Genomic DNA, 72089 nt, shown 5'->3' on the forward strand with positions numbered 1-72089 from the left:
TATAAGAACTTTTTATATTTTTCCCAATCCTTTTGTAGCCATTCGTGATTTTGGCTAAAAAAAAATTGCATCAAAACTTGAAACACAATAAGCTGTATTTCTGCAGCATGGGGCCTTTGCTGACTTAAAGAGGACACATAGGTCTGCGAAGCTAGCAAACAAAAAATGTATGTGTGAATTGCCTTGTAGATTTGAATGCATAGTTACATAGTAGATGAGGTTGGATGAAGACTAGAGATGAGCGAACACTAAAATGTTCGAGGTTTGAAATTCGATTCGAACAGCCGCTCACTGTTCGAGTGTTCGAATGGGTTTCGAACCCCATTATAGTCTATGGGGAACATATACTCGTTAAGGGGGAAACCCAAATCTGTGTCTGGAGGGTCACCAAGTCCACTATGACACCCCAGGAAATGATACCAACACCCTGGAATGACACTGGGACAGCAGGGGAAGCATGTCTGGGGGCATAAAAGTCACTTTATTTCATGGAAATCCCTGTCAGTTTGCGATTTTCGCAAGCTAACTTTTCCCCATAGAAATGCATTGGCCAGTGCTGATTGGCCAGAGTACGGAACTCGACCAATCAGCGCTGGCTCTGCTGGAGGAGGCGGAGTCTAAGATCGCTCCACACCAGTCTCCATTCAGGTCCGACCTTAGACTCCGCCTCCTCCGGCAGAGCCAGCGCTGATTGGCCGAAGGCTGGCCAATGCATTCCTATGCGAATGCAGAGACTTAGCAGTGCTGAGCCAGTTCTGCTCAACTACACATCTGATGCACACTCGGCACTGCTACATCAGATGTAGCAATCTGATGTAGCAGAGCCGAGGGTGCACTAGAACCCCTGTGCAAACTCAGTTCACGCTAATAGAATGCATTGGCCAGCGCTGATTGGCCAGAGTACGGAACTCGACCAATCAGCGCTGGCTCTGCTGGAGGAGGCGGAGTCTAAGATCGCTCCACACCAGTCTCCATTCTGGTCCGACCTTAGACTCCGCCTCCTCCAGCAGAGCCAGCGCTGATTGGCCGAATTCCGTACTCTGGCCAATCAGTGCTGGCCAATGCATTCTATTGGCGTGATGAAGCAGTGCTGAATGTGTGTGTTTAGCTCAACTACACCGGTGGAGTAGTTGAGCTAAGCACACAGATTCAGCTCTGCTTCAATCAGCGCTGGCCAATGCATTCTATTAGCTTGATGAAGCAGAGTGTGCACAAGGGTTCAAGCGCACCCTCGGCTCTGATGTAGCAGAGCCGAGGGTGCACAAGGGTTCAAGCATCAGAGCCGAGGGTGCGCTTGAACCCTTGTGCAGCCTCGGCTCTGCTACATCAGAGCCGAGGGTGCGCTTGAACCCTTGTGCACACTCTGCTTCATCAAGCTAATAGAATGCACTGGCCAGCGCTGATTGAAGCAGAGCTGAATCTGTGTGCTTAGCTCAACTACTCCACCGATGTAGTTGAGCTAAACACACACATTCAGCACTGCTTCATCACGCCAATAGAATGCATTGGCCAGCACTGATTGGCCAGAGTACAGAATTCGGCCAATCAGCACTGGCTCTGCTGGAGGAGGCGGAGTCTAAGGTCGGACCAGAATGGAGACTGGTGTGGAGCGATCTTAGACTCCGCCTCCTCCAGCAGAGCCAGCGCTGATTGGCCAAAGTACGGAATTCGGCCAATCAGCGCTGGCCAATGCATCCCTATGGGAAAAAGTTTATCTCACAAAAATCACAATTACACACCCGATAGAGCCCCAAAAAGTTATTTTTAATAACATTCCCCCCTAAATAAAGGTTATCCCTAGCTATCCCTGCCTGTACAGCTATCCCTGTCTCATAGTCACAAAGTTCACATTCTCATATGACCCGGATTTGAAATCCACTATTCGTCTAAAATGGAGGTCACCTGATTTCGGCAGCCAATGACTTTTTCCAATTTTTTTCAATGCCCCCGGTGTCGTAGTTCCTGTCTCACCTCCCCTGCGCTGTTATTGGTGCAAAAAAGGCGCCAGGGAAGGTGGGAGGGGAATCGAATTTTGGCGCACTTTACCACGCGGTGTTCGATTCGATTCGAACATGGCGAACACCCTGATATCCGATCGAACATGTGTTCGATAGAACACTGTTCGCTCATCTCTAATGAAGACATCAGTCAATCAAGTCCAACCTATAACCCTACAATCCAGGGCCGGCTCCAGGTTTTTATGGGCCCTTGGGCGACAGAGCCTCAGTGGGCTCCCTTGTAAAGGAGGCGGGGGAGTCGAGACACTGTGCGTCGCAGATGAAGCGAGTGACGTCACGCAGGAGTGTGGCGTCACCAATGCCATACCTCCCAATTTTTTAAGTAGAAAGAGGGTCAAAATGTCCGTCGGACGCCAAAGAGCTGAAATCGGGACAGGCAAGTGCTGGGGCGGGCAAGTGCTGGGGGGCCCCAGAGGCTCTGTGGGCCCCGGCACTTGCCCGACTATGCCGTGCGCTGATGCCGGCCCTGCTACAATCCCTACAGTGTTGATCCAGGGGAAGGCAAAAAAAATCCCATGAGGCTCATGCCAATTGCCCCATTTCAGGGAAAAAATTCCTTCCTGACTCCAATCTGGCAGTCAGTATAAAACCCTGGATCAACATGTCCTTATCTAGAATCTATAACCCGTAATATTGTTCTCTTCAAGAAAGGCATCCAGGCCCTCTTTGAACTTGTTCAGTGAATCCACCATCACCACTTTCTGGGTCAGAGAGATCCAGAGCCTCACTGATCAGTGAAAAAACACAGAAAACCAAAGATATAAAACAAATATAGGCATAAGCACTACTTCCTTTCTGTCTTTCACAGATGAGAAATTTTCCTCTATCATCCATATTAAGGCTGCGCATCCTAACCACAAGTCTTCGGACACAAACTTAGACTATCAGTCTAGGTTCACACCTGCTCCCTGTCTCAGTTTGGGGGTTCTGTTCTCCATTTCGCTTTAAAAATGCAGAGAGAAAAGTAGTGCAAGACCTCATGATAGGAAACCTGAATGCAGGTGTGAACCTAGAGTCATGCAGCTCTTTGATATTCTAAAGTTCATGTCAATAGACAATGTAATACTTGTAAGGCTTGTAGTGCTCCACTATGCAAAGAAATCATTTCCCCTGCACACTGGTGGTGCCATGTACTGTGATCATGTCAGAAGAGAAAACACCAGATATAGTAACAGAATTGTATTGTAGATATAAAGGGCAACAAAGTTATCAACCAGCATTAGACTAGATTAGATTTTCATAAATTAGTAAATATATAAATAAACACATTTGTAAAAAATAAGCCAGGTGAAAAAAGTGGTGATAAAAAAATCCCCTCATGAAAAATCAGGGAGAAGATTAATTGAAAGGGATTCCTTCATTTCCTAGAAACTTGAGATTTCTTTGCATATGTCTCACTATATATATCATACTAAGGCCAGTTGCAGATGACTGTGCTGCAACTGGCCTGCCGTGTATTAAAAGCACAGGCTGTACAAAGGGAAAACGGGGATGTCGTGCTTCCACAGCTCCTTTCATTAAATGAGTAGAAGCAGAGGCGTAACTAGGAAAGGCGGGGCCCAAGGTGAATATTTGACCTGGCCCCTCCCCCCAACAGACCCCCCTTCGTGCACGCACAAACCACATTCCTGCACACACTGTTATGCTCCATAGTGGCCCTTTCACCCAGTAATTCCCAAAAGTGGCTCCTACACAAAGTATTATGCCACATAGTGAACTCTACACACAGTATTATCCCCCATAGTGGCCCCTACACACAGTATTATTTCCCATAGTGGCCCCTACACACAGTAATATGCCCCATAGTGGCCCCTGCACACAGTATTATGTCACATAGTGAACCCTACACACAGTAATATGCCCCATAGAGGCCCCTGCACACAGCATTATGCCCCATAGTGGCCCCTACACACAGTATTATGCCCCATAGTGGCCCCTACACACAGTATTATACCCCATAGTGGCCCCTGCACACAGTAATATGCCCCATAGTGGCCCCTACACACAGTATTATGCCCCATAGTGGCCCCTACACACAGTGTTATACCCCATAGTGGCCACTGCACACAGTATTATGCCCCATAGTGGCCCCTACACACAGTATTATGCCCCATAGTGGCCCCTGCACAAACTATTATGCCTCATAGAAAATAATGGCTCCATGTGCTATCCGTGAAATACACAGATAGCACACTGACCCACACAATGGTCGTCTGCAAGAGGTCTAAATGTCATTCATTGCTATTCAGCCGTCATAAAGCTGCACAATCTAAACAGGAAAGTTGGAAAATTGTGAAACAAATTGCTACAACATTTAATAACCAGAACACTTTTCTGAAACTAAAAAGAAACACGCAACGCATTGTCTTTAATCGATCAATCCACAACAGTTTACTGATGCTACTGTGCATTGCATTACACGAAGTAAAACAGAGCAGATTGACATATTAAGATAATAATACATAGCCATTTGTTGAAGGTTTCCTTGAATAAAAAAAAATGTTTTTTTTTTTCTACATAGACTGTACTAGGCAAAGTAAAGCTGAGAAGATCGACTTGACAAATTGTCTTAACAATCCTTAGCAGCTTGCTGACAGTTTCTAGTCATCAGAAAGACTTTTATTGAAATACCAGCTATAGAAGATAATAAAGATAATGTTATGGAGATGAAAGATATTATATTTGCTGACTTTATAGCCACTCATGATAAAAGCTGCATTACATGTATTATTATATGAGATTATGCTAGTTCTATCTTAAGGTTAAGCATCAAGTAAAGTCACATGTGGTCTTCACATTTGTAAAACATGCAGAGAGGTACTTGCTGGAAAATCTAAAACCAGAGAAATGACAAGATGCAAAGACAAAGAAATACATTTTGACCAAAGATTCATTCCATTAGTGTGCCTAAAGACCACAGTGTAATAGAGGCTTCCCGATGGTTAGACATAGTACAAATGAAGATGTCATAAATAGTCCACTGGCCTTTCTTAGTGGGTGGTCATTCAGCTCCACAACACAAAGTTAAAGAGAATATTTTAAAATACAGCTTTTGTGCACCAAAATATACTCTTCAATTTGCATTTGAATCATGGAAATAAAACCGTATACAGTATTTTCCAATTAGTAATCCACAAAAAAACATAACCCACACAGCAGAAAACTACCTCCAACAAATAAGACATGAAGGAACACATTCATAACGTAGTCAGTGTTTCCTGTGTGTGATGTTCTTTGCTTCGCAATTTCCATTGCATTCCATTTAGTACCCTGATGTGGCTGCCAGACGCTGGTACCTATATTTCTGCTATCACTTGGAAAGCAGGAGTGGCATCCATTAACAATAACAATGACGTAAATATATTATGTGAAATGACCTTGTTTAATAAAAAAAAGTTGCAATAATATTCATTAATTATATCTATAAAGTTCTTTGAATTACAAAATTAATTTTAGTAAAAGGAAAATGTTTGTTTTGGTACCGTGTTAGCCAGTGGTTATAAAATATAAAAAACAAAAAAAACTTTGCAAGTCTTCAGTAGGTGATACCTTTTTTAATGGCTAACTCATAATGATGACAGAATATGACGTTTCGAAGCTTCCTCTGAGCTTCTTCTTCAGATATATCTGAAGAAAAAGCTCAGAGGAAGCTTCGAAACGTCATATTCTGTCATCATTATGAGTTAGCCATTAAAAAAGGTATCACCTACTGAAGACTTGCAAAGTTTTTTTTGTTTTTTATAAAATTAATTTTATAAATATAAACTCAACAATGCTGATTTTATTTATTTCAGATCAACTGTTTATAACAGGAAAACTGCAGTTGACTATAAAAAGTGTTAGATATTGACAGCTGGACATTACCAATCCCCTTGTCAATTTACACATTTACCTTAATCTTTCCTTTGAGGTCCTCCATGTCCCTTAGATTTGTGGCCCTCCCTTTTCCATCTCTAGTTGATACTTTCTATGAACTTGTGCCCAGAACTAAACTGCATTATTTATAAAGTGGTAATATTACATCCCTGCCCATACCCCTTTTAATACAAGGCAATATCTACCAATGCTGCCCTTAGTGGCAGCTGATTGACATTGCATGCTGTAATTCAATTTATGATTCTTAAATGATCCTCTACCAGTCACCAGTAAACTCAATACCAAACCAGCTACAGAACATAGCAGGGGACGATATGCTGCTTATCATTATACCTAAAAGCCATTTATATAAATATGCAAATAAAGCTCAAGTGCAATAAGTGTGTTAGAGCCTCTGGGTTTTCAGGATTGAATATCTGAACCTTTAACACACCCCTTTGTACTTTAGTTTCATTAGTAAATGAATAAAAACTTTTTTTTTCAAGGAAATAGTGCATCTATTAGACCTCCTTAGAAAATGATGGTGTACAGTAGAGATGAGCAAATTTTTCAAAAATTCTATTCGGCCGCTTTGCCGAATTTTCCTATATGATTCGATTCAATTTAATTTGTGGTAAATAGTGTTTAGAAAATAGCTATTTCCTGTCTGCAGAGAGTCTGTACAGTGGTGTAGAACACTGTGCCTTGCAGTAACACACATGGGGAGTCTGCTGTGGTTATAGTGATGTCCCACTAGGGGACCTGAACCAGTGATGCACTGATCGCACTATAGACTTTAAAGAGGACCTTTCACCACTTTTGGGCACATGCAGTGTTATATACTGCCGGGAAGCTGACAGTGCGCTGAGTTCAGCGCACTGTCGGCTTTCCCGATCCGTGCCCGGTGTAAAGAGCTTACGGTGCCGGTACCGTAGTGCTCTATGGTCAGAAGGGCGTTTCTGACCATTAGCCAGGAACGTCCTTCTGCCTCGCGGTGCCAATCGCGCTGTACTGTGGAGCGGGGAGGAACTCCCCCCTCCCGCTCCTGATAATACTCGTCCATAGATGAGCCAGCGCACTGTCAGCTTCCCGGCAGTATATAACACTGCATGTGCCCAGATATGGTGAAAGGTCCTCTTTAATACACGTGTATTGCTGTCTATAGAAGAAGTCATCCTATGTCTAATGTATATCATCTTTATATCATATTGTTGCGTATGTACAGGATATGGACTTCTGTATTAATAGGACTATAAGACTCATGTGAAAAAGCAAAATTCATTCTGGAGAACTTAGCATGACCATGTGTTATACATGACTGTGAGGGGGCTGGTCCAGGCTGGCAAGGGTTTGCCATTGTATGTCTGGAGTTTGGGAGGGGTTTTTCCCTGGGGTTCTGCCCCACCCTCTGGTGTGCTATTTAAGCTGGGGGCTTGCTCCAGTCCAGTGCAGGTTATACTCTTGTGATCAGCTATTCCTGCGACCTGTAGTTATACTGTCCATTTGGTTCTGTATCCTAGCTTTGTCTGTTTACTCTCTGGCCTACTGTGAGGGTATCTGTGTTTCGGTATTTGTCAGTGTGTGAGTACTGTTCCTGAGTTTCTGTTAGGGCGAGCTCCAAGGGTCTCTACTCAGGTTCCTGTGAGGCGTCCTCTTATCTATAGGAAAACTTTGACTCTCTTTACTCTTTTGTAGTTCCCCTAGCAGACTTGAACATACAATCATTTTATAGCTTGTACGATACATTGCAATACTGCAATACAGGGGTCAAAAGGATTGCCTGGTTTAGAAAACTAACCTATAAATACCTTATGGCTAAGGCCCATGTTGTGGAGCAACAACACAATGTAGCTTACAATAAAGCATAGTGAAAAAAATTTCATTAATCTCATTCAAATATTGCAGAAAAAAAGCTGCAGAAAAGCTGTTAATTGAAGATAATTTTAGCTGTGAATATTTTCCCTATAAATTTAATAGAGAAAGAAAAAACACTGAGAAAAATGCAACTAAAACTCATGAGAAAAATTTTGGATATTTTTTTTAGCTACATTTTGCTATTTGGGGCATTATCCTATTATTGATTTGTGACTTAAAAGTGAAGCGTTCAGAGCACTTATCTATCAATTATAATGGAAAGTGGCCAGAAAGCTTTGAGGACACTCACGTCTGTGTTTTACACTAACAGACCATTAATTTTGGTAGGTACCTTGCTATTCTCAATTTTCTCTGATTTAACATGAATAAATGCTACACCGTGGTATAGTGAAATGAAAATGGAAGAAAGGTGAAAAAAGCTCACTTAAGCTTGCTGTGCTCTAGTTGGCATAACACTACTGAGGGCTGAGAGTCGAGGTATATAATATAGATCTGCTGCAGCATCCTTGAGACCAGGAAACAGGAATAGAGAAACTGAAATGTAACAGAAGTATTATGCTCAGAGAAATTAGGATTGGGAAAACACCATTGCCTTCATCAGGTCATTTATGAGCCCTAAGCTGCTCTTCTAAGTGGATGTCGGCATCAGCTTTTGTTGTGAAGATGCAACTGAGCATGTTTATCGCATATTTTGCATTGCGGAAACACAGCTTTTTTGTTGTTGTAGATTTTGCTGTGTTTTTTTGAGCCAAAACCAAGAGTGGCTATAAATGGAATGAGAAATATATAGGAAGTACTTATACTTCTACCTTCTGCTCAATCCACTCCTGACTTTGACTAAAGAAAAGTGCAGGAAAATCTACAACAACAAAAAAGTTGCGTTTCCGCAGCATGGGGCCTTATTATTATTATTATTATTATTAATAATAATAATAATAATAATAATACATTTTATTTATAAAGCACCAACATATTCCGCAGCACTGTACAATACGTAGGGTTCAAGTACAGACAAAAAGATACATTACGTAGAAATAGTCATTTCACACAATGGGACTGAGGACCCTGCTCGCAAGAGCTTACAATCTATGAGGTATAGGGGGTGTCAGAAGAGGTAGCAGGGGCAATATCAGGGGTAGCATTGCTTATACAATGGTCAGACAACTTTGTAATAGAGGTTACTGTCATTGCACAGACATAAAACTGTATGAACTATCACCAGTCGTGTCCATTGACATGCAAACGGCATCATATTGTGAGGGGAGCGTGAATAGAGGAGAGTTTGTTTTAGGGATTCTTATTGCGGTACGGAAGAGTTTACATTAGGAATTGTGATAGGCCTGTCTGAAAAGATGCGTCTTTAGTTTGCACTTGAAGCTGTAGAAATTGGGAGTTAATCTGATTGTCCGGGATAGAGCATTCAAGAGAAGTGGTGCAACTCAGGAGAAGTCTTGTATACAAGCGTGGGAGGTTCTGATAATAGGGAATGTTAGTCTTAGGTCATTGAGTAAACGGAGAGTATGGGTTGGGCGATAGACAGAGATGGGGGAGGAAATGTAGGGAGGTGCGGCATTATGGAGAGCTTTGTGGATGAGGGTGATAAGTTTATATTGTATTCTGTAATGAATTGGCAGTCAATGTAGTGACTGGCAAAGACCCGAGGCATCGCTGTAATGTCTAGCCTGATAGATGAGCCTGGCCGCTGCATTCAGAATAGATTGTAGAGGGGAGAGTTTAGTAAGGGGAAGACTGATTAGTAAGGAGTTACAGCAGTCAAGGCAAGAATGAATCAGAGAGACAATAAGTGTCTTTGATGTAAGCCTTAGCCTAAGCTTCATTTTAATATCTTTTTAATAATACTTTATTATTAATCCACATTTTTTTTCTTAAAGTGTGTTGTTGTTTGTTATGTTTTTTTAACATATTGCCTGAGCTGTAAAAAGCATGATATAGAGCAGGAGATTAACCCCTTCCTACTGCAGACAATTTTGATTTAACCTTTGATTTACTCTCTACCTTCCAAAACTTTTTATTGTTGCATTCACATTGATGCACTGTTACTAGAGATGAGCGAACACCGTTCAATCGAATAGGTATTCGATCGAATATCAGGCCGTTCAAGGTATTCGTTCACAATCGAATACCACGCAGCATACGCAGTAAAAATTTGAAAACATGTGACCTCCCATTTATAAAAACAGCCACCGCCATATTTGACAGATTTGTGGTCAGAGATAGGGAGAGAAACTTATCTGCTGAGGGCTAGATAGGCATTAGCTTCAATATAGGCAGGGAAGAAGTAAAGAAGAAAACCAACAGCTCTTCTCAGAGCTATAAACTGCAGGGACAGGAGTCCAGCTTTCCACAGATGGTGGAAAACAGGGATACAGAACAGTTACTTGTTGCTATATACGTACAAACCAGCTTCTGTTAGGGGTGTCCCCCCAACAAAATAGCAGAAATCCACAGCAGTTACTTCTTGCTATATATGTGCAAACCAGCTTTTCTCAGGGGTGTCCCTCCAGAAAAATAGCAGGAATCCACAGCAGTTACTTCTTGCTATATACGTGTAACCCAGTTTTTCTCAGGGATGTCCCCCCCAAAAAAATAGTAGGAATCTACAGCAGTTACTTCTTGCTATATATGTGCAAACCAGCTTTTCTCAGGGGTGTCCCCCCAGAAAAATAGCAGGAATCCACAGCAGTTACTTCTTGCTATATACGTGTAACCCAGTTTTTCTCAGGGATGTCCCCCCCAAAAAAATAGTAGGAATCTACAGCAGTTACTTCTTGCTATATATGTGCAAACCAGCTTTTCTCAGGGGTGTCCCCCCAGAAAAATATCAGGAATCCACAGCAGTTACTTCTTGTTATATACGTGTAACCCAGTTTTTCTCAGGGATGTCCCCCCCAAAAAAAAAATAGTAGGAATCTACAGCAGTTACTTCTTGCTATATATGTGCAAACCAGCTTTTCTCAGGGGTGTCCTCCCAGAAAAATAGCAGGAATCCACTACAATTACTTCTTGCTATATATGTGCAAACCAGCTTTTATTAGAGGTGTATAGACCATAAAAAAGGCATTACTATACATAAAAAAATGCGTAAAGCTAGCGCAAGAGGACGAGAACGAAGATGGGGGTGTGGAAATGCAGATGTGGAGCAAGGTTGCGCTCAACCAAGAGCGTCTACTGTGCCTACTGCTCTGCGGCAGCAAGCATTGCGCTACCCAACATTCTCCGGCTTGATGGCCACATTAAGTAGGGTGCAGGGTACAACCAGCGCCGCACCTCCCATGAGGCGACCTGAAGCGACTGCTTCAGGCGGCGCTATGCCAGGGCTCCAGGGAGGGCGGCATTTTTGCTTACCTAAGCCAGTCCAGGACAAGCTGTCCTGGACTGGCTTAGCACTGAGCGGTGGTTTGGGGAGGCCACTGGAGCAGCGTTGCTCCAGCAGCCTCCCCTCACGCTCAGGCAGAGAGCAGGTCATCTCCGTGCCTGCTCTCTGCCTGCGAATGGAGCTAAGCCCCACCCCTTTGCTAAGCCCCGCCCCTCTGCTCTGCCACGCCCCCTCCTCCCGGGAAGGGGGGGGCGGCTTTCTGACGTTCGCCTCGGGCGGTGAAAGGGGCAGGTTCACCCCTGGGTACAACCCTAACCAGGCCCGAGCACCAAGAAGAGGTGTTACAATGGATGGTGGACAATGCTTCCAGCACATTCTCCACCAGCCAGTCAGCCTCTACCTAAACTCCTCCTCCTACCCAACAGTCTGATCCTCCTTCCTCACAATATGCCCAATCTTCCCAGCAAACTAATCACACCTCATTGTCACACAGGACAATGACAGATCTCTTTGTCACACAGGAGGCTAGTGGGGAAGTTCAGTGTGTCCCATTGCTGGGGCGAAATGGAGGAGGAAGAAGAGGAGGAAATGGAGAATGACCATTCCGTTGGGGCAGCCAAGTGTTAGGATTGGGTCTCGCAGGTTGCTCTCACAATGCACAGCGCCACCTGTACGTCAGTCCAAGCCCAGCTTTTGCCCTACTGAGCATGCTCAGACCTATTGGAGCCGCTCACAAGCTAAGTGCCATTTCTCCCCTATTGAGCATGAGCGGTGAGGTCATCACCACTGCCCCTATTGGGCGGGGACTCCCCTTTAAATAGTGTGAGCCGACACCCACCTGGCGCTTACACTTCACTTCACAGTCCACGGAGTTTTGCTAATGACAGTAGTTTCAGGGATAGGCTCCAGTATTCAGGCAGGTTGCCAGACTAGGCCTCTGTGTGGGATTTCTCTGCTTCTATCTGGGTGCTGTTAGTTAGGACCTGTAAACCCTGAACTGTCAGCTCTACACCAGGGCTAGGAGCAATAGACATTGTTCCAGCCTGTGGAGTTGCAGCAGGTATGGTCTCTGAGATAGCCTATGTGTACTGTCAAACTTCATTCATGGCTCCTAGCTGTGTGCAGGAGCATGGGTGTTTGATGACTCCAAGCTGTGTGCAGGAGCATGCAAACTCCCCTGGTAACTCCTAAGCTGTGTGCAGCAGAATGTTCTACCTTCTGTGGTGGCTTCTAGCTGTTGCAGAAGCGCTCCTAGCTGTGTGCAGGAGCACCCCTAGCTGTTGCAGGGGCATGTGTGTTTGCTGACCTGGGGTGAGTGTTAACCCTTGGCAGCCTTGTGTTTGTTTCACTTGTACTGGTGCACCTGGCCAGTGAGCTTAACTGGCAGGGTTTAGTTGCACCCTGTTCACATTGGGTATCGCACCACTCCACTGTCACTGCAGTTTTTCATTTGTGTACTGCGCCGCACCTCGGCCAGTGTGTGTTGCACTCTGTTCACATTAAGTACCTTGCTGCAGTGTCTTTGCAGTTTAACTATAGCACGCTGTTCAGACATACAGCCGCTCACCATTGGGACTGTGGACCTCGCTGCAGTGTCTTGCAGCGTAAGAGGTACTGTAGTTTGAAAAATATTATTTATATATATATATATCTATATATACACAGATCCATAACACCAAGTCATGCCAAGTAACACTCTGGCACACATGGCTGAATTCATGTTGGAGTGCTTTTCAACTGACAAATGCATTGTCAAAATCCTGGAGAGCAACGACTACTGGATTTTTGCAATCCTCGCCCTCTGGTATAAAAATAATGTTTCTAATTTTATTCCGGTAGAGAGGAGGGCCAGTCGCATGAGTCATTGCCACAAGGAACTGGTGCAGATGTTTCCATCTCCATCACTGTTGTTGGCGGCACACAGGAGAGTTCCTCCAACAGGCGAACAACTGCCATCCGGTCCACAACCGGCAGGGGCACACTCTCCAAGGTCTGGGACACGTTAATGGCACCCACTCGCCAAACTACCGCCACTAGTGTCACCAGGAGGGACAAGTATAGGCGCATGTTGCGGGAGTACCTGACCGACCCCAGCCCTGTCCTCTCCGATCCCTCTGCGCCCTATACTTATTGGGTCTCCAAGTTGGATTTGTGGCTGAAACTTGCGCTGTACGCATTGGAGGTCCTTTTCTGCCCTGCCACCAGTGTGATTTCGGAAAGGGTCTTTAGCGCAGTCGGTTATTACGGATAAGCGCAGCCGGCTGTCAGCTGACAGTACTGACCGGTTGACGCTGATCAAAATGAACAGCCACTGGATAGACCCATCATTTTCATGTCCACCTGTGTCAAGCACCCCGACATGAAGTTTCATGTGTGTGCTCACCCTCTACAATTCCTCCTCCTCTTCCTGCACCATCAGTGTTGCACAATTATGCTCCTACTAGGCTCAATCCACCCTGATTCCCCCAAACTCTGCTGGTTAGAGGCTCAACTCACTCCAAGGACCAAAAACACTGCCGGTGCATGGCTCTACTCACTTTAAGGACCTAAAACTCTGCTGGTAAGAGGCTGAAGTCACCTAAAGGGCCTCAATCTCTGCTGGTAGCTCAGCTTAAGGGCCTGTAACTTAATTTGGAAGGGCTCACGTTAAGGGCCATAAAAGTGAATTTTGGAAGGTCTTACCACATCACACACACACACACATCCACAATGGCAGTTCAGGGTGGGTACTGTTGGATTTCCCATTGCCTATTCCATCTGTGGTTGTCATGGGCAACATGATTTAAAGGGGTGCTTGTTAAGGTTTCATTAGAGTAAAATTTGGGTTTCTGTCCATACAATTGGGGAGTAAAGAAGGTTTCCAGGTATTTTCCCACTTTGATAGAGGTTTTTTTTGTGTGTGGAAAGTTTTTAGTTGATAGGCTGCGATAGTGGGGTAAAACTGTGACTTGGGCTTGTTAGATGCCCCCAGGCATGTTTCCCCTGATGTCCCAGTTGCATTGCAGAGATGATGTCATTATTTGCTGATGTGTTATAGTGGACTTGGTGACCCTCCTGAGTTGAATGGTGGGTTCCCCTGAAACAAAGCATTTTCCCCCATAGACTATAATGGGGTTCGATATTCGATCGAATAGTCGAATATTGAGCGACTATTCGAAACGAATATCGAATATTTTACTGTTCGCTCATCTCTAATTGTTACAGGACAAATCTTACTTTCTGATCGTACTATTTATTATTCTGTATGATGTACTGGGAAGCTGGAATATAACCGAATGGAAAAAGATTGCAAGTGTGCCATTTTCTTATGGGATTTGTATTTATATTATTCACTATGAGTTTACAATCCCAATAAATCAGAGACATCAGGTAAAATAAAATAAAAAGCATTACATCTTTATTAGAAATTCATAAAAACACCCATAAAATAAGACGAGATGATTTTGATATACCTTACATACTGTAATATATAGAACATGTAGTATTCCGTCTACTAAATCCACCATTATAAACCATATTTAACACAATAAAAGTACTAATTAGGGAATCCAAATAATTCAACATGAAAGTGAATACAGTATGGAACAAAGAAGCAGTGATAAAGAAAAGGTATACAGGTCACTATTGCAGAACACAAACCGACGCACATTTCGCTAAAGGACTTCATTAAGGGAATCCCTTGACAAAGCCATTGGCAAAATGCACGTGGCATAAATGTTATACATCTATCTAGAACTACTATAGAGCTGCATTCCTATAGCTGGCTTCGAAGCCTTCATGGCTCTTTTGAACTCGACAAACGGGAACAGTATCGGCTACAACGGATGATACAGGTTGGGGAAATTACCCAGCAATGGAAGGGTTAATGATCCTATGATCAAAGACGTCTCAACAGCGGAGACCTGGCAGTTATGGCACCTGCTCTGTTTCTGAACAGGCAACATGTTTAGAGACTTAACATCCTGTGTCCTATTAAGGCAGATGTTAGGAGGGGGTAAATGTACATTACTTACTGTGACTGTCAGTCTTAGACTGTTCAGAAGTCTGCCCAAAATCGCAAAGCAGATTTATAACATAGCTTTGGGCCTGTTACAATGTTACAATCCGATGAATTTACTTAGACGGTCACAGCCTTCACTTGTGATGTTTGAAAGTATTTCTATTAACACTGACATATAAAATGAATTCTTTATTTTTTCAGGTAAACCAAGTGTTTGTGTTCCTAGTACTACAAACCATCATAACATACTCTTCTTATGTGATTTCATAATCTTTCCTGTGGAGTGCTGCCATGTTTTGTTGACTCTGTGTGGTCTCTGTAATGTAGATTTTACTCTGCAGGGGTATGTTTTCATATCAGGCTTGTGGCTAAGATAGTTTATGGTACAGGCTTCTCACTTAAACCACTATGTTACTACAACAAACATGCTTGTTGACATAAAAATTTATTACAGATATGCAGCACACACATTAGGCTTAATTTGATGTTTGTTTATTAGTATTGGTCTTTGCTGTCATCCTCCGAGCTATGGCATTCTCAAATAGTGACATATTCATCAATTCCTCTACATAAAGCATTCTGTAACTTTTGACATTGTGATTAAAATACTTTGCGTCCTAAAATCTCATTGTGAATAATTTCTCCTCCTTTTAGGCCAATTTTTTTATGCTAATTATAGCAGAATACTTTAAGATTGGCTTTATAATTTGCCTGAAGCATCGGTGGGCATGTGTTAACTGTAAGCATATACAGGACATGATATAAGGAGCATTGGACCTCCAGCTAATATCATTATATGTGCATTACTGTGGCTACTATTATATGGTCAAATTAAGACTCCATTCACACTAGTATGATGGTTTCTTTTTGTAGCAGAAGCCATGACACTGTGACAGATAAGTTGTGGAAATGATGCAAACAATCTCCCCTGTAGTCGTAGAAGTACAAAAGTGTAGTCAAATGGTCGAATAATTATGAGAGTGAAGGTCTCATTCCCCAATTCAAAAGGAGTGCCAGGCTGACTATGCCCACTACCTCTCCATTCATTCTATATGGCACTGCCGGAGATAGCCAAGCACTGGACTTGGCTACCAACAATGAAGGCTTAGACAAGTGAGAAATAGTGCAGAGCGGAGGCATAGGAAGATTATTATGCATAGATTTATAGTAAGGTTATGCACTGAGGATGTGATAACAAACAGGAGCAGGAGGTAGCATACTGTCAGTAAAACTGGGGAAAGGATATGGGAATACGAGAGCCTGTAAATTGAATCTTAGTAACCAAAGCTAGACAGCTTGTGCCAAGTCAAATATAGTCATGGCATACATAAAAGGGGGCATAGATTCACATGAAGAAAACCTAGTTTTGCCTCTGGATATGTCACTAGTTCTTAGACCACATTTGGAATACTATGTATAGTTAAGGCAAAGCACAGCTACCGAAATTCAGTGGCAGGCAACGTTACAAAATAAGGGGATAAGTTGGTTCATCAAGAAATTACTACTTTTTTTTTTTAGACTATAGGATATCCTGGATTATAAAATGCTCCTATTAGGGACATAATATTCAGTTGATGGTACAGATTTAGTCCTACATGCCCCACTGTAATGCCAGCCAATGTGCCCCATCATGTTGCTAGACATAGAGCTCTCTCTCTCTATGCTCCATGTACAAATCACTGTTTTATTTATTCACTAAACTGTTTGATTTTACACAAGTCTGTGTTTAACGCTACAGTAGGTCCATATTGGTGTTTGGGTTTCCGTCCTTCAAATCCACATGGGGACCCAAAAAACAGCAACCCTATCCGCTTAAAAAACAGCTACACACAGAAGACTGGGCACTCCATAGACTATAATGAGGTCCGCCAAGTTTCTGCCCAGTTTCCAATGATTCTATAAGGAAACCAGTAAAAGAGAAAAGTCCTCCTGGCAGGACTTTTCTCTCCACCGATTCAGCAGCGGAGTGCTCAAATGCTAGTGTGAACCTAGCCTAAGATCTGACTGTTTAGTGAGCAGATAATAGTGTTTCTTTACAAAAGAAATAACACTGTACATGTAGTTATCTCCACACTACTGCCAGGACCTTAAAATCTTACACGGAGCCCAGAGTCTCTCTGGATTTGGGCTACTAGACGCACCAGAAGATGAGATCAGAAAATTTTCAAAAAAAAAAAACTAATAGGCCAAAAAATACAGTATTTTATTTGGGGAAAAAAAAACAAGTTACAATTGCAGTCTAATTGTTATCTATCTATCTCATCAAATGTAGCAACCATTAACTTGATTCTAATATCACAAAGGTCATTGAAAGCCTTGAAAATGTCAAGTAAAAGTTTCTTGCAACTGTCTATTTAGCTCATTAAGGCCGGGGCCCTATGTTGTAAAAAGTGCTGCAAAAAAAGCACAATGTGTTTCCGCCACAGTCTTTTCCACAGAGCTTTTTGGTTGCAGATCACTACGTAGGGCCTTAGCCTAAGTCTGGAGTCTCCATAAGAGACTCCACAAGAGACTCCGACAGATAATCCGCTTAAAATCGGGGAGGGGATGAAGTCCTGCAAGGGGGACTATTCTCAAGAAACACGGTGAACCCATTATAATCTATGGCTCCACAGATTCCCACATGACTCCATCTTTCCACTTGCCATGCAGACCCGAGCAATGGAGTCCCGAATGCTAGAGTGAACTTAGTGTAAGAGTCCACCTTAAGTTTGTAACATTGGTAAGCGAGTCCAATAAAATATATGAGTATCAACTGTTTGCTTATAGCAGTTATTCCTAACAGGGGTGCCTTGGAAACCTGCCACTCGTTCATTCAACTGTATCTGCTTCCTTGGGATTTTTTTTTTGTCTTTTGGTATAAATTATTTAGTAGGGGGTGTCCTGAGTGTATAAGGGTTGAGAAACGCTTTATAATTTAGATAGATTGTGTTTGCTTATAATAGTGACTTACTTATTGCTAATTATTGAAGAAAGCCAAAGAGATTTTCTTCAGAGTGTAAAACACTGTCTCCACTTGCAATTCCTGAGATATATGCTAACACACAGTATTTCGGTATAATGTATATTGCAAACTAGTGTTCTAAACTGGTAAGAAGCAATAACCTTAAAACATGTCTGCAGCTGGGACCCTCTTGCGTTTTTCACCCATGTCTAGACCTATTGCACAGCCCGCCAGTGTCCTGCCCTGCACTGATTATAGGCAATAACCATGAAGCAGCCATCTGCGGATGAGACCCTCTAGTTTTTGGAGGAGTTATTTTGGCTTGGCTATTATTTTCAGATTATGCAATTAGATTTTATGAAAACCCATGCAATAATCTATAGGAAGCTGCCTTCAAAAGGTGGTGCTAGAAACAAGTTCCTCTTTTCCACCAAGCATGTCCTATTTGCATACTCCTTACCCACCAATCTAGAACACATTTAGTTCTTATTGCTTGCTTTAACTAGAGATGAGCAATTCAGATTCATGTGAGTTTTAATGGACCTGACACCCGATATTTTAATTTGGTTTGGGATTTATTAAGGGGTCTGTTCTAGGGTATAAATTCATTTTTGGGTTTTGATCTGTGCATTTTACCTCTGGGGCACATACTGAACAATAACAGTATTTATCTAGGGGCACATATGTTGGCATAGAATATGTCTGGGGGCACTTATAGGTAAGCAGTAGGGTATTGATGGCATTATACATTACTGTGGCACAGTATATACCTCTGGGACATAGTGTATATTTCTGGGGCATAGTATTTATATCCTTTAACTTTCTGAGGCCACACTATATATCTCTGGGGCACAGTACTGCTTGCCCTATATCTCTCTTTGACACAGCATATACACCATCTATGGAGCTCTATACTGCAGGCATAGTATTGGCACTACTAAATAATTTGTGTAGCTATACAGAAATATACTAGCACTGTGAGGAGCCAAAGCTGTCTGGGTGGCAAAGTCTACAGTGATGAGTCATGGCTGGGAACATCCATCATTGTGGTCTAGGCTGAATGGAGAAAAAAAGGGAAATAGAACAACTCCAATTAAAGAAGATGTCACCTGTGATTCACTGGGCGATATTCAGTGTTTATTCTGCCATTCTGTATGTGATCAGTACTTGGTTCACTCTTATAGTCTGCAGAATGTATAGAAACATTGCAGCTTGCTAAACATCTCTAGCAGATCATTTCTTTTACATGAATTCTTTAAGATGAAAAGAGTAAAGGGGGATTAATATAAATTCTAAACAATAAACAATATCGGAACTTGACAGAAACCTACAATCCACAACACATACACACACATATATATATATATATATATATATATATATATATATATATATATAACATTTTTTTCCATTTTACAAGAGAAAGATACCAATTTAATTACAGTTTTATTATTAATTATGCAATAAATAGTTATAGTTAAAGGAGTTGTCGGGGATAAATTAAAACTTTACCCCTAAGCTAAACCCCCTCCTCCACCTAACTTCTAAATTACTCGTTTAAAAAAAAAAAAAGTATATTTACCCATATGAATGGGCAGTCATGTGACCACCCCAGACACATTTTCTGATTTCCTGGTGATGTTTCGTTTCGTCTTTTCCAGAGACGGGATGCCACCAGTATTCCTCTCTCTCTCAGGTGAGGAGCTGGGTCATCTGCCAGCTCCATTCTAAGGGATCTTTTTTATACTGCTTTGTCATCGAGATAACGCTCTACCACTGCACAGAATGAGGCAATAAATCAATGAGCTAGCCCCATTCTCCCCTCCCCTCTTTATAGACTTCCTTGTGGGAACAGGGTACGGAGATGGATTCCATACAAATAACAAGTATGAGTGAAAATAAGTAGTAGGAAAGCAGCCTAATAGGTGGAGAAGGAAACATATCTCTAAAATAATATACAATGAAGCATTATGAAGCATTGTTTTATAATTGGAGGTACACAAGGTGCCATTATCGCTAATCTCATAGTTAAACTACCAAAATCACTTCTAAACTACTTATACGCTGTTGTAGGAGCCATAAGTTGCATACTGAACATATTATTGTGTGTCAAACTGCAGTCTTTCTGCCAAGTGTACATTTTAATACATAGTCATGTAGATACAGGAACCATGCGAGTCTCTGAACCTGAATCATGAGTAAGAATAAAGCAGATTTCATAGCTATATCACTAAAGACCAGGTGAAATCATACAGTCATGGTTTTCTGACAATACTGGAATAGATATAGTTTCAGAAATCAGCGACCCAGATTTACTAATACGCAGACAGTATAAACTTAGGCCGTCACAAAATGTGGCAGATTTATCACAGTAGCTGATGCTAGATGTTAAATCTTTAGACTGTCTATTCCAAGTTTACACCACCTTCTAGTTGGCTTACTTTAAGACAGAATTTTACAAAATAATTTTGGTCCATTTTTGTCACATTTTGATGCCCACATGTCAAGCTAGTAAAAAACATTTTGACTTAAACTAGATGTGCCAAGGGGCTCCAAGTTGTACCAAGATGCACTGCAATAGGCCAAAGATGTTGAAGGGATGTGCCACATTTATGGCAATGTCTAATCATAAATACAATAGAGAATCTGGGCCTTAAAGAATGAAATCCCAGACATCCTTCAACAAATTAGCTAAAGTCTGATTCATAGTGTGGCACATTTTATATAAAACTAGAGGGAGGACCCGGCTTCGCACGGGTATATTACATTTTATGTTTGTGTAGTGGCCCCATAAGAATTGTCCAGTTTTGCACTGATGTATTCTATATGTGGTTTGTGTGTATGTCCATAAGCGTCATGTGATTGTGTGTATCTCATTTTGGATATCAGTGAAAAACCTGTGATCAGTTGTTATGGATACCTGGAGTAAAGCTGTATCTAATCCTTCCCCGTGTAGTACTGTGTTTAGATGCAAGTATCTAATCCTTGTTGGTGTGGTACTTTGTGCAGATGCACATATCTAATCCTCCCCGTGTGGTATTGTGTGAAGAGGCACGTATCTAATCCTCCCCCGTGTGATACTGTGTGCGGAGACGCGTATCTAATTCTCTGGCTTGTGGTACTGTGTGCAGAGGCATGTATCTAATCCTCCAAAGTGTGATACTGTGTGCACACACACACGTATCTAATCCTCCCCTGTGTGGTATTGTGTGAAGAGGCGCGTATATAATCCTTCGGAATGTGGAACTATGTGTAGACGCGGGTATCTAATCCTACTACATGTGGTACTGTGTGCAAACTCGTGTATCTAATCCTATGGCATATACAACTGTGCAGACGCATGTATCTAATCCTCTGGAGTGTGGAACTGTGTGTAGATGCCTGTATTTAATCCTACGGCATGTGGTACTCTGTGCAGACGTGTTTATCTAATCCTATGGTGTGTACAAATGTGTGCAGACGCGCATATCTAATCCTCTGGAGTGTGGAACTGTGTGTAGATGCACGTATCTAATCCTACGGCATGTGGTACTGTGTGCAGACACGCGTATCTAATCCTACGGCATGTGGTACTGTGTGTAGACGCACGTATCTAATCTTACGGAATGTGGTACTGTGTGCAGACTCGTGTATCTAATCCTATGGCGTGTACAACTTTGTGAAGACATGTGTATCTAATCCTCCCCTGTGTGGTATTGTGTGAAGAGGCGCGTATCTAATCCTACGGCGTGTGGAACTGTGTGTAGACGCACGTATCCAATCCCCCGGCATGTGGTACTGTGTGCAGACGCGCGTATCTAATCCTATGGCATGTGGTACTGTGTGTAGACGTGCGTATCTAATCCTCCCCCGTGTGGTACTGTGTGCAGACGCGCATATCTAATCCTCTGGAGTGTGGAACTGTGTGTAGATGCACGTATCTAATCCTACGGCATGTGGTACTGTGTGCAGACACGCGTATCTAATCCTACGGCATGTGGTACTGTGTGTAGACGCACGTATCTAATCTTACGGAATGTGGTACTGTGTGCAGACTCGTGTATCTAATCCTATGGCGTGTACAACTTTGTGAAGACATGTGTATCTAATCCTCCCCTGTGTGGTATTGTGTGAAGAGGCGCGTATCTAATCCTACGGCGTGTGGAACTGTGTGTAGACGCACGTATCCAATCCCCCGGCATGTGGTACTGTGTGTAGACGCACGTATCTAATCTTACGGAATGTGGTACTGTGTGCAGACTCGTGTATCTAATCCTATGGCGTGTACAACTTTGTGAAGACATGTGTATCTAATCCTCCCCTGTGTGGTATTGTGTGAAGAGGCGCGTATCTAATCCTATGGCATGTGGTACTGTGTGTAGACGTGCGTATCTAATCCTCCCCCGTGTGGTACTGTGTGCAGACGTGCGTATCTAATCCTCCCCTGTGTGATACTGTGTGCTGAGACGCGTATCTAATTCTCTGGCTTGTGGTACTGTGTGCAGAGGCATGTATCTAATCCTCCAAAGTGTGGTACTGTGTGCACACACTCGTATCTAATCCTCCCCTGTGTGGTATTGTATGAAGAGGCGCGTATCTAATCCTTCGGCGTGTGGAACTATGCGTAGACGCACGTATCTAATCCTACTGCATGTGGTACTGTGTGCAGATGCGGGTATCTAATCCTATTGCATGTGGTACTGTGTGCAGACTCGTGTATCTAATCCTCTGGAGTGTGGAACTGTGTGTAGATGCCTGTATCTAATCCTACGGCATGTAGTACTCTGTGCAGACGTGTGTATCTAATCCTATGGCATGTACAAATGTGTGCAGATGCGCGTATCTAATCCTCTGGAGTGTGGAACTGTATGTAGATGCGCGTATCTAATCCTACGGCATGTGGTACTGTGTGCAGACACGCGTATCTAATCCTACGGCATGCTGTACTGTGTGTAGACGCACGTATCTAATCCTACAGCATGTGGTACTGTGTGCAGACGTGTTTATCTAATCCTATGGCGTGTACAACTTTGTGAAGACACGTGTATCTAATCCTCCCCTGTGTGGTATTGTGTGAAGAGGCGCGTATCTAATCCTACGGCGTGTGGAACTGTGTGTAGACACGCGTATCCAATCCCCCGGCATGTGGTACTGTGCGCAGACGCGTGTATCTAATCCTATGGCATGTGGTACTGTGTGTAGACGTGCGTATCTAATCCTCCCCCGTGTGGTACTGTGTGCAGACGTGCATATCTAATCCTCCCCCGTGTGATACTGTGTGCGGAGACGCGTATCTAATTCTCTGGCTTGTGGTACTGTGTGCAGAGGCATGTATCTAATCCTCCCCTGTGTGGTATTGTGTGAAGAGGTGCGTATCTAATCCTTCGGCGTGTGGAACTATGTGTAGACGCGCGTATCTAATCCTACTGCATGTGGTACTGTGTGCAGATGCGTGTATCTAATCCTATGGCGTGTACAAATGTGTGCAGACGCGCGTATCTAATCTTCTGGTGTGTGGAACTGTGTGTAGACGCCTGTATCTAATCCTTCGGCATGTGGAACCATGTGCAGATGCACGTATCAAATACTTCAGTGTGTGGAGCTGTGTGCAGAAGTGCGTATTTAATCCTCTGGTGTGTGGGACTGTGTGCAGACCCGTGTATCTAATCCTCTGGTGTGTGATACTATGTGCTGATCTGTGTATCTAATCCTCTGATGCGTGTATCTCAGTTTGGATATCAGTGTTGTATTGTGCATGTGGAGTGACCGTGTGTATTGCAGTTGGAATATGAGTGAAAGTCTTGCAGGTTTGTATTGGCTAAGGGGGGGGGGCACTGTGTTTGGAATGCTGTATCTCAGCAACGGTACGTCCGAGCGAGTTGGAGTCTCATCTTAAACCTTCCCGGATATCTGAAGTATCTCTGTACCACATTTGGTGAAGATCGGTCCAGTCGTTTGGTTCGCATTAGAGTACAGACAGACAGACAGACGGACAGACAGACAGACAGACAAGAATTCATTTTTATAATATAGGGAGATATTCCTTTATTTACAGTTTAAAGTTGAATACAAATATAAGATTCTACATCCATATGTATACTTATGCAGTATATGGAACCTTACGTGCTGTACAAGTTGTAAAGAGATCAATAACTGTGCACATTGCACATACTATGGCCTGTGGTTCATCCAGGCAAAGGTTATGGCACATGTTTGCTAATACAGTCCACAAATATGAATTTATTTATATGTTTGCATTTAAATATGTTTTATTGGGCAAATCCTCAGAATAGTTACAGCTTAGTTTACTTTTAGTTTAGTTTAGTTTACTTTTATATTTCAGAATCATTTACAAGTAAACTTTCTACAACTCCAATTCCAAAAAAGTTGTTATGCTGTGTAATGTAAAGAAAGCAAGAAATTTGGACATTACATAATAATATTTTATTCACACTAAAACATTTAGCACATATCAGAGGTTGAAAGATATTTTCATTTTAAAATATTAACCTATTTAGAAATTGATGGCAGCAACATTGCTCAAAAAAGTTGTCTACCATTGTGTAGCATCGTCTCTTCCTTTTTACAACAGTCTAGAAATGTCTGGGAAGTGTGGAGACCAATTGCTGGAGTTATGGGAGAAGAATTCAATCCCATTTTTTCTGATATACGATTCCAGATAGTCCTGGATCTTCGGTGTCAGATTTTTCATTGTATAATATGCCAAATGTTATCTATTGGTAAATGGTCTGGACTGCAGACAGGCTAGTTCAGTACCCAGACTGTGGTTTGGCATTGCCTTGCTCAGATATACAAGACCTTCCCTGAAACAGACATTGTGTGGATGGGAGCATATGTTATTCTAAAAACTCTATACATTGCTGAGAATTGATAGTGTCTTTCAAGATCTGTAAACTGCCCATGCCATAGGCAGTCGTGTAGCCAGATAACATCAGAAATACAGACTTTTGACCGTTGCACTGATAGGTGGATATTCACTTTCCTCTTGCGTCCACAGGATATGGCATCCTTGGTTTCTATAAAAAGTTTAAAATTTTAATTCATCTGACCATAAAACAGTTTTCTGTTTTGCCTCAGTCCATTTCTAAATGAGCTTTGGCCCAGAGAAGATGGTGGCTTTTCTGGATTGTGTTGCTATGAATTGTAGCCTCTTCTTTGCTTTATACAGCTTTAAGTTGCATTTGTGGATTGCACAGCAAACTGTGTTCACCAGAAGCATCCAATATTGACCTTCAGCCTTGTCTAATTTATACATGGATTTATCCAGATTCTCTAAATCTTTTGATGATATTATTTAGCATAAGGGGTGCTATATTTAACATCTTTGCAATTTTCTGAAATTGCGCCACAATTTTTGACTGCTTTTCCCAGGTTGGTGAACCACTGACCATCTTTGCTTCTGAGATACTTTGCCTCTCTCTTTTTTTTTTTTTTATAAAACCATGTGAGTTAAAAAAAAATAACTGAATAGAATCACGCATCCCAAAATCATAGGTCTCAAAAATAATAAAACTTAACTTTTATTAAATTAGCTGATAAAATATAAATAGAAATAAGAGGGGCCACACGGTGGCTCAGTGGTTAGCACTGCAGCCTTGCAGCACTGGAGTCCTGGTGTTCAAATCCCGCCAAGGGCAAAAAACCATCTGCAAGGAGTTTGTATGTTCTCCCCGTGTTTGCATGGATTTCCATCCCATATTCCAAAAAAGACATACTGCTAGGGAAAAATGTACATTGTGAGCTCTATGTGGGGCTCACAATCTACATTAAAAAAAATATATATATAAATAGAAATAGTATAACATATAAAAGAAAATTTTCAGAATCAACCAAAAATGGTAAAAACTACTAGAAGAGACCAGCTGTATGATATGACCCATAAGCTGTTTTTAGTATCATTAGTATCATTTACTTATCCAGCCTCTTGTTAGTCCTTACCCTGTAATTTTGAGTTGTGCTGCCATACATTTTAAATTATTTATTTTGTTGTAAATACAATGGGAAAATGTCTTTCAACTCCTGATATGTGTTTTATGTTCTATTGTGAATAAAATATGATTATATGAGCTTTCCAAATACAGTAATTGCTTTCTTGTTAGCTTTAAATGTTACAAAGTGTCTCAACTTTTGGGAATTGGGGTTGTATAAATAGTAGATGGGGCCTAGAATGAAACACGGTGGGCCTGATTTACTAATTCTATATGATATTAAAGCATACATCCAGTTATAAAAAACACTTTGCATAAATGAATAATACAGATGAAAACAAGACACTTAGTATTATATATTATTAAAGAAATATGTTATTTTTTCCAAATTCAAGCTGTTACTTTTTCTATTCTAGCCTATTAAGAGTGCTGGGAGATAAGAAAAGATACTCAAATAATTGCTACAGATAAACTTTGTTGTTCCATTCTTTTTTAGTTCTGCTAAACTGTAGATAAGAAGCTGATAATACACAGAATGAAACAATGAAGCAATTAGCCAGCTTGATGGAGAATTCAGCTCAGCCCCTCCCTGATCCATCAAGATGTATGTGTGAGACTAAGGCCTGTGTTGGGTATTCTGTTCCGGGAGTCTGCATGGGAAAGCCCCGAATGGAATACCGATTGTATTGACAAGCTTATAAAAGCACACAGACCCCATAGACTGTAATGGGGTCTATGTGTTTTCGCAAGTGTCCACACGGAACATGCGGAAAGAAAAGTAATTCATGAAGTACTTTTCTCTCCGCATCACTCATGTGGACACCACGCGGAAAACACACGGTCCCCATTATAGTCTCATGGGTCCGTGTGGTTTCATTGCTCACCACTTTTTATTGCGTTTGGTATTCAGTTTGGGGGGTTCCCAAGCGTACTCCTTGAACGGAATACCAAACGCAGATGTGTATGGAGACAAAGTCCTGAAAGTTTGCCTTTTCTCTCCACACAAAAAAACTGAAACAAGTTGGAAATTACTCAAACTGATACATACGGATTACTTTTAAACCCATTGAAATCAATGGATTTTAATCCGGATAGTTTGAAATCAGTTTTTGAAGAGGTCATACTGATTTCAAATGGATTTGCCAAACGCAAATGTGAACTGGGCCTCAATATGGAGACAAATATAATGTAATTTAAGCAGTCAAACTGAAGATAAAGAGCAGGAGAACAGTTTAATAAGTGTAGAAGGAAAAATATTTCCTTGATAATATATTTTATAAATTTTATTGACTTTAAACACACTATTCTTTTAAGAAAAGTTATTTAAAATTGATTATAATGCTTTAAGAAATTGCAGACAATCTAAAAGTGTGCCAGATTTACCACAGGGGCTGATGCTGGATGATAGATTCAGTACATCTTTATACCAGATATTAACTGGCTGACCTTGTGCTACAATTTTCTGCCAATGTTGCAAACAATTTTGCCTATTGCCCCCTGGGCAATTGTCATATTGATGACCTTTCCTTAGGATAGGATATCAGTATTTGATTGATGGAGCTTTAATAAGAGCAGCAGTTCCCTAACTTATCCACTATACAGTGGTATTAATAGATAGATAGATAGATAGATAGATAGATAGATAGATAGATAGATAGATAGATAGATAGATAGATAGATAGATAGATATTATGCAATCATCATGAATCACTTGGAATAAGTTCTACACTGCAGTTACATGTATAGCACTTATAAACTTTCACATTTCCCTTGTGTTTATAGACAGGATAACCAAGGTCACATCTGCATCTAAACTTTAACAGCACAGAAACAGTAAAATAAATCTGTGTGTCTTAAATGAATGACAGAATTTTTATTACAAACATGTCAGGACAATATATAAATTGAAGTAAATGTACAGATGCTGCAGGTGCTGGAGAGGCAGAGCACTAACAGCACATCCTGCTGACTTCAACATATAAAAGGTACATATGCACATCTAGTATATATGTCCAAGGTGGTCCTGGTCAGTGTGTCTTGTCTTCTGGAAGGTCAAAAACAAATGTTCAAGGTTGAATTCTTTTAAAAATACACTGTTGCTTCCAGCCTAGACACCTCTGTTAGTTGACTCTATGGGAAACAGCTTGGTTTTTGTAGTTACTTTATAAAGCTAACATAGATTTCATCTGTCTGTTTATTGGTCTTGCTTCGGGATACATTTTATTTTTACACTATTTTGTGTATACTACACTCATGAAATGCAAAAGACACTATTTTTACAATGAGTTGAGACTACGGACCACATGCAAATGGAGAAGTGCTGTCCATTCACTAAGAGAAAATGTTTACTGACACTTTAAAATACTGGAACACCCATGTTTAGGAGAAGATATATTTATTATTTCACACTACGGTGGTCTTAGACTTAAAACTTGTCCTGTTAAAATTTGGATGCTGACACCATGATGTGTGCAGATGTTTGCTCCGTGCGGCACATTCAATAATTAGTCTAAAAACAAATAGCTCTTTTCAGGGAAGAAATCATTCAGCATTTTTCCACATGCAAAGAAACCTGTGCAAGGTCACAGAGCTGGGCCACCTGGCAGTCTTACCTCATTAGCCATGCTTTGGTTGGCCTGCAGGAGGTACTGCTCTAGTGCTCACTACTGGTAAAAAAAAACTACAAGAAAATACAAATAGAAAACATATAGAAAAAGAGAGTAATAAAAAAATCAAATATAATACTTTAAATAATTACACATTTATCAGATGTACATTTTAGGACATTCTCTCAGTAGGAAAATAACCTATAAGGGCTTATGGACATCACAGAATGGAATCCTTCAATTTGGATCAATTTGTATTCGCCTAAGCAGTGGCATAATTAGGAATGGCTGGGCCCCAAGGTGAACATTTGACACAGGTTCCCCCCTTCACAAAAAACAGCATTCCTACACACAGTATTATGCCCCATAGTGGCCCCCGCACACACTATTATGCCCCATAGTGGCTCCTGCACACAGTATTATGCCACATAGTGGCCCCTGCACACACTATTATGCCACATAGTGGCCCCTGCACACACTATTATGCCCCATAGTGGCTCCTGCACACAGTATTATGCCGCATAGTGGCCCCCGCACACACTATTATGCCACATAGTGGCTCCTGCACACACTATTATGCCCCATAGTTGATCACACATGAACAATTATTACACTTTGGGGTCTTTTTAGACCCCAGAGTATAGTAATCGGAGAGCCAGGGGAGGATAAAAAAATAAAAAACATTGTTACTTACCTCTCCCTGGCTCCAGCGTATTCCCTTCTGCTTTCGGATAGATGTCACAGAAATCACATGAGCCACGCCAGTGTTGCGACATATAATGGTGCTTGCCTGGCCCATGTGATGTCTGGGACGTCACCAAGCAGGCCCACAGACTGCCAGAGCAAAGGAAAGGTAAGTAACAGTGTACTAATAGTAACAATAATACCTCAAACAATGCTTACAGTCTTTGAGTCCATTCACACGGAGTAAACGCGCGCTCATTTTGGCAAAATACACGTGTAAAGAATACACGTGTAAAAATAAGACTCCCATTGACTTTAATGACATTTTACACATGTATTTTGACGTGTTTTTTTACATTTATTTTGACGTGTTTTTTTACACGTGTAAAAAAATGTAATTGAAGTCAATGGGAGTCTTATTTTTACACGTGTATTTTGCCAAAATGAGCGCGCATTTACTCCGTGTGAATGGACCCTTTTAAATCTATAAATCTACAAATTTTCTAAAAATTTCAGTTTGGTCAGAATTCAAAATGCTTGAAGTTACCTACAAACCACTATTATGCTCTGAGGCTTCTTTCTACTCCAGAATATCATAAATGGAGGCCCAAGGGAGGTGTATTTAGGAGATATGACATTGGCGCGCCCATCCTGAAGGCGATCACATACCTGACATCACTCAGGAAGTCAAAAGAGACCTAAGGAGGATTGGGATCCACACCAGACATGACCATAGAGCACAGAAGAGTTGAGAATAAGTGTTTTGTTTATGCACTTCCCCTGAATCTTCACTTTTTGTATTCTGGGGTTTGAAGAGACTCCTGAATATAATAATAGCAGTTTAAGCTTGAAAGCAAAACTGTTGGATGACTCTCATGAATATTCACAAGAAGAATTCCACATGGTTTACCCAACACTATTCAGAACTCAAAACTAGACAAGCCAGACCCTCACATTTAACCCCCCCCCCCAAAAAAAAACAAAAAAAAAAACAACCCAAACAAACAAGGTAATGTTATGATATCTAAAACATGAACATTAACACAAAATTCTAATTACTTGTGTACAAAATATGTGTTCTACAATTTCTGCAGAGAGTCATTTATAAAACTAACTGCTTTCCAGTTACAAGTGACACCAATAATACAACCATTTTCTTGTTAAAACAATTGTACGGTTCATTATTTCTAAATGTGTTCTAATATTCCTGCTTAAAAAACCAATTGAATAGATTAATTATCACAATGTCACTTAGAATCCGATTTGTGATGTATTGCAATGGTAATTAAAACCAATAAGCACAGAAATCTCCTAGAAGAAAATTTCATATAAATGAGTGGCGAAGATTAGAAATATTTATTTTTCATAGCTCAGTTTAGAATGATGCCAACAGGTATAAATGGAAAGGTTAAGGAAGGTTATAAAAGTGTATATTATTACAGGTCAATGGAGTAATTGTGTTAATTTAATTCTTCCTAAACACCTTCATTTTTGTATGATAGAAAACAGAAACCCTATTTGTTTGGGATTAATATCCACTCGGGCAATGTGTTTATTTTCCTTGCCTTTGTAAACGAGGTGTTTTTGATTGCTGCTCTCAGTAGAACAAACCCTTCAATGTAGATAATGAGACACATTTCACGTGTAGATTGTGATTGCCTGACCACATCCAGGCCAGGATGTGTGAATTTCACCTTTATTTTATGTGACCAATTTTTTCTTAAAATAATCTGAAAAGTTTTCATGCACAAGCATTGAACAGATCTATTTAGGCTTCAAACTTTAAATGGCTAGTATATCGGAAAAAACGGGTAATGGAAATTAAATAAAATGTAGACAGGACTGTAGATTAAAAAAAAAAAAACACTCTTAATCTAGCTTTACTATGCCAGAAAAACATTCAGTTTGGCAATATACTATTGGTGATATGATTATACAGGAAGATCTTCCAATTATTTTTTTGTTAGCAAAGCTTCTTGAAAATCGGGCATTGACTTATAGGGAACTACCTTCCAATAGGTGGCACTAGAGGCACAAATTTCCTTTTTCCATCAAGGGAAAATTATACATACCTTTTATTTAAGATGCAATAATTTGCACACCTTTCAGCTGTAAATGGGGACTGGAAAAATAAGCAAACTTACAAATACAGTAAGAAAACAAAATTACATATTTCTGTATTACTCTCAAGGACTATCCTTCAAACTTTGAAGGACACAGCTGAAAAACACATTGAAGGAGACCTGTATAGCATAATTGCCAGCCATTCCTAATTTACAAGTCTCAAGTTTTAGGATTTTTGCCTTAAAATATCCATGTTTGTTTATTTTGCTGGTCTGCCACAATCTGATGACCAGTGGACTAACCTTGACAATTTATTCAGTTTATATTCTAGTGTTATGCTTTGATTGTACAAAATGGTTACGGTCCCTGTTTGTACCAGAACCAACCTTCTGACTTTAGTACGAAACATGAGGGTCAACTGAACTCCAGTTAATTTATATATAGTAAACCTGCCCAACATACGTAGATCTAAGGGTGAATTCACACTGAGTAAACGCTAGCTTATTCTGAACGTAAAACACGTTCAGAATAAGCGGCATCTAAAGCAGCTCCATTCATTTCTATGGGAGCGGGGATACGAGCGCTCCCCATAGAAATGAATGGGCTGCTTCTTTCACTCCGTGCAGTCCCATTGAAGTGAATGGGGAGTGCCGGCGTGTACGCTCCGGCATGAGCAGAGCTTGCCGTATACGCCGGCACTCCCCATTCACTTCAATGGGACTGCACGGAGTGAAAGAAGCAGCCCATTCATTTCTATGGGGAGCGCTCGTATCCCCGCTCCCATAGAAATGAATGGAGCTGCTTTAGACGCCGCTTATTCTGAACGTGTTTTGCGTTCAGAATAAGCTAGCGTTTACTCAGTGTGAATGCACCCTAAGTCTGCTGAGGCCACCTAATAGAATTAGTCAAACTTACAATACATGTTATATTACAAAATATTCCCTTGAGGGGTTCAGTGAAATTAAATTTGTATCCTGGTAGATATGTTTTAGGATATAATTTAATATCTTATAGTAGTTACATAGGAGCAAATTACTCTACAGATGCCCAAACACCTTCAATTAGACTTTGCTTTTATGTGCATGTGTGCCTTTAGGCTTGTCTACATCTCTGAATAATTGTAAAACCAAACAAGTTCCTCTTACTTTGCAAAAAAAATGACATATTAATGAATAATTATAAATCATATTTTATCTGGTTCTCCCTCTCCTTACATCCCCAAAGCACAGTTCCTCATTATGCATAGGAACTGTTCCATAATGTCCAATTTCCTAGTGAAGTCTAAGGAATTTTAGGAGACGGGGTTACCTTAACTCGGTTCTGAGTCAGGCAAGTCAGTTTGCAGCATCTCAGAATTGCACTGAATACTGGCTACGCATATTTGCGAAGTAGACCACCAGATTTACCTTATTGAGAAGATCTAGGCATATCATCAAAATCCTGGAATCTTGACATTAGATGCTGATTCTGCAGGTAGAATTACCCAGAAATCCTCAGTGACACATTGCAGAGGCATCTTTCCCCCATCAAAGTGGAGAGCACTTGATTTGGGAACGTAAAGCATTCATAAATTATAAAACAAGGTTAATCACTATGCAACAAACTCAGTACTGCTGATCAATATCAAATGTCTGCAGAGGCATATTGTATTTGGATGCAAAACACATGTAATGCAAAAGTTGCAACACTCAGCTTGAACTAAGAATATTACTACTACTGTATAAGCAGCTATTTTTCTTGTGGCCGCGGGCATGCGCAGTTGGCTCTGCCCGAGGCCTGCAAGTTTCACCGCCTGCGCCGGAAGAAGACGTGTGAAGAGGATGTTCTTGAAGAAGATAGAGGCATCGCTGGAGAGTTCTCTCGCAGCATTGGGGACGCCCAGTGCTGTCTGAGCACTGGGGCCCGCCACCAATGCAGCGAGAGAACTCATTTGTATACCGACAAAAACCGGGATTTCAAGCAAATGGCAGTGCGGAGAAGACATCGAAAGGTAGGAGAAGAATAGCCTTTCTTAAGGCTATTCCGACATGTTATTGAGAAAAAAATGTGTTTGAATGATAGGATCCCTTTAAAGTCCATCATTCCACAGTTAGAAAGATTCTTCACAAGTGGAAAATATTCAAGACAGTTGACAATCTTCCAAGCAGTACATGTCCCAGCAAATTCATCACAAGGTCAGACCAGTGCTCAGAGAAATTGCTAAAAAGCCCAAGAGCTACAACTAAGACTCCACAGTCCTCACTTAGTATGTCAAATGTTCAAGTTCAGGACAGAACAAATATAAATAGACTGACAAGTATGACTCACTTGTCAGGAAAAAAAGCCTTTTTCATTCTAAAATGAACATCACTGCACAGCTTAAGTTTGCAAAGTTGCATCTGAACAAACCACAACACTTCTAGAACAATGTCCTGTGGATAGACAAGAAAAAAGTGAAGATCTTTGGCCATAATACGCAATACCGCATGTGGTGAAACCCAAACACCGCATATTAGCCAAACACTGTCAAGCATGATAGGAGGGGGGTGATGATTTATGCTTATTTTGCAGCCACAGAACCTGGGCATCTGAAGGTCAAGGAGCCATGAACTCCTCTAAACACCATAGTATTCTAAACTCAAATGAGATGCCATCTCATCAACAGCTAAAACTAGGTCAGGCAACAAGACAATGTATCGCAACACACCAGCAAATCTCCTGGATGACATCACGGATAGCCAAGGCCTGTAATTGGTCCTCAGCAGTCACGGAGGGTGCAATGATATCATGACGCTTGTAGTAAAGGTGGCTGGAAGAAGCCAGAAGACCCCTGAAGTAGACTGAAGGGACATCAGGAAAGATGTGGCAAGTTCAGTATATGCATTTATTATTCCACACTTCTCCTGCGGCTCCACTTGTTATACTTTGTGGTTTGAAGTAACCCCAGAGAATAATAGAAATTCTTGGGTGACAAACCCCAAAAGGTTAAAGCCTGAAATTTTGGAAAGATCTGAAGAGACCACAGAGTATAATAATAGCAATAGTTCAGTCCAAAATGAAACAAGTGGACGGACCCACAAATATTCAATGAACAAATCTCTTGTGGTTTGCCCATCTTTAATCATTATATATATCCTCACATCCATTTATTGTGGCGTCATGATGACAATTTCCACCTTGGTGTAGTTACACCTTTATTTATGGTCATCAAATAAACTCCATAGAATGGTATTTTAAAGTAGCAGACTTCCTCCAGTATGTACCTGCACACATGCCAGCCACTACTTCTAAGTAACCCCCTTCCTATATGCTTTACTTTTTCTGCCTCCATCCCTCCTTATAATACCTTTCCCCCACAGAATATACTTTAGGCCAGTATTCGGCAACCCCTGGCACGCGTTCCATAGTGGCCTAAGAATATAGCTTCATCCAGATACATAGTGTGTTTCCACCATAAGGATGCTGCCATACAGTGCTAGACACATACATTTACCACTAATTATGGGGCTGCACATGTACTTTCACTGCTTCTAATAGAAAAGTACAAGTGTATCCCAGGAGATAGCACTAAACGCATGTGTCCTAAAGTATCTGGTGGCAGCACTTCTGTGTTATGGTTTGTGGTATATAACTTTAGTAAAGGGGTCGTCAGTAGAGATGAGCGAGTAGGTATTCATTCGAATACTATGGTATTCAAAATACTCGTACTCGATCGAGTACTACTAGCTGTTCGAAGTTAAGATTCGATGCAGAACCAGCGTTGATTGGCAGAATGCTATACAATGCCAATCAATGCTGGTTCTTCTCCTACCTTTAGAAGTCTTCTCCGTGCAGCTTCCCCGCGGCGTCTTCCAGCTCTGAATTCACTCTGCCAGGCATCGGGCCTGGGCAGAGCTGACTGCGCATGTCCGCTTGTAGTGAGGGCATGCGCAGTCGTCTCTGCCCAGACCCGATGCCTAGCAGATTGAATTCAAGGCCGGAAGAGGACGCGGGGACGCTGCGCAGGGAGAAGAATCCAGCCCGACCCTCACTCATGGACTTGGTAAGTAGAATTTGATCGAATGTTGCCTACCCCTGAAACAAGCATTTCCCCCCCATAGACTATAATGGGGTTTGAAACATTGTGCGGCTGTTCGAATCAGATTTTGAACCCTGAACATTTTAGTGTTCGCTCATCTCTAGTCGTCAGCCTTACAATTATTGACCGGCACTCCGAGGACCTCATCTGTGGTTTTTTCTTATTTAAATCGACACGCTGAACAAAAAAAGGTTGTCTACCCCTGCTTTAGGCAGAACTCTATGCATAATATATAGTATGAAATCTAGAGGCCTTCATAGCTGTATGGATACTGTTTACATTTCTCCAAGTTCAGATCAGGACATGTTATCTCAGTTTCCACTTCATTTTATCTGCATTGTATACTATGTACCCACTATATGTTTATATGATGCATTTGATTGATGCAAATATAGTTCATGTGTAATATGATTTATACTGTACTATGATTACTCTGCTTCAAGATAGAACTTAACAACGGTCATGTTGTACCAAAACATTGTAAAAAATTGGTATTTCTGGATTTCCATTATTTGAAACGTAATTAACACTTTGTTCACATCTGTGCTGTCCTATCCTTTCTTCTGGTCCATCACCAGGCCAGAAGAAAGGAAAAATGCACAGCAATGGATAGGGGAAATGACAGACAAAAATTAATCACCCCATTCAGTGGCATAGGTACCATGGAATGACCACAGCAGGTAACAGTCCCTATTATTTACCAATCCCCATTCCAGTTCATGGCCGCCTCCACTTCCCTTTCTATCCTGGGGGCCGCTGGATGGAATAAGGGAAATTGGAGGCAGCTGTGAGCAAGAGCGGAGATCGATAATATATTGTCTCAAGAAAAAGAAGCAACAATATGTGGCACTCACCATTCATAAATAAGGTTGCTTTATTCAGGCAATAACTTGCCTGGTAATGTGAAACATGGAGAGAACAAACAGGCAACAGTCATTTCATGTTTTGTCAGGTCTTGTTCATGAATGGTGAGTACCGCGTTTTGTTGCTTCTTTTTTTTGAGACTATAGAAGACTGTTTATTCGGCAGAGCACCACCATATATGGGATAGAAGATCCTACTGTGCTCATGCTCCTGAATTAAATTAAATATATATATATATATATATATATATATATATATATATATATATATATATATATAGTGAGAAGGTGACAAACAGGGTGTTGAAATCACGTTATGTATCCTCAAGGTTCCTCACATATTTTGGGTGATGGTATAGCCCAGTGCTGCTAAGATCATGGGTTTGAAAAGAGGCCTCTTCGTCTGTCCTGGAGCACTAAAGTCTGGTGAGACCTGATCGTGATAGTGACTGCTGTTCATTTTGTTCCTGTGGCTGGAACAAACCACACGTATAGCTAGGACTTGCTCTGTTTTGTTAGTACTCAGAAGGGTTTTTGTTTGCCATTTTTGGGTCTGAAGTAAGATTGTGTTTTATTTTGCTGTTTTTTGTTTAAAAAAAAAAATAAGCATGCCCTGTGGCAGCTGCCTCCGCTGCTTCTGCGGTAGTTACGCCACTGTTAACACTGTCTCCCTTAATTTCCTCAACAGTCATGTATATAAGTATTTACTTGGTTTAGAATGTTTTTGTCATCTATTTGTTCTGTGCTCTATTACTTCATAAAAAGTAAAATCTTTGAAAGAAAAATAAATGGTTGGGTGAGCTTAGTGTGTAAGAACTGGGCTGGTGTACATAGAGCCCTGACTTCAACCACACTGAACATCTTTGGTATGAAATAGAATGGAGATTGCCAGCAAGGTCCCCTGATCCAGTATCAGTGTCTGACCTTACAAATGTTCTTCTGGTTGAATGCAGGGGTGAACCTGGGCTTTCTGCCACCTGAAGCGGCGTCAGAAAGCCGCCCCCCGGAGGAGGGGCGTAGCTGAGGGGGGGTCGCAAGAAAGGGGCGGGGCCGAGCGGAAGGGGGCGGGTCGAGCAGAAAGGGGGCATGGCCGAGCGGAGCGAGTGGCGTTCGCAGGCAGAGAGCAGGCAGGGAAAGGACTTGCTCTCTGCCTGAGTGTGAGGGGCAGCCGCTAGAGCAGCTCTGCGTCCAGCAGGGCCGCCCCAATACACCGCTCGCTTCCCGTGTCGGGCTGCAGACACGGTGATGCTAAACCAGTCCAGGACAGCTTGTCCTCAACTGGCTTAGGTCAGCAAAAATGCCGCCCTCCCGAGGCCCTGGCATAGCGCCGCCTGAAGTGGTCGCTTCAGGTCGCTTCATGGGAGGTGCGGTGCTGGTTGAATGGGCAAAAAAGACACTCCAAAATCTTGTAGAAATTCTTCCCAGAAAAATTGAAGATGTTTTAGTTGCAATTCAATTTTAATACATACAGGCTTAAATGGTTTGTGTGATTGGTAGGTGTCCAAATATAGTGCAGATATGGGTACCAACTCTGGTGAAGGGAGAGATGGCTGTACAAATGCTGGTCTCTCCATTCACTCATACAGGAGTTTCCAAGTATAGTTCAGCAGGCAGCGTCATTTTACAATAGTCACAAGACGAGGATGAGTCTGTATTGTTTGATACATGCTGTATTATTTTTACATATGAATTGTAAAAATGTGTTATTTATTGATCAATTTCTAATATTGTAATATATGAATTGTGTATATGTGATATTCATTGTCAAATTGCTATGTTTTGGATAACATGTTTATTGAAGTTGGTGAAGACCCTGGGACTTATTGGGTCCGGCTACGGGGTTGTGACCACTCATTATTTTTGTATGTGGTCTACAATTGTTTTATGTGTATTTAGCGTTGACCCTGCACAACATATATAATAAAGATTAGCGTAATTTTAAATAATGTGCATTTTTTAATTTCGCTTTGGTTTGTTTTGTTGTTAATGTAAGACATGAAAACAGCACTATTTTGAGTGGTGCCTATCCAAAGCAATTTTTTAGTATGTAAGATGGAGATGTGGGCATTGGAATTTGGCATTATCTGGAAGTAACAATCTAAGACAACATGTGTAGTGCTTGTATAAGAAGGTCTTTGAATTTGAATTAGAAATAGGAAATGGAAAAGTGGTTTCACACACTTTCAGGATCTGTCGGGATCTGTTTGACACAATGGGGCTGGCAATTCATACACCAGTCTTAATAAAGGCCACAATAGATGCAAGGCACATCTGTTTTGTAAAGAGGCTTCAGACTCTGAAGGAACTGGCATACATTTACTACATAACTCACACCACTGTTGTGAGTTACAGTTGTGCTTTTTTAGTATGTAAACTTTTTAGTTTACATACTCCGGCAGATTTTTTTTTTGTTTTTTGGCATTTTTTCAGAAAATATGAATGATAACAGAAAACCTTTTTCTCCACTCATGGTTAGTGATTGGTTGAAGCCAGTTATTGTCAAACTTTTGTGTTTTTGCTTTTTAAATCATAATGTCAACCAAAAACATCAAAATGACCCTGTTCAAAAATTCACATACCCTGGTGATTTTGGCCTGATAACATGCCCTGAAGTTGACACAGTTGTCCACAGATCTACGGGAGAAGGTATTTGAACTGTATAAAACAGGAAATTGATACAAATAGATATCCAAGGAACTGATAATGCCAGTCAGCAGTGTATAAACAGTGATTAACAAATGTAAGCTCAGGGCCTCTGTAAAAACCAAACCATGGTCAGGTAGACCAACCAAGATTTCAGCCACAACTGCCCAGGAAATTGTTTGGGATGCAAAGAAAAACCCACACATCACATCAACTAAAATACAGGACTCTCTGAAAACTATTGTTGTGGCTGTTTCAAGATGCACAATAAGGAGAAACTTGAAGAAAAATGGGCTGCATGATCGAGTTGCCTGAAGAAAGTCATTACTACACAAATACCACAAAGAATCTCACCTTCAATACGCCAAACAACAAGCCTCAAAACTTCTGGAACAAATATGTTGGGCCAAGGCATCCCTGGCTATGGCCTACCCCACTTCACCCACAGGGGTGAACCTGCCCCTCTTGCCGCCTGAAGCGAACGAGAGAAAGCCGGCCCCCCGCCAGGGAGGGGCGGGCTTAACGGAGGGGGCGGGGCTTGGCGGAGGGGCGGGGCTTAGCGCCGTTCACAGGCATGAGAGCAGGCCTGCGCTCTGCCTGAGTGTGAGGGGGCGGGGCTTAGCGCCGTTCGCAGGCAGAGAGCAGGCCTGCTCTCATGCCTGAGTGTGAGGGGAGGCTGCCGGAGCAGCGCTGCTTCAGCGGCCTCCCCAATCCACCGCTCCGTACTAAGCCAGTCCAGGACAGCTTGTCCTGGACTGGCTTAGGTAAGAAAAAATGCTGCCCTCCCTGAGGCCCTGCCATAGCGCCGCCTGAAGCGCTCGCTTCAGGTCGCCTCATGGGAGGTGCGGCACTGTTCACCCACCTTCAAAGAAACAAGTGAGAAAGGTGCAGAATAGGGAATGTGTGTTATCCATGCATGTGAGAAAACAGGCATAGAGGGGGTCAATAAACACCCCCATAATTTCTTGTTCCACTAACTTTTAAGTTCAACTGGTCACAATCTGTTTCTCTGGGTCCACTTATTGTCTATGTCTCACTCTTTCATAAGTGTCCATTTGACAAAAACCCAAGCTACAAATAATAATCATATAAATGTTATATGAACAAAGTAAATATATATTCAAAACAATTGCCACAATCAAGTTAACAATGTCATAAAACTATACATATTGACAAACAGGTTTGCAGAGATATATCATTTTGTGGATCCCTGCCATACCATTTTTTACTTTAGTAAGGCTCCGTTCCCACGGAGTAATGCGCCACTCATTCTGACATGTCAGAGTGAGGCGCTTCAAAACAGGCATATCACATTGAAAGCAATAGGTTAAAAAGTCTCCCATTGAGTTCAATGGGTAGCGCGCGTAAGCCAGCACACATTGAAGTCAATGGGATCTGTTTTGAAGTGCCTCACTCTGACACGTGTTTACGTGTCAGAATGAACGGCGCATTACTCTGTGGGAACGGAGCCTTATAGGACCCTAATACCATAGCTTCAATATTTATACTTCATTATAACATTCAGTGTTGAATATGGCAGTGAATTCCAAAAAAAGAAGTGACTTATTTTTTTTGTTTTCACTGCCTAACATGAGCTTCATATTAGCCTTTGTAATGGGACTGTGGCAATAAGCAATAAACAAAAGTAACAAGCGTCCCAACTTTACTCATCTGATGTCATATGTGGCAAACTTCTGGTGTTAGGCTGTAAATGATGACACAAGATAATAAAATTGGAAAGTTATTTGACTTTTCTTCAATGGATAATTATATTTTGCAAAAGTCCAATATATTTTAAAAATGATATAAATAAATAAATATGTATTTCTATAATAATACTGATCCAGAGAAAATAATTGTCATGTTTTGTATTTTGTTTTGTGAACACCATAAAAACAAAACCCAAAAACTAGGGGGAATTATCTTAATGTCTTATTCTCACCATCTGAAAAAAGTGAAAGTATATAATATAATAATAACATACGTATACAATACTATAGGTATACCCTAAAATGGTAACCTATCTAGCAAAAAACAAGCTCTACATTGAATAAAAAATGAAAATGTTATGGTTCTTGTAATGCAAAGAAAAAAACAGAAAGCCTACAAAGGGAAGGGGTGAATCAATTTTCTATTTGTCATAATGATAGTATTACATCTGTTACTATGTTTCAATGCATGGCAGGATAGGTGAAAAGTCACTGATGCTGAATATGTAATTTATAAAAATATCTCGGTACTACTGGCATTCACCTGAAAGACATTTACAAAAAGTTACAGTATATTGTATATTTACCGTATATTTCACTACTAGTACAAAAAATTGCCCGTTTGCATACTGGTCAACAATGTAACAACAAAATTCTAGAGCCCCCAAAAAGGGTGATTTACTTTCCATCTGTGTGACTAAGGGCATGGCCTCATTTCCCTTATTTCTCATTTCCAATTGCATACTCTTTGTAGAGAGGAAAGAACAGGACAGAAGCTAAAACCCTGCAGGACATAATCTGAACAATGCAAAAAGAGGAAATGAACTGAGATAAATGGAACACCTGGTATCCTTAGGCACAGGCAGGCTGAGCATCATTTGGGCACTTGTGGCCTCGTTTGGCCTCATTTACTATTATGGAATGTCAAATGGCATGCAGATATACAGCTGTGTGCATCTTGTGTATGCTTGAGCAGAAAAGTCACAAAATAGAACAAATGGCTTTTAGATTGGTCCAGGTTCCCACGTATTACTTTTATTGCAGCATTACGGTTTACATCAAATTAACAAAATACGTTATTATTTTGATGGACCATTTATTATATAAGGTTTATAAAGCAACAACAGCACTGAGGCTTAAAATCTAAGTTCATCTATCTTAGGCTGAGGCCTCATGTTGTAGAAACGCAGCGTTTTTGGCTACTGTAAAAATTCAATAGGAAAAAAACACTGCATTTTACAGTACCAGTGAAGTGACTGAGATTTCATTACTCTCATCTACACATTACAATAAAAAAAATGCTGTTTTTTTTTTTTTTTTAAAGGTGGTATGCTAATTTTAGATGCAGAATCATGTGACTTTTCCCTACATATTTAATAGGAGAAGAAAAATTACTGCAAAAAATAGAAAAATGCTGCTGAGAAAAAACACCTTTTTTCGATTTTTTTTAACCTACGTTTCCCTACCTACAATATTCTCCAAGTAATATATAGATATTCTACATTTTCCTTTTACACTCCAAAGAGATCCCATAATATTGACCGCAGTGTATATTTAAGGCCAAAATATTCACTGGGGCCAATGTCATAGGATCTTTTTGGAGTGTGAAAGAAAACTGTAGAAATTCTATATAAGGCCGAGTTCACACAGGAACATACAGGAGTTTTTTGGACCGGATTCAGAATCCGGTCCAAAAAACAGCTAGCCACGATGCCGGTACAGTGCATACAGTACACTGGCAGTCGTGGCATTCTGCTCACAAATGAATGGGCCTAGTCAAGAGTCGTGAGGCGGATGTCTGTGGCTGAATCAGGGCATGTCGTTTTTTTTTTCTGTGAGCGGGAAAAAAACGCTCACAGAAAAAGGAAAAGACCGGCTCCCATTGAAGTGAATATAGTGAAAAAACCCCCGTGTGAACTTACCCTAATACTGGAAGAATGTAAAAATTATGCATATCTGCTACAGATATGAACCCAGGACTCAACACAACAGTGCTAGCCTTGGAGACTCTGGGTATGCCACTTCAGACATGTAACTAAAGATAGTAGCATAATTACCAACTTTGAGGCTGAGGCCCCACGTTGCGGAAACGCAGTTTTATTTGTTGCAGATTTTGTTGCGTTTTTTTTTTTTTTTTAGCCAAAGCCAGGAATGGCTACAAACGGAATGAGAAATATCTATGAAGTTCTTATAATTCTACCTTCTGCTCAATCCACTTCTGGCTTTGGCTAAAAAAACTGCAACAAAATCTGCAACAAAAAAAGCAGTGTTTCCGCAACATGGGGCCTCAACCTTAGGGTGCATTCACATGGAGGAAAATGGTGCTGAATTTGGTGTGGAATCTGTGTCAAATTCAGCGCTGAAAAAAAAGGTAGCAGAAAAAGGAACCGATTGGAGTCAATGGGAGGCTTTTTATTCAGCACTGAATCTGACGTGGATTCCACACCAAATTCAGCACCATTTTACTCCGTGTGAATGCACCCTTAACCAAAATCAGGACAGTCAAGTCCAATTACAAGAGTGTTGCAGCAAAATCAGAACTGTTACCAAGTTTGGCAATAGAAATAATGGAGCAAATTTATTATGTATTAAAAGTCCAATTTTTTTAGCAAAAAAAAAAAAAAGTGGCTTTTATTTTCTGCGCTGCCTTCACCACTTTATTGAAAATAATTCCACTGGAAGCACAGAAAAAGTCATTCAGTTTACATACAGTACACAAAATATACAAACAGGTATAATACTAACAATGACCGACTAGCACAGTGGGATAGAGGGCCCTGCCCGCGAGGGCTTACGGTCTATGAGGGACAGAAACAGAAGGTAGAGACTGTACAGATGGTGATGTGGTGACAGTAGTGTTATTGGGGGTTGTAGGCCTTCCTGAATAGGTGAGTCTTCAGGGCCTTCTTGAAGCCTGTGATTGTGAGGAACAGTCTTATGTGTAAGGAGTTCCAGATTATAGGGGATGCATGATGCATTTAACATAAATTAATCCAACGACTGCAGGTTATGAAGACTGGTGTAAATCTGTCCCATTCACTGCCTGGCATTCATAATTGTATATTGCCTAAATTTCCTATACCACAAATCCACAATTAAATAATAATGAATTAACTATTAAAATGATTCAAACAACCAACTTATTACATGTTTGATGCAAAATATTGTCTATTTTGTCTGTTGTTCAGTAATAAGGAAATACAGCATATATGATGACATGTTTAATATGCATTTGCTAGATCATCATCTGGAAAGATTATAAAATCCTGAGTTTACATTTGCATTACGTGCCATGTGCACGATAAACAAACTATAATTTGTAAAATAAAGTCCTTAGAGAGACATGTGTATGTGTAAGCTGCTAGGCGACTTTCTAGTATGTGAGGAATTCTCTGAGTGTTGCACACATCATGGGTGGCCTGCTACATAACATAATATTCATCAGGTGCAGTGTTTGTGGACTTCACAAATGCAACAGCTGTGTTGTGTCTGCAGGATTCTAATGAGTGCTCCACGAGGTCCCCACAGAGCCTGGAGCAGGTGATCACAAGGGTTCTCATCCTGCACAGTGTAAGGTGATGGGAATTAACAACACTGACACATCTGGGCAACATGTGGACACATACCAGAATTCTGGAAAAATTATTCTAATACACTATTTTGTTAAAGTCAATTTCCTTATTGCAATAACGATGGGTATTATTATTCAGACCAGATCTGTAAACTCTAATATACACACTATTTACAGGATCTCTGCTGTCTACTATCACTGCTTACATTCAGAAACTGAAAATCTGCCCTGCTTAGGCTAAGTTCACACAGAGTGAAGTCATTGGGAGCCGCCCAGGAGTTTTTTACGGGTGCTCATTCTTCAGGCCGTGAAGTGAAGACACTCCCTCCTCTGGTCTAGACCCATTCATTGGGCCTAATCTGGAGTGGAGTGCGTGGCTGGATGCCGATGCAGTGCACCGACTTTCAGTCGCGAATAAGCCACTTTTGGAACGGAATCTGAGGCAGCCTCCGCCGCAGTTTACAGTCCAAAAAACCCAGTTTGAACTTAACCTTACAAACCTGCATTCCTACAAGGTGTAAGTAATAGATAGCATCGCATATATCTCCAATTTAGGAGAAAAAAAATATGCTGCTGGTGTGTTGGAATGGGCTAGACTAATACACTGTTACAAACTTCAGCACTGTACCTGCTCTTCCAAGCTGTTGACAGCAGAGCCCATAGTGAACCTGCATCCTAGTGGAACAGTGTGAGGTAACTATTTATTTTTATTTTATACTATCTGGGGTATGAGAATGTATCAAATGTTATGGCCACAAAGGGGCATTATAGTGTGTTGAGCCACAACCAGGCAAGGGAGCATTATACTATGTGTCGGGGCAATGAGGGAACATTATTTTTTTTTTTTGTAGATTGCAGATTTGTACATTTTTTTTCCCTATCGGTAAGTCTTTGGAGTATGAGAGGAAATCCACGCAAACACGGGGAGAACATACAAACTCCTTGCAGATGTTGTCTCTGGCAGGATTCGTACCCGGGATTCCAGTGCTGCAAGGCTAACCACTGAGTCATCATGTTGCCCGACATTATACTTTTTGGGGGCACAAAAGTGGGTATTATACTAGATGTGGTTACTACGGTATTACTCTATAGCATATATTCCACCTGCACACGGGGCAAAAGTGAAGCCCCGTTACTCTAACATGTCTCCAGCTTGCCAACATGCATTATTGTTTTATATAATAAACAGTAGGCACCTATCAATAATGCTGAAGTAAAAGTTCGGCCGGCCATTTACGATGTTGACATACTTCACATTACGTGAGATTTTTAGCCCAAAGATAAATGATAACAAGCGCAGCTTTAATCGAAACTTTGGTGTGAGACTTGCCATCTGCTGCGACTGTGGCAAAAAACGAACGCAACTGATCATCCTGCGAGGCGCCGCAAATTTCTCCCTCAATTATAGCATTTTTGGCTGCCTTTCACTTGCTACAATGGAAACTTTTGTAATCTTTCTGATGTATACGCTTGGATCACCTGCTAACTGTTCCGATGCAATGAGGGGTGCCAAGAAAACACTGTTCTTGTGGTTGTTGCTGCTGCTGCTGCTGGAGCTGTTGCTAGGTAAGAAGTAAGCCATTTTGACGAGCATACTCAGAAGCTAGGTCCTCAGTGGATATTAGAGCACAAAGCTCAAACATACTACGATCTTACAACGTCATTTTGGCTGATTCACAAAATGGTATAAGCCACAAAAACATTATTGTACATCATAAATGACTGAACTTTATTGATACATTAATGTGGATACATTTTTGTCAAGGTGGAGACATGCTAGAGTAATACCGTATTATACTGTGTGAGGGCACTAGGGGGGACATTATATAGTGAGGGGACATAAAATTTAGAGATGAGCGAACACTGTTCGGATCAGCCGATCCGAACAGCACGCACCCATAGAAATGAATAGAAACACCTGTGACGCCGGCCGGACGCCGGCAAAGTCAGCGTCACAGGTGTTTCCATTCATTTCTATGGGTGCGTGCTGTTCGGATCGGCTGATCCAAACAGTGTTCGCTCATCTCTAGACATAATACTTTGTTAGGGTACTAAGAGGACATTACACTGTGGGGAGCTGCATAGGGGGCTTCCTCCGTGTGTGATACAAAGGAGGACACTATTACTGTTTGGGGCCTGGGTAAGATTGGGCAGGGTTACAATGTGTGACCTATCATATGTAACTTAGGAGGTAAATTAGTAGTAGCAGTAGAAGCAGTATTATTTATTTTACTACTACTGATTGATCAGATTATAGAACATATTATTACTAGCTACTATTTGTTTCTTTTGTAATTTTTGGAGTGTTTTATGTATCCTGTTATTAATTTATTTTTATTAATGAAAAGTTGGTAAATGACTTAGACAACTCTGCTTTCCAACTGTCCAACATGAACTGACACTAGAGGCTCGGCTCCTGTATTTGCTTCATAGAGCAGAGGATTTTGTGCTGCTAGGTGGTCTAGATGAAGGGTCAATGTTTGGCTGGATTAGTCCACTCTGCAGACTACATAAACAATATATGGAAATAAAGAAAATCTCTGGAAATGAAAGTGCAAATAAATAATGTATTTTTCGAGCCATTGCCAAGTGACTGTGCTGATCATTAAGGTATTACACAGAAAGCTGGCACATTTTGGAAAGCAACATTACCTATACCGTTAAGCCTGGCTATTACATGAAGCTGTAGGACATGATGCAAGTGGTGAATAACTAGATTTTATCACATAACATATATATATATATATATATATATATATATATATATATACACTGTATATATCCTACTAATATTATAAATGTGAAAGTTTGTATTTGGATGTTTGGATGTGTGAATTTGAAATGAATTTGAAATGATTTAAATGAAATTCGGCACATAGATAGATTGTAACCTCGATTAAATTAAATTGTATCCTGGTAAATGACATGGCTTCACAACTGTTATGAATTGTATATGTAAACAATATGTATACATATGTAATATGTAAACACACGCTAACCCTCAGTGTACATGCATTTGCATATTACCTGATCTGCTCCAGGCACTGCTGAAAAACTGACATGGGCAAATACTTTTAATCCAAATTGGTAGTTTGCCAATTTTCAACATGCCTGGAAAAAGAAAACTTAATTTGTCGCAAACAACAAGCGCTATGAAGGTAGCCAGAAGTCAAAGAGTTCTCCTCAAGTGGAGCTGAGGGGGATCATTGATGCCAACAACACACTCATTATATGGTGTCCCAGCAAGCTGCTGAGATACCAGAACAATCACGGGCATAGCTCGAGTTCAGCGGCAGGCCAGCTTGACAGCTGCTGAAATGCCACAGCAGGAAGATCATCAACACCAACAACACACTCATGATATGACATTCCAGCGAGGTGCTGAGATGCCGGAACAATCACAGGCACAGTGCAAGAAACAAGTTCAGCGGCAGACCAGCTTGAGAGCTGCCAAAACACTGGAGCATGCGGATCAGCAACACAAACAACACGCTCATTATATGGCGTCCCAGTGAACTACTGAGATACCGGAACAATCATGGGCACAGCCCGAGGAACGAGTTCAGCAGCAGGCCAGCTTCACAACTGTCGAAACGCCGGAGCAGGCAAATCATCAACACCAACAATATGCTCATGATATGGCATCCCAGCGAGCTGCTGGGATACCGGAACAATCACAGGCATGGTGTGAGGAACAAGGTCAGCGAGCTGTCAAAATGCCGGAGCAGGCAAACCATCGACGGTAATTTGCTGAATATAGGTGGATCATCAATGCCAACAACCCGCAGACAAAGTCACGGGCAGAGACTAGTATATATATATATATATATATATATTAGCAGGAGGACCCATCTTCGCATGGGAATATTTCATTTTTTGTTTGTGTAGTGGCCCCATAAGAATTGTCCAGTTTTGCATTGGTGTATTTTGTATATCGTTTGTGGGTGTATCCGTAAGCATCTCATTTCGGATATCAGTGAAAAACCTGCAATCAATTGTTATGGAGACCTGGAGAAAAGCTGTGTGTATGTGACCTTGTGTAACAGTGTCATCCACAGGGCCCTGCCTCTTTAAAGCTGACATAAAGCAGTGAAGAAAAATGGCTGGGTTGCTATGGAAACCTGGACTAAAACTCTAATATGTGGTACTCTGTGCAGAGCCGTGTATCTAATCCTCTGGCATGTAGTATTGTGTGCAGTGGTGTGTATCTAATCCTCAGGTGTGTGGAATTGTGTGAAGACATGTGTAACTAATCCTCTGGCGCTTGATACTTTGTGCATATGCACGTATCTAATCCTCCGGCTTGTGGTACTGTGTGCAGATGCACATATCTAATCCCCTGGCGTGTTATACTGTGTGCTGACTTGTGTATCTGATCCTCCAGCATGTGGAACAGTGGGAAGACGTGTATCTAATCCTGCAGCATGTGGTATTGTGTAAAGACTTGCATAGCTAATCCTGCGGCATATGTAACTGTGTATAGACACACATATCTAATCCTCCAGCGTGTAAAACTGTTTGAAGACGCGCGTATCTAATCCTCTGGCGTGTAGTACTATGTGTTGAGGTGCATATCTAATCCTCCGCCGTGTGGAATTGTGTTCAGTGGCGCATATCTAATCCTGTGGCATGTGGAACTGTGGGCAGATGTGCGTATCTAATCCTCCAGCGTGTGGTATTGTGTCCAGTGGCACATATCTAATCCTGCGGTATGTGGAACTGTGAGCAGATGTGCATATCTAATCCTTCAGCATGTGGTATTGTGTGCAGTGGCATGTATCTAATCCTCTGGCGTTTGGTATTGTGTGCTGACTTGTGAATCTAATCCCCTGGCATGTGGTTCTTTATGCAGACACATGTATCTAATTCTCTGGCATGTGGAACTGTGTGCAGATGTGCGTATATAATCCTTTGGCATGTGGCATTGTGTGCAGTGGCGCGTATCTAATCCTCCGGCGTGTGGTATTGTATGAAGGTGCGCATATCTAATCCTCTGGTGTGTGATACTATGTGCTGACTTGTGTATCTAATCCTCTGGCATGTGGTTCTTTATGCAGACGCGTGTATCTAATCCTTTGGCATGTGGAACTGTGGGCAGACGCGTCTATCTAATCTTCTGGCATGTGATAATGTATGCTGACCTGCACATCTAATCCTCTGGCATGTGCAACTATGTGCAGATGCACCTATCTAATCCTTCGTCTTTTGGAACTGTGTGCAGACGCGTGTATCTAATCCTCTGACATGTGATAATGTGTCCTGACCTGTGTATCTAACCCTCTGATTCATGTATCTCAGCTTGGATATCAGTGTTGGATTGTACATGTGGAGTGACCATGTGTATTGCAGTTGGAATATGAGTGAAAGACTGGCAGGTTTGTTTTGGCTAATGGGGGGTCAGGATTTTGGGAAAGCTGTATCTCCGAAACGGTACGTCCGAGTGAGTTGGGTTCTCGTCTAAAACCTTCCCAGACACCTGAAGTATCTGTGTGCCAAATTTGGTGAAGATCAGTCCAGTCGGTTGGTCGCGCATAAAGAACAGACAGACAGACAGATAATTAGAACATTCTGACTAAGAGTTGTATAATCTTATTTAGGATACATGTTCTTATATTCTCTTTATGTTGCAGCTCACAAAATCACAAGTATTATACATATTAACATAAGGAAAATGTTTGTTTTTGGACCATGTTAGCCAGTGGGCAGAAAGTTTTTTTTTTTTTATATTACATACTAACATAGTAAATTAAGTCCATTTAGTTAAACCTATTATGCTGCATTGTTGCGGAAGGCAAAACAACCACATGATGTTAAAGATAATATTCCTAATGTTAGGGAAAATATTTATTTCCGACTCCTAATGTGGTAATATGAATAAAACCTTAAAGGGCTATTTCCATGTACATAACCATTTTAAAATTGGTAGATAATTAAAAGTTAAATATAAGTAATTAAACATTGAGTTGTAAACATTTTCTCTAAATATCTTGAGGTCACAGTTTTTTTGTCTTCATCGGTTCCCAATGGATACGACCATGAATGCAGGAACTTTCTAAGGCCAAAAAATCAGCCATGATTTCCTTATTGTGACCGGGATATCTTCTCATACATGTAGTGTCCCTGCCTGATAATCCAGCTACAATAAAAAAGATCATGGCTGGATTTTTGACAAGTTCCAGACCATAGAAAGTTTCTGCATTTGTTGTTGGCAACCGATCAAGACAACAGACTGTCACTATTGAGTAGTCTATTACCTAATAATCTATAGCCTTTTGAAAGGCTATTCCAGGGATACCTTTTATTACTTCATTGGCGCCGGCATTTTGGAATGAGCCCAGTTTTAGTGATATGCAAATTAGCTAGCATGGAGCACTGGAAGCCTTCTAACTGTTGCTTGAGCACCACAGCATCATCAGCCTTCTCCTTCACATCGCCTCCTTCTTTACACAGGATCTAGCCTCCTACAGTTCTTCACAGCTTCCGGAGGTCGGTGAGAAGGGGAAGGCTGTTGATACTGTGGTGCTCAAGGACTAGCTAGAAGGCTTCCGGTGCTCTGTGCACCTTGCATATCACAAAATCTGGGCTAATTCCAAAATGCCGGCGCCGATGAAAGAATAAAAGGTATCCCTGGAATAGCCTTTCTAAAGGCTATGCAAAGATATGTTTAGTTAAAAATGGCTATTGCCAATGATAGGCTCTAGAGATGAGCGAGTAGTATTCTATCAAATACCTCCCCACCATAGGTTTCCGTGTATGCGGCCGAACACCAAGGGGTTAAGCACATCAAATATTCGAGGCGTTTAACCCCTTGGTGTTCGGCCGCTTACATGGAAACCTATGGCGGGGAGGTATTCAATTGAATACTACTCGCTCATCTCTAATAGGATCCCTTTAATATTGATGACCTATCATCAATGTTGGGAGAAAGCTCTAGCATGGAAGAGAGCTGCAATACCATTCTGGGCAACTGCACAGTTTAAAGAACTGATCGGTAGGGGAACCGGGTCTGAAGAATAGGTCATCCACATTTAAAGAGGACCTTTCACCACCTGAAGCACATGTGGTTTTATATACTGATAGAAATCGGCTTTCGTGTTCTGTGCCCCCAGTGAAGAGCTATTAGTGCTGGTCCCGTAGCTCTAGCGGTTTATAAAACCGCATGTGCCCCAGGTGGTGAAAGGTCCTCTTTAAGTCCTAGAATCCCCTTTAACTTCCATTACTAATCCGTCTTGTCTTATCATATTCAGCTTGAGGTTGGCAATCTGAATGGGTCATTTTCTCACATTACTACTCTAAGCCAAGTAAAAATGTTAAAATAATATTAGTGAAATAAAACATTTACAAGGTCTGGCCAAGCTGATCTTTATGACAAAGATAAATAGAGGAGGTGGAAATTGTCCTTCACCCTTTATATGCCTGTTTAAGAATATCATAAGACAAGACAAAGCACGTAGTTGCTTTATAGGGCTTGAAAAGTTGTAGGCTGAGAACCTACGTCTGTTCAGTAACAAACCTGAAAAGACAGTAGACATGGATGTACTACACACATCTTTCATCAGAAAATAAAAGTGTGTGGAAGGAATGAATAACACAAAAGATCACATTGTTCCCTAATGTTGCCATAACGTCATTTCACTTGCTCAGTCTCTTATGTATATTACATTGTATTTAAAAGGAACTGTATATAAAACAGTGAGTGTAAAGTTATGATGTAGCTATCAATACATATTTCATGTGTTTAGAAGCAGCACAGTAAACTTTGGAATATCTGCGTAGTTAGGCCACCCACTAGCTCTACACGGAGCTTCAGAACATACCAAGCAAGTGTTTTGGCACACTTGCGGACCTGCCAGATTGTTTTTGTGCATGAGCTCCATTCTAAATGATTTAAAACAAAACCATCATCCACGAACACTAAGTTATTAAAGAAATATTTATCCATCCACTTGTGCGAGGATTACACAAACAGAGAAAGCTTAGTTACATTTATTAATGTTAAGAGAGTAGCCGACATAGAGCCCACATGCGCCAACCTTCAGTTATGCGGCCGACACAATCCATGTTTTACGTAGTGTAACATATTTTTATAGCATTAGTTATGTTTATTCATGCCACTGGACTATTCTACAGATGACAAAAGTGATAAATTGTGTTATTATACTCCACATTCAGAACCATAATACCTTTTCATTGTATGTGTAAGCTGCAACAAAGACACTTCTGTCTCCTTTTCGGTTTTACTTCCCAAAATTTTTATAGAATAACATTCACATAAATTCACCTTCCATTCAATGAGTTTGAAAATTACAGCATGACAGCATGTTATAAAGTAGAAAGAGCTAATATCATAGGACAGGCCATACATATGTTATCAGGTAGGATGAAGGTCCTTTGACTTCTATACTGCATGGTGGCTGCCACATTAACTCTCTATCTTGATGAGACAGCCAGAGGCATAGCATGAAGCTCTTGCACCCTACTCCAAAATCTGTAATGGGGCACCTACCTATCTTGTGCCATTTAGAATAATAGCATGCTCCTGGCAACAACCTCTTCACCAGGCAGGTTGTGGAAAACTTGATTTCTACTCAGGTTCAGGTGGTCATACAAAATGACATAGTACTGGATACAATATTTCAATATGCCTTCTCCAAGAGAAGCAATACAGTATATTACAGATAAAGTACCTCTTCAAGAGTAACTCTGGTTGTCTAGGAATTTTTATTTATGACTAGGGTTGAGTCGAGATTTCAGGATCATTTTTAAAATCCGATTTCTGATAATTTTCTATTCCAACCAGATCCCAATCCCAATTCCGATCCTAATGCAAGTCAATGGGATTTTTTTAATAATCGGAGATCGGATTTTAAAAACGATCCTATTCACTACACAGCATGGAGTCTAAAAATTGAACGCTTTAATTGTTAGAATCCATGCTGTGTAGTGATTAAAAAAAAATTCTCTGGCTACTTAGTCCCCACTGGTGTGCACTTACCTGCACAGATCACTGGTCCGGTACCTGCTGTTCTCGGTCCTCTTCTTGTGGCTTAGGAGAGTGTGGGTGGGTACAGTACACGCCCACACTCTCCTAAGTCACAAGCCCCGCCTTCTTCCCAGGTCTGTAACACTAACCTGGGAGGCGGGGGCAGCGAAGCGAGAATAGAACCGAGAACAGCGGGGACCGGACTAGCGATCTGTGCAGGTAAGTGTTAGCTATTAGAGATGTTAGCTAGTCTCCCATTAGAATGAATGGACGCAGCCAGCGCGCAGGGGGTTAAGCAGCTGGACGCCAACGCAGGCTATGTGCTGGCTGCATTCATTCATTCCTATGGGACCTAGCTAACATTGTTAGCTTTTCCCACAATGCTTGGCCAATAGCAAAGCATTGTGGGAAATAACCTCCAACCTCGATCCAGCCTAAAATGATCGGAATCGGAATTCCGATCACGATCGTGAAATTTATTCAATCGCTGATTGGAATACGATCTTTTATGATCCCGATCGCTCAACCCTATTTGTGACCTATCCATGCTGACCATTTCCAATGTCTATACTATACACTGCACAGAGCTGTAAGCAGATGGCTCCATGCATTATATATTGGCTGTATGACACAGCTGCATCTCACTTCCTATTAAAATCAATGGGAGAATAGCTGCAATACTGGATCCTGGTTGCTATACAGGGCATGGATCCACTTGCAGAGTCTCAAGCACAGAACACAGGCACCTCCCAGGGGCAACACGGTGGCTCAGTGGCTAGCACTTGTAGTGCTGGATTCTTGTGTTCGAAACCTACCATGGACAACATCTGCAAGGCACTTGTATGTTCTCCCCATGTTTGCAGGGATTCCCTCATACTCCAAAGACATACTGATATGGAAAATGTAGATTGTGAGCCCTATATGGGGCTCAAAAGCTACATTAAAAAAAAAAAAAAAAAACAACACAGGCACCTCCCACAAGCTGATCTGTGAGGGCTTGATGATGAACCCACAAGAGCATGTATTTATGGCCCGTCCTATCAAAAAAAAGTGATAAATAAAATTCCTGGCCAAACTTTAAGCTGATCATATTCGTTAACCCCTTCCCGACGCAGGGATATTGTACTTCGTAATGGTAACATTTAACATTCTATACAATGTACTGGAAAGCTGGAAAATAATTCAGAATTAGGGGAGGAATTGTAGAAATACCACATTGTACAACTTTCTTATAAAAACATGCTTTGGAGTCTCCATATTCTGACACTCGTAACTTGTTTATATTTATAATTAGAGATGAGTGAGTACTATTTGAAACTCTCATTTTGAATAGCACGCACCCATAGAAATGAATGGACGAAGCCAGCATGCAGGTGGTTAAGCGGCTGGCCGCTGGCAAAGTCTGCGTGTCGGCCGCTTCCATTCATTCCCATGGGTGTATGCTATTTGAATCGGCTGTTTCGAATAGTACTCGCTCATCTCTATTTATAATTTTTTTATGCATAAGGTGTCTTTTTTGCAGGGCAAATTTTACCTTTTAGTTATACCATTTTGGGTATAATGTCTGATGTTTTGATTGCTTTTTATTCAAATTTTTATGAGAAACAAATTGACGAATATATGGCGGTTGAGGTCTTTTGATTTTGTTTCCCGCTATGACATTAGCCATATCGGAAAATATTTTTATTTGTTTGTGGAATAAGTGTATTCAGACATGGGTATTTATAATTTGCTCATGTTTATCTTTATTTTAAATCTAGGGGTTATTTGCATTGCTAGGTTTTTATTGTTTTTTTTGCTATGTTATTAGTCAGACCTTTCTGTTGATGGTTTATCTCTCTTGAGAAGAAATATGTCAGGCATATTAAAATCTAAAAGCCCCTCTCCTCATACATCTACCCTCAGGGAAGAACAACACCATACACATAAATGGCTGGTCTCTTCCAGATCTATCGGATGGGCCACGATTGACTTGATGGCCTGCTTTATAATCATCTACGGTACTAGTGTTTGAATACATTTTCCAATATACCTTCTAGTATCAATTCCTCACAGTTTCCTCCTCAGTTTCCATAAGTCCATGGTCATGTGATATACAAGCCCATGCCCATTTGCTGGAGTTCTGGCACAATGTGCACTAAAAACTGTCTAACATGCTTTGCATCGCAATTATGAAGTGGTAGCCATTTTTCCAACCTGTACAGAAAATAGGCATGGTTTCATGGAAAATGGGCATTGATAGTAATAGTATAACCTGTAAGGATAATTGTTTAGTCTAAGGTACAAAACAACTAGTACTGAAGAACATCTGACGTAGTAATCAGAGGAATGCTTAACATTTATGCCTCAGTTTTCTTGGAGTTGTAAAAACTATGTAAGACCATGGGCCCCGTGTGACGTAAACATTGCGGCAAAAACTGCAGCGTGTCACATTCCCTGCAAAGTGGATTATAGCATATCCCATCGACACATTGCAGAAAAATATGCGTAGTGGGAATACTGTGATTTCCAATACCGTTGCGAAATATAGTTTATATTGTGGGACATATCTGATCACATAGCCCCCCCCCCCCCGATAGGAAAATGGTTGTAAATTTGCATGAAGTTACACCTCGTGCTTCTTTCACTATAGTTACAGTATTTATCCTTTGTAAATACCATACATATGTAATGTATCTATGTATTATATTACTCAGTATCAGTCCATAAATCTTCCAATTGTTAAACTCACAAATAACTTCCATACCAAACCAGCTGTTTATTGGACCACATAGAAGTACTGGCACAAGATATGACAATCTTCTCCATTAAAGCTGTGAATTATCCCGTTAGCTGAAACTGAAAGTTGTGCTAGGGCTTACTGCTACATACTAGGATTGAGTTTAAACAAAAATTGTTCACTTTATATTTTTTTAACAAAAGCTTGCATTTTTCATCTTATTATTTGAAGACAAAAAGGTATCATACAACTGCATACGATGTGTCACCTATAGACAATACCTGGCACCAAGGTCATAACCCTTGGGATCACTTTCAGGCCAGGTTCACATGGGGTCTTTTGGGCTGGATTTTGATGCAGAATCCACGTTAAAATCCGGCTCTAAATAACGCCTCCCATTTAAATCAATGGGAGCCGGTCATTTCCTTTTTCCACGACCGGTTTGTTCCAGCTTGCAGAAAAAATAAGCGACATTTCTTTTCTTCAGGTGGATTCTACAGACGTCCACCTCACAACACTCTCTCTGGACTAGGCCCATTCATTTGGACCTAATCCGGAGTGGAATGCAGTGACTGGATGCCGGTGCACTGTATGCACTGCACCAGCATCCAGTTGCGACTAGCCTCTTCCCGACACTATTGCAGCGAATGTTAGGTCTTTAAAGATGGTGGCCGATCTGTAGCAGAGTATGCCTCAATAGATATCGTGTTTCCGCAGCGGAGACCTGGAGCTAATTCCTGTGATCATAGTTCACTCTGATCGAAGCTATTGCACTGCACAGTAGCCCCCCAAACAAACAAAAAAAAAAACGAAATGTTTCAGCTACCAATGTCAGCGCGTTTTCAGAGGGACTGACCTCACCGCTCACCATCATTACTGGGTTATGAGGAACACTATACTTTTCTAGTCTTGTACTGTAAAGAGGAGCTCAGCGATTACACTGAGTTGTGAAGCCAGCCCCCTCAACAGTGAAGTGAAGTCAATAGCCAAAATTAACAGCAACAATATCTCTGGGAACAGAGCATATACCTGAAAAACTACATTAAATACAGCGCACTGTTAGGCCCGAATAACATCTCTGTTCAGGTTTTACTTGGGGACCTCCCAAACAGAAACCTATACGCATTAAAAAGTGGTTAGTTCAGGAAACCCACGGGCCCCATTGATTATAATGGGGTCTGTATGATTTCCGCTCAGTTTCCACACAGAACATGCGGAGAGAAAAGTTCTGCTTGCACTATAGGGTCTGCGGGTTTCCCAGGTAACCGCTTTTTAATGCGTGTAGGTTTCCGTTCGGGGGGGGGGGGTCCTAAGTGGAGTCCCTGAACAGAAACCTAAACACATGTGAATAGGGCCTCAGCTTTGAAATGGTATATAGCAACCTATTTTAGATGCAAAACTTCCAGCAGCAACCTTCATGCACCCTTTTTATTTACCATGGCCTTCTGTATCTAATCACTTTAGCCAAATATTCACATTCCCTGCTAATGGTCAATTCAGCCTCAGTCACTAATGTTACACTCTTTACACCACTGCAGTCTCAGTGGCTTGCTTAAATGTTGATATAAATCATATGTATAACTTATGAACATCAATGACATTTGTAAATCAAAAGTGTAGTAGAGAGCAATTTTGCAAAGTAAGAATTTGTATATAGTGTATAGAGTACAGAAACCCCTCAATTAATGACGTTAGAATGTAAAAACTCGATTTTTTCTGCCTACCATGTAGGAATAGCCTTAAGAAAGGCTATTCTTCTCTTACCTTTAGATGTCTTCTCCACGTTGTCGTTCAGTATATAATCCTTTTTTTGTCGGTATGCAAATGAGTTCTCTTGCAGCACTGGGGGCAGTCCCCAGCACTCAAACAGCACTGGGGGCGTCCCCAAGGCTGCTAGAGAACTCTGCAGCGCCGCCTCCATCTTCTTCAGGAACGGGTCTTCTTCGTGTCTTCTTCCGGCAGTGGCTTCAAACTTCTAGGCCTCGGGCAGCCGACTGTGTATGCCTGCCGACCACAAGAGAATGGCCGCTTACAATACTGTGTAAGTGGCCATTTTCTTGTGGCTGGCGGGAATGCGCAGTCAGCTTTGCACTGGGCCCGAGGCCTAGAAGTTTGAAGCCTCCACTGGAAGAAGACCCATTCTTGAAGAAGATGGAGACGGCAATGGAGAGTTCTCTCGCAGCACTGGGGATGCCTCCAGTGCTGTTTGAGTGCTGAGGACCACCCCCAATGCTATGAGAGAACTTATTTGCATACCGACAAAAACCGGATTATATACCGAACTGGGGGAACAGAGAAGACATCTAAAGGTAGGAGAAGAATAGCCTTTCTTAAGGCTATTCCTACATGGTGGGCAGAAAAAATTGAGTTATAATGATAGGATCCCTTTAATATTAACACTACTGGGGGAGTGACAAGTTTTTTTTTATTTTGCTACTGTCTGTTCTCACTGACTCAACCATTCCAGCTAAAGTATAGTAAATATCATGTGAAAATAGCAAATAGATCAGTCCTGCACTACATAAAATGGAACCACACTTCCAAATCCATTCTCTGTGTTAGTTTTGGTGCTGAAAGCTTCTATGATATCCTAAGGATATGTCATCCATATCCCTTAATCCAGAAAATGTTCATTATCTAGTGACATACTGACACGTTTGTTTCTTTGTTATTCTGATTTACAATCGGGCATCCTGCCTGATGAGCCTCTGATATTTTACACACTTGAAAAAGGGTCCACTGTACCCGAAACGCGTTGTGCTTCTTCTGTACCTGTCACTATTAAAAATCAACTTAATTCCATCTGTTGATCGTATCTTTCCTGTCATGACCATTTGAGCGCGGATCCTTGCCTTTTTCTTTTCCACATATATCTTCCCGGTCATTCCGGTGTTCAGTCCTGGAACCGCTGCCACTCTCACCAGAAGTGACTACTGTCCTTTGGAAGTTTAGGGTGTTGTGATCCTATCACAACCCCACCAGGTGAGAGACTATTGGTCATTTTTTCTTTTTCTTTTTCATCTAATTAATAATTACAATACTACTACACTCAGTGCGCTCGGTGTCTCTCCCCCCTTTTTTACAATTATACTTTGACTAGCTGCACATTTTTAATGATAAATCCGCTAAGTGGTTCAAAATAGGGGGTTTGCCTAAAAAATTGAGAACAGTACTTTGTAAACAATAATGAGCATTGGGGAAGTAAAGGGTTCTTGTAATCCTCTCATATTAATCTTTGCTCAGATTATATGTGAGATTTTGCTAAATTTGTATTATATTTATTTCTGTAAATTTGTAGTATATAATCGCACAATTAAGAATGATTATGTTTGGGTTGGAAATATATCTTTACTGTAGTAAATAAGCTTGTCATCTTATCTTTTTTTTTTTTTTTTTTTTTTCATAATATTTTTATTGGTTTTCCAAAAAGAAATGACACTTAAACAGCATAATATGAAATGTGAACAGAAAATTCGTAAAGAAATACAAAACATTTTAGGAGCGTACTAAAGAATGTAAACGATTCCTATGAAGGCTATTAGTTTCAGCAACTGAAAAAGCATGTGTTAGCTAATTTAGAGAACAAGAATTGAGGAATACGAGAGAGCCATTCCACCACACGAACATATACATAGAGAGCGCATCCAAGGACAGAGGGGAAAGAAAGGGGAAAGGAGGGGGGGGAGGGTAAGGGGGGTAATTAGACTGTGGGCTAGAGTTGAAGCTGTTTCCAGGGGCCCCAGGTTTTGAGAAAAGCTTGATGCCTTCTTGCCTGCCAACTGGACAACTCTTCAAACCTAGCTATCTGATTTACCTTAGCTATCCATTCAAGTCTGGTTGGGGGTTCGGTACTAAGCCACCTACCCGGAATAAGTGAGTTGGCCGCCGACAAAAGCAAGGAGACTAAATTAGATCTGGACGGTTTATAGTCTGCATTGGGGAGTGAGAGTACTACCATGGAGGGGAGAATCTCGAAAGAATGTGAAGTGACTTTCCTGACAGTAGTTTGAACATCATCCCAGAAGGCGCGGATAAGCGGACATTGCCACCAGATATGAAACAGGGTGCCTGTATGCAGTTTGCACCTCCAGCATAGCTCCGAGGCATTCAATTTCATACGTGAAAGGCGTTCAGGAGTGTGATACCATCTCGTTAATAATTTGAAATGCGTTTCCTGCAAACGCACACATGGGGAAAAACCATGAGAGTTTCGCAAGACCACGGTGACTTGATCGTCCGTCAGTTTGATCCCTAGGTCAGACTCCCAAGAAGAGACATATGCAGGTTTATAAAACGATTGTGGATCGATATACTGTTTCAAGACAAAAGCTGTCTTGCAAAGCTGTGCGTTGTGCGCCAGTACCGATCGCTCAAAGGGTGTAAGGGCTGTGCGTGGTGCGTTACTCGCCAACCATTCCTCAGCCAACTTGTGCAAATGATGTTTTTGGAGAAAGGAAAGTGTAGAGGGAGACAAGCGCGATTCCAACATGGCATAATCAATTTTTGAGCTACTGTCTATATTGTCAATAAGCCTGTGTGGCAGAAGTCTTTCCCAAATATCTCCATATGAAGAGTGTGGATGGCCTAGTTGTGAGGGGATGAGGCCTATAGGGGACAAAAGCGAGGAATCGGGGGCCAATCTTCCCTTGACCTCTCTCCAGACTTCGCAGGGACCCAAGATGAGTTGGTCAATCGTCTTAGTACGATTACCAGGTGATCCAAAAAGCCAAAGGTCTGCCTGAGATCGGGGGCCGAAGGTTTGTAAAGATATGTCTGAAACAAGGGATGGAGTGGAAAGGTTCGTCAAGTCAACCCATCGCTTCAGTTGTATCGCTCTGTAGTAGCTTAGAACATTTGGCATACCTATACCTCCTTCCGTCCTTTTCTTCATAAGGAGCGACAGAGGGAGTCTCGACTTTTTACCATTCCACAAAAACGTCGCGAAGAGGGTTCTGATTTCTTTAAAGAAAGTTTGAGGCAACCTTATGGGGAGCATATGCAGGTTGTAAAGAATTTTGGGTAGGATATACGATTTGAGGAAATTTTTACGGCCCAACCAAGAAAATGGAAGTTTCCGGTAGGAAGCCAATTTAGAGCGTATATCTTTCAGCAGGGGTACAAAGTTGGCCGGATATAATTGACTAGGATCCGCCGTCAGAGTGATTCCCAGGTACTTCAGGGATTTGGCGTCCATGTAAATGGGGAGGAGGATGCCAGAGAAGTGGCCTGAGACCGCGGAAGAGTAATATTCAATACCTCCGACTTATCTAGATTAGCTTTGTAGCCTGAGATCCATCCGTATTGGGACAACAAACGTATAATGGTAGGCAAACCCTTCCCTGGGTTAGAGACCAAAAATAGGACATCATCCGCAAAAGCTGCAGAATAAAGCTGGAATTTCCCTATTTGAAGTCCCGATACATCTGGATGTAGGCGAACCGTTTGCAGAAGGGGTTCCAACACTAGGAGAAAGAGAGAGGGGGAAAGGGGGCAGCCCTGCCGAGTACCATTTTTAATATTGAAACTCGACGACAGAGTGTCATTGATTTTGAGTCTAGCATGCGGCGCATGGTACAGAGAGAAAATTGCTCTAATGAACGGGAGAGGAAACTTAAATTTTTCCAATGTTGCGTACATAAAGCCCCAGTCTACCCTATCGAACGCTTTTTCTGCGTCGAGGCCCAACAAAACTAATTTAGATTGGTACTTACGGGCATGTGCAATGGCATGAAGCAAGCGATGGGAATTATCCTTTCCCTCTCTCCCCTTCACAAACCCTGCTTGGTCCGGGTGTATCAGATGAGGGATTAGTGGCTTAATTCTAGTGGCTAGCACCTTCGCCCATATCTTTAAATCCAAATTTAATAGAGATATGGGACGATAGCTGCCACAGGATAAGGGGTCCTTCCCCTCCTTGGGTAAAAGGGTAATGTGGGCCTCCTGAGCCTGACTGGGGAGGGGCTTACCCCCAAGTAGGGCGTTACATGAATTGGAGAGATGGGGAATAAGTTCGGATTTAAAGACTTTGTAATACTGTAACGGGAAGCCGTCTGGGCCTGGGCTTTTCCCGGAGGGGAAACTATCTACCACTTGTTTAAGTTCCTCGTGAGAGATGGGATCCAGGAGGGCCGTCGCCTCTTCGTCCGATAGAGACGGTAGAGGAACAGATTCCAGAAAGTCCTTCCTCTTCTGTGCCTTATCATCTGTGTCAGAAACAGAGTCATTTCCATTGAGGTTGTATAAAGAAGAGTAAAATGAGAGAAAGGCGGAGGTAATATCTGGAGTGGAAGTACAAGTTACACCTGTCTGATCCTTAACTTTAGCAATAAAACATTTGGCCTTTCTTTTCTTAATCAGTGAGGTCATTAACTTACCACTTTTGTCGCCGTGGGCATATAACTTATGTTGGAAGTGGAGAAATTGTTTCGCCGTACGGGCATTTATTAAGTCCCTCAATTCCTCCCTCAACTTGATGAGTCTATTGTGAAGGGGGCGCTGAACACTCAGCTTCCTTAGGCGTTCTATGGCCGCAATCTCAGAAAGGAGAGAGTCCAGTTTAATCTGCGATTCCTTCCTAGCCTTGGAGGCCAATGAAATAAAGACCCCTCTTATGACGGACTTGTGGGCTTCCCACGTGATTACAGGGCAAGTGTCTGGGTTAGCATTTATCTCGAAATATACATCCAGTTGTTGTTTAACTGTTTGATGGAAATCAGCCCTGTCCAGTAAGGACTCATTTAAGCGCCAATTCCAGTCTCTCCTAGGGAGCTGATCCAGCGTCAGTGTTGCCCATACCGGAGCATGGTCCGAAACCGAGATCAAGTCAATGCGTGAGTCCAGCGAGTATCCAACTAGAGATTTGGAAACAAATATATAGTCCAGTCTCTGATAAGATTTTTTAGGGTTGGAAAAGAACGAATAATCTCTCATGGATGGGTTATGTGTACGCCACAAATCCACTAAATTTGCATCAGTAAATGCCTGGTTCAATCTACCCAGCGCCTTCTGGGATATTGAGGAAACCCCGGAAGAGGAGTCAACAGACGGGTTAAGCGTAGCATTTAGATCCCCTGCCAAAATCACCTGTCCCTCAGCAAAAAGTTCTAATGTCTTCAGCGCTGTAATAAGCCAATCCACCTGGCCCTTGTTAGGTGCATATAAGTTTGCAAATGTATAGACACGGGAAGCTATCGTTCCCTTCAGCAGAAGCATTCTACCATCCGGATCTTCATATGTGTGAGTACACATGAATGGGACAGAATTATGAAACAGGATAGAGACCCCACATGTACGTTTAATCGGGTTTGCCGAATGAAAACAGAGGGGGAAAGCATTGGTGGGGAATCTAGGGATGGAACCAGACTTAAAATGGGTTTCTTGTAGAAAAGCTACGTTGGTACGGAGCTTCTTCAAAATTGTAAAGACTTGTGATCTCTTATTGGGTGAGTTCATCCCGTTTGTGTTGAAGGAGGTAAATACTAGCTTAGCCATGGGGGCACTCCGGTATCAGAACTAGGTAGAACTATATGTTAAGAGCGCAACAAAAGTAATAAGAGGCTGGGGAAAGGGGGGAAAGGTGGCGAGGGGGAGGGTGAGGAGGATGCAGATCAAGGAAATAACCAAGCGGTGCGGTCTTTACGTGTGGGAAAGGTTCTCTCTATATTTACCCGCTACAGATTGTTTCAAAGAGTAGGCAAAAATATGCAGTAATATAGTACAAGACAAACAATAATAATTATACTATGAAACTGATAAACTAGGGTGTCTATAGCCGCGGCAAGCCTGATATCCGCAGACTATGAAATTCACTGTCAACAGACAGCCAAATGGAGGTAGGAGTTGGGATCTAATCGTGAATATCAGCTGACCACTCCAAACTGAAAATGTAAGTACAAACGAGGCACAAAGAAATGCAATAACTGAAAGTAAATAAGACACGTATCAGAGGTTACAAGCAGAGGGAACGGAATCAAGGGATGGAGCAAGGAGAAGAACCAGGAGAGTAGTCGAAAAAGAGATGAGCACATGGAGAAGAGAGAGGGACATGGTTTATAACGGAGCAGTAAAAGACAGACTAGCGAGCACGGAAGACAAATATGCAAGAAGTAAATCTAGCATCTCAAATTTCAGGGTGCCTCAAAAACTAACAAGTAGCTATTTCACAGGTCCTGTGCTTAAGGACAGTAGAATTGAGGCAATATAATCCCCCATCCATATGCTGGACAGGGTCTGAGAAAGGATAGCCACCCAAGGCCGCGGGGCCACCAAAAGAGCCCCAGGGCCACGGGCAGGACCCCTCCCAAGGATACACAATATGGTACAAGCAGAACTATGGCTGTCAGGGCGGAAAATATCCTGGCACAATACAGCGCCAAAGGCAGGTAGCCATCAGTGGAGCATAACAGAATGAGTCCTGAACCAACTCTAAGTCTGAAGAACCAAATAACAAAAAACAAAAAATATGTGCCAGGGTCAGGAACCAAGAACCAAGAGGACCAACTAGAGCCAGTCAGAAAAAAGCGTCCGATGGGCAATTTAGGCTGCCATAAGCAGGAGGAAGCAAGCCAGTCCCATCGCTAATAGAGAGATTTCCGAGAGTCCAAAGTTTCAAAGGCTCAGGGGACAATCGCCTTCCTCGCCTTCGGGGATTTTGGCTTGTGCGGGCGTTCAGGCCAGTCAGAATCCGGGAGTCTAGGCCAAGCATTAATATCCATATTGAGCGCCTGCCAGGAGGGTATAGGAATAGGCAATATATCTAACAGAGGCCAGGCGGCTTCAAGGTCTGCAGGCGAACGGATTACTATTCTGCGACCCTGCTTCAGGACTGCCAGTCCAAATGGAAAAAGCCACATGTATTGCAGACCTTTTTCCTTCAATGCCTCTAGTAATGGCCGAAGCATGCGTCTTTTAGACAGGGTTTGTGGAGCCAAATCCTGATATAGCTGCATGTCTGTTTGCTCGTACTGGAGTGGTCTCTTTGTTCTGGCTGCAGCCAAAATCTCCATAGTGTCCACTGAGGTTAATAGTCCACATATAACGTCTCTGGGGGGGTCTGTAGCTGCTGGTTTGGGCCTGACTGCACGATGTACCCTTTCAATTTGAATAATGCTCGCCCTTTCCTGGCCCAGGAGCCCTGTGAATATGGATGCCATGATATTTCTCAAATCCTCCTGTGGGTAGGATTCAGGCAAACCTTTCAGGCGAATATTCCTACGTCTGTTGCGGTTTTCTAAGTCCTCCAGCATTTCACTGGCTCTATTGATGTGAGCATGGTGCAGGGCGACATGTTGTTCTACAGTAGCAGAGTGAGCAACAAGGGCAGAGCATGCTGTTTCAACCGACGAGACCCTGTTACCTAGGCCTTGCATATCCTCCCTTAGAGCTGCTAGCTCCGACATTATCGGTGCCATCGTCTGAGAAATTAGCTTGCGCATAAAGGACTTAGTGACCGTAGCGGAGGGGTTTGTGTCTAACCTGTCTGCGCTGGTCACGCTCTCCATGTCGGAGTCCTCAGCGTTGTATCCCTCCTGGACTTCCTCCTGCGCCATCTTGCGCGCCAAAGCGGGGGACCGGGCCGGCTTCTTCTTAAAGAATTTATGCATTTCCCCTTGCTGATTTCTCCCATTCGGTGTACCGGGAGCGTCCTGGCTTCTGTCACGACCGTTCTTCCCCATTTGTGCGGCTGTTCGCTGAGTTTGGAGCGGGTATAAGCTGATTTACAGACGGAGCTGCAGGCTCAGGCGTCCATCTGCATTGACGGTTAGGCTCCGCCCCCCGCTTGTCATCTTATCTTAAACATTTTTTCCTTTTCTGGATAACAATGCTATAGGAAATGAAGACCCACCTGCAACAATAAAGCATGTCTGGTCATGGCCGATGACTGGAAGGGTCAGTAACAGCTTACATACCTTTCTACCCCAGATGACATGTCTCCTAACAATTATGGTTGCCAAAAAAGAATAATTCTGAATGTCTGCAAAATCATTAGCTTGTGTTCCCTAGATCTGACAATTGAAGGAGCACATATGTGCAGTCCCTTTTACTCATAATGTGTTCAGACCGGCTGGATGTTTAGACAGATTATTTACTCCATATTTTATCAAAAATATCAAGTCAGGCTACTAGGCAGTGTGCATGGAGGATTTTCTCTCCGACAATTTCAGTAAAAAAATGACAGACACCCAGCGAACCCCATTATAGTCTATGGGGTCCGCTGGTGTCCACAGGCATCTGCTGTTTTAGTGATCTGATTCTCCGTTTTTTGTTAATGATTTTTTTTTTTTTTCATTTGTATTCTCCTTTGGTCCACAGGAAAAGAGAGGTGACATGCCCTATTTTAGTCAGATTTGCAAACCACAAACCTTCACTAAATTCTATGGGTCTGTTACTATCACAGACAACACACAGATGCCACCAGGGTCCCACAGACGTTGTAAACTATAGGAAATTTCATTAACACACACACACAAAAATTGATACATTATTCAAAAATATGAATAAATGATCAACCATGAGTAGCATGCCAGCTGCAAATGTGCTTTGCTGGAGTACCCCTTTAAGGCCCCTTGCAGATGACAGTGACCGTGTACAGTGTGCTATGCATGTATTTCATAGCATACTGGCCCATTCTTTTCTATGGGCCCGTACTCACAACCTTGAATTTCACAGTCTCATTTGTGGAATGACAGTCCAGGCTGAAAAATATAGATCAGGTCCTATTCCTGTCCTATTTTGTGGCCCATGCTTCTGTGGCTCCTATTCATTTAATGAAAGGAGCCACAGAAGCATGGCCCGTGCACAGGCGGCACACTGGGAACTTCCCTGTTTCTCCCATGTGCCGCCCATGCATTTAATTCACAGCAGGCCGGTTGCAGCACGGTCGTCTTGATTGTACTTTTGTCCTAGCTTTACCTTAGTTTACCCTATTTATTTCTAGATCATTTTTTCATGCACTATTTGATACTTTTATGTCAAAAAGACAAAAGTGTTGTAGTTATGACACCTTTATTGCCTGACCAAAAAAAATGACATCTGCAAGCTTTCAAAGCACAGAGGCTCCTTCTTCAGGTATTTCCAAATGAATGAGTGAGAACAGAGCACAACATTGGCAAGATGCAATGATGGTATTACATAATATAGCTTTCCACGAAAACAGTTCTAGAAAAATGTTGACAGTTGTAGCCTATAAAACAGTTTTATATCTGTAACCAGGGCTAAAGATCATTTTTGTCAATGGGTTTTGATAAATATATTTAATACTTTTGGCTTTTGCAACTTTTCTATATCATAGAACATAGCAAGCTGCAAAATTCGGTTTGTCTCAGTGACGCTAGGTTCACACTAGCGCCTGGATTTGGTTCTCAGCTTTCTGTCTTCTGCATGCAGAAGACGGAAAGCTGTCAGATCAGGTCCGGCCATGAGGGCCGGTGAGCGTTTTATGCTCTCTGCCACGAAACCGTTATTTTAAAAACGGACACAGAGTACTGCATGTCCGACTCTGTGTCCGATTTTAAAAAAACGGTTTCGCGGCGGAGAGCATAATGAATGAGTATGAAAGAGTCCTGCAGGTTTCCGTCTCCTGCTCTGTTTTGTGCAGGAAACGGAAACCTGCATGAACGGAGACCGGGCACAGATATGAATGAGCCCTTATGATCAAGTTTATCACCAGAAAATCTCTCTGATGTGACTGCGAATAAAACTCTGCTACCTGCTATATACAGAAGCTCTAATTCCCAAATACCTGAACATTTCTGATGAAACCCAGTTATAAAAATGATTTTTAGGCAAACAGCTAGTATCTTAGTAAAAAATAAAGTGCCTATTGTCTATATTGCATTTTGTGAAGCATTTGCCATGCATGTGTCTCTATTATGGAATAATCCCTTTAATAACTGAACAGCATGCGGACAATGTAGTCTCAATGCTGCAGTGCAGAAATGTCGGAAGAAACTTTGGGCACATTCTACACCATCTACATGTTACAATGCAGAGGAAACTGATATGCAGAATAATAAACTTGCTAAGTCAACTAATAAACAACACATCAGGATTTAGTTTATTGCTTGCAAAACCAAAAAAAAAAAAAGCATAATCAAAGCACATACTATTCCTATTATTAGCAAGGTTTGAAAGAGATTTCTATTCCGAGGATCCAAAGCCGTTGGCGGATTGTAAATGCCAAACATTTGTGCAACATAGTTAGTGTTCAGTACAAAGAGTAGAAATGCAATGGGGAATACATATTATTGTGGGTATAGGAAAAGTTTCCCAAACAAGCTCCCCCATTAAGATAATTAGAGTATCATTCTGCTACTGTGTTATATTATGTGGAGATACAGTAGGTGGTCAGTGATAACCATGTTGACCACAATTTTTGCTCTTTTGGATACAATAGGATGCTAACAAGTTGGTTAAGGAGTATTTTTGGATACTGATTTAGAGTGTAGTTATAGGAGGCTATACTTATCGTAATTGTGGAGTTTCCGGACCACACGATCACTGGAACACTAAGTTTATTCACTTTCCATCTCACTGTACCAATTGTGTTTAGTTTATTATATAGTATGGTGAATTTTTACATAAATGTGTTAGAATGAATATCAGAAAAGTAAATCTCAGAAAGGAACGTCAGCATTCCTTTAAGTTGCTAACAAGCAGGAGAGTTAATGTTCATGGGATGGTTGTTCACTAACCCATTGGGATAAACAGAAACTGACTATATAACCAATGTGGTGTTCCACATTCTTACAATATAGCTGATGTTGTTTACCTTATTATTATTTATACCTTCCTCTTTGCTGAGGCTATCATAATACATTTTCTATAAGGGTGGGTTCATACAAAAGTTAATTAATGTCCATTGTCTCTCTCCATCTGGTGTGTGTCCACATTCACCTCCATGTTTTTTTTACTTTTCTGATGGAAGAAAAAGTCCTGCACACAAGTCCTGTCCCTCATGTTTGTTTTTTTTTCATTATAGTCAATGGAAAGAAACGCTGATGGAGGGTGCTTTATCTGTATCACTCTACTACTGTTAATGTCTGTCATAGGATGAAAGCAACAGACTATAAGCAGTGTATTCTCTAGTTGAAACAAATGCTTCTAGACATGACATAGTTTCATATCACCTCCGTAATACAGCATGCAATACTGCTTGTCTTAAAGAGGACCTTTCACCACATTCAACAAGTCCATCTCTTTATATAAATTAATAGGTTCTGCTCTGCTGATTCTGGCACAGTTGGAATTTTTCCTCTAGCCCCCTCCATTCCTGAGCAATCAGTGCTGTTAATTTTGTGTGTTTCATATGCTATTTACACTCTGTACTGTGAGGAGAGCGGTGTCAGGCAGGAATAGGTAAGGGGAGTAGGTAAGGGGTGTGATTCTGAACTCTGACACTGGCTGCCTCTGATTGGAGATCTGAATCACTCCCCCTGCCTGACACCACCCTTCTGACACTACAGAGCTTAAAAAGCTCATCACACACCAAAACTAACTGTGCTTGTTGCTCTGGAATGGTGGGGGCTAGGGAGAAAATTCCAACTGTGCTGGAAACATTGGAGCAGCAGCTATTAACAGATGCGAGGAACTTTAATTGGTGAAGGTGGATAGAGGGCCTTTTTAACCTGTTCTATGAGAATCAGTGAAAATAAATATACAGTATGTATGGCTTGTTATGAAATACATACAGGCACACTATAGACACATAGATTTTGGTAAAAGTATGTATGACCAAACTAATTAGTAAAATGATCCTTCCAAGGTACACTATCATAACTTAACTTAAATGAATGGTCCATGTCATAAATTGAGATATAACTTTTTTGCGTCACTTTCGCCTGTAACTGTCATAAGTAGGGTTGAGCGATCGGGATCGGGAAAGATCGGATCCTGATTGGCGATCGAGCAAAATTTAACGATTGCGGGATTGGGATCGGCTGTAAAATGATCGAAAATCAGATTTTAAAAACGATCCTGAAATCTCAAGATTAGCTCAATCCCACTCCATAAACATAACGTAAGCAATCAGGATCGGGAAAGATCGGATCGAGATCGGCGATCGAGCAAATTTCACGATTGAGATTGGGATTGGGATCGGCTGGAAAATGAGCGAAAATCGGATTTTAAAAACGATCCTGAAATCTCAAGATCGGCTCAACCCTAGTCATAAGTCTTCATTGACATCTGCGTCAGAGTCTCTGTCACAGTGTCCAGCAGAAATCCTGGCTGGAGATGTCTTATAAGCCCAACTTTTCATACTGCAGTGTTTGTAAAATAAATAACATACATCTGATGGACCCCATTTTTCCGGTCTTCTGGTCCTGCAACAGACAAGAAGAACTGACACAAATGTGAAGGTAGCGTAAAGTGTAAGTGCAGTCTGACATAATATCTCTGCAGCTCTGAAATTTAATAAGAGGAAAGCCATGACTTCATTATATAACTCCACAAGCATTAAACAATTTTGCGATTGACTGAAATAATTAGACCCTTATAAAAAGGGGCATAGTTAATCCATTACCCATAAAAATGAATACATAAAATAAACAAGCATTAAATCATTAAAGGCCAAGGTTTTAATGGGTAACTCACTGTGGGTATCCGAAAAGCCTGTACTCTAATTTTCTGAGCTGTTACCATGATATTCTTTGAAACTGGGTATGAAACGCTTGGCATGACCCCAGGAGAGAATCTGTAGTAAATAGTGCACACTTAAGTTCCCTTTTAGCACCATTCAGACGGTGACTTCAGCCACACATCTTAGTCATAGCAGAAATTTTTTGCGGTGAAAGCATTAAACCCACATGCAGTTCTCTTTTTGTGGCTGCTGGGGGTCATGATCCTTCCCCATTACCTGAATAAATCATAAAGTCTGCTCAGACCACACAAGAAGGAATGTTTGCAAGCCACAGGCAATGCCTCGAGTATGTTATTCACTTTCCGAAAAAAATACAGCAAAACAGAACGAAAAAAAGAGCAAACAGCAAGTTGTAGGAAATGTTTAGACATTTTTATTTGATCTCTTGAGGTAATGCGGAGACTTCGCTTTTTTTTCGAAGTCCAGGAAATGTAATTAAAATATTTTGAAAATAAATAAATAAACCAAATGCTTCGGCCCATGTTGCACCTCCTGGAAGATGTTTTCATTTACAACAGTGGAAAAGTTTCCCTCAAGGTTTTGTGACAGCTATGAGCCACTGTGTGTGGCAAGGAGGAGCGCACCTAATAATGATCCAAGGAGCCTGAACATGGCAACGTCTGACTTATATACTGTAGTCTGTCTCCAGCAACACAACCAGGGTGATAGCAAGCGATAACATTGACTTTAGTTACTAGTTCTAAATTAGTATAGCATTTGTATTTTTCATATTAATATCATTAGATTTGGTTTGTGACATTCTCTAAACATTCTCAAATACAAATGTTGATACATAATATTAACTTATATAGTAACAAGTCTACTTTGTGGGCGTTTGTAAATAGAAGTAACAGGATTTATTCCTTATTGTAATTTGTACTTAAAGAGAATCTGTCACTATGGTTTACCTCCCACCAACTGCTATGATGGCCGGATAGATGAAGTGCCATTGATGTGGAATATGTCATTTCAGGGTCTGAAGCACTGAAGAGTCCTCTCCATGACATTCCTGAGAAGTCCCAGATATGCATTAACACCCAGTGCAGTGACCCTTGTAGCTGTCTACACGAAAATGCCAGGGAATACAGATATTACATTATACATTAAACAATCACCTACCCAGCCATTACAGGGGTTTGTGGGGTAAAATATAGCATTTGCTACCTTTGTAAAGCTTTGTATCAATATTCACCATTTTATTATGTAATGAAAATATTGACTATTTCTTTCTTTTCAGATATTATTATTATTATTATTATTATTATTATTATTGTTTATTTATATAACACCATTAATTCCATGGTGCTTTACATTTGGGGGTTATACAATACACAAAATATACAGGTAGATATAATACTAACAGTGACCGACTGGCACAGTGGGACAGAGGGCCCTGCCCGCGAGGGCTTACAATCTATGAGACATCCCTTATAACTGAATTCCTGCTTTAGAATAGAATGAGTCGGTATAATTATTAGGTAGAAATGTATACTACAGTAAGTTTATATACAGTAAAATATATGCAAGTTGTAATGCATAAGAAAAATTTTGCCCTCTTTTTTACCTCTCTAAACAAAGCAGGCCATGGATAAGTG

Source organism: Leptodactylus fuscus, chromosome 1 (assembly GCF_031893055.1).
Source record: "Leptodactylus fuscus isolate aLepFus1 chromosome 1, aLepFus1.hap2, whole genome shotgun sequence".
Lineage (NCBI taxonomy): Eukaryota > Metazoa > Chordata > Amphibia > Anura > Leptodactylidae > Leptodactylus > Leptodactylus fuscus.